We start from the raw sequence: 72,089 nt of genomic DNA, 5'->3' as shown, positions 1-72,089 counted from the left end.
AAACATGTATATAAAGAACTTACTAAAGTGTAGGATTATACTATTGTTGTTGCTTTATAAATATTGTTGAAAATGTGGAGTCAGACTAGGACCTGGAACTTCAGATTCCTACTCCAGGTTCTTTCAACGAAACTCTGCAGCTCAGTATGAGACACAGATTGAAAATATGCTTATAGTGGTGATAAAAAGATGAAAGAAGATCAGAAAGAAAATGTAGGAAATAGTTTTATTAAGGATACCAAAAGGTATTTCAACTGAGACACAGGAAAAGATGATAGGAATAGTCCTAAAAATAATCAAAATGTGATCTCTGGATTTAAATATTTCCAAATGTATGAAATAGGGTTGATCACTACTTATTTACATATGTATGTTGAAAGTACAATTCTATAATCGTTACAAATTACTCAACCTATTTCATGTTTGTGTTTATTAAGACAAGCCAAAAGTTTTATGTTGTGGGGAGTGGTGGGGAACTTATGCAAAATACATCATGAGTGTTACAAATAGACAATGCAATTTTGCCCAGGTTGCCAAATTTTGAAGAACAAAGCAATTAGAAGACAATTACTATTTAAAATGTGAGCAGTTATTACATGTAAATATAGATTTTCAACATCTAAACACCTCTACTTATAAGAAAGTTAATAATATTCATTTTATTTTAACAGTCAGAACACTTGTAGCACCCATCATTCTTTTGATTCTTCTCAACCTTCTGGACAAACTTCACATTTTCAAAACATGCTTTTAAATTCCTAATCTAAGGATCCCTAATTCATCTTTTTAGTTATGTCTGTAGTGAGACATAAAAGACAAGACAACCACCAACATCCCTGGTATCCCAGATCATATAATTCACAGTTGAAACCTCAAAGCCAAACTTGTGATTCATTAGATGTGCACAGAAACATCCAAGTTACTAGTTTCTTTGGAATTTACTAGAGGTTTTAAGGAAATGCTTAAGCTGAGCTATTGCACACACACCAGAGAAACTCGGTATTTCAAGCTTTTGAAAAAGACATTGTGTTTCAAAGTGGAATTGTTATGGGATCCTTGGGGATATTGCTTTTCTGGTCAGAAACCTCTATGGCTGGTGGCACCTCCACCCAAATTTTGCTTGGGCCCACTAGGCCTGCTTGTTTTGGCAGGGCGTGCTTGGCTCACACTACTGAACTGGATCCCATGCCTCTGAAGAGCCTGGAGCAGAGCAGCGAAGGGATGCGCAGTCAGACATGCTGGCTGCTGCAGTGAGGTGGGTAGCTCTAGGTGCCACCATGGGTGCTGGCTCATTGCAAGGCTACAGCAGGACCAGGGGCACCACAAGCAGCTTCCATGGCTGGCACTGGGGAATGTGGTGATGCCTGGGAGCTTGGAGACTCCAGGAACCACAGAGCCCCAAAAGGAGAGTCACAGCCCTGGCTCAGGAAGCTCCTAGGTCTGAGCCCCTGAAAGGCCACAGCACTTCTCTCCTTCTTGCTCACAATGTGGTGAGCAAGGGGCATGTTTCAGCCCTGTTTGTGTTACAGTTCATTTAGTCCTGCCATTCGGCAGGTCCTAAGTTCTTGTCCTGTACGCAGGAAGAATGAAGTACAGCAGACAAGTGGAGGGTGAGCAAGATGAAGAGGAACTTTACTGATCAATAGAACAGCTCAGAGGAGACCCGCAGTGGGCAGCTCCTCTCCATAGCCAGGGTGTCCCAACAAGTGTTTGGCTCTCAGCAGAGAGGGTAGCTCCTCTCTACTAGGCAGGTCATCCAACAAGAGTCTAGCTCTTAGCAGAAAGGTTAGTTTCTCTTTGCAGCTCTTCAGTCCGTTGTCTCCCCATTGTCTCCCTGTTGACCCTTCATCCTCTGCTTGAGCCTGGATGAGTCTGGGGTTTTTGTGGGCCTCAGAGGGGAGGAAGTGCACACTGATTGGACCATGGGCAGCCATGGGCAGACCCAGGGAAAAGCACCACAAGTTCCCCTGCTGTTCCCTAGGAGTCGTGGCCTGGACCCCAGGCTTCAGGCCCTCCCTGGTTTGAAGGTGGGGCTTCACTGGGGACCAACCCCATTCTGCCCAGGAGCCTATCTGCCTCCTGCTCCTGCTCATGGCGCCCAGGCTGTTCATGCCAAGGGGTGCCTGTAGGCCAACAACATGCTGTCCTCAACACCCCCTTGGCCTCCTTCCTGTGCTTGTTGTCGACCAAAGTCTGGAGGGGGCTGAGGTGGCAAGGAGCTGACCTATCAGTGTGCCCCACCCCCCAAGCATGTGCACACCCAATAAGGCTGCAACAGTGCCTGCCTTCCCCCTGAGTTTGCTTTGCTCTGAGATTGGAGGGGGCCTCAACAGCCGAGGAAGCCAGGCAGCAGGAACAGGCACTTTTGAGCCTCTACAGGGTTAGGGGTGGGAGACTTCCTGGTCCCCAAGTCCACGGATACGCCAGGGTCTGGAGCCAGCATGGCGGCTGTAGCTGCACTGAGGAGCTCCCGCCCTGCCAACTTGGAAGGGGCAGAGCTCCCGCTTGTCCCCAGCTCCTACCGGCTTCATGGAGCCTGCAGCCCCAGCCGTGCCTCCTTGCTGCCTGGGGCAGGGGCTCCAGGTCCTCGCTGGTCCCCTCTCTGCCTGTTCCTCTGTGCCAGAACAAGCTACTGTCCCGCCGGTGAGCGGATCGGCCCAGCCCCAACATGGCAGCTCTCAGGGAGGCAGGCTCCCAGGGGTGAGCTCCGGGGACTGTCCACCTCCTCCCTATACCCTCCCCACAGCAGTGGCAGGCAAGAGCGGTGTCGTGGGGCCAGGGTCCAAAGAGGCAGAGGCTCCGGTTCTGGAGTGGGTCCCCCTGGCCACACGAGGGTTGGGATGGCGCAGGTGGCTGCCTCAGGGACAGAGGTCACAGGGGTTCCAGTGCTGCCACTGCTGCTCCCGCACTGGTCCTGCTGCCATGGCCCATGCCTCCGCACTGCAGTCGTTGTGATGGTAGTGGCCATTTTGGATGGCCTGCGGCTGCCATAAAGATGTACTGGTAAAAGAAAGCTTCATACGAGTTGGTTCTGGTAGAAATGCTAACAATGAGTTTCATTCACAGTGCAAGGCTAAGGTTTATTCTTCTTACCAATGAGAAAAAGGGACCCATTTAATGTATAAGGGTGGTGAACCAGAGGAAGAGAGACGGTAAACATAGTGAAAGATTTCTTCTTCTCTAACATTAATGTCTTAAAAACTTAGAGACTTGGCAGAAATCTATAGAAGATGAGCAAATTAGTGTTAACAAAGGATGGTATTAGAAATACATAACCCAGAAATCAGAAGTCTTGCTCATTTTTTCATGATACCAGAGAATAGTGACAGGGAATGCAATGCTGTAAAATATGAAGATAGAAAACATTCTAGAAAGGAGGAAAGTTGACATTAAGAACAAAAATAAATATGAATAGCTGCTGAAATGATTGACAGTATGGATGGGTTTAAAACACTCAATGTATAAATTGTACTGGAAATAGTAAAATGAGAAGTTTTTGTAAGACAAGGTTAAGGTGACATATGGAGATAAAATTTTGAACAAGGATAAAAACACAGCCTTCAGACACCCTTAAGTATTTGTGGTGGTTGATTTATAGGATTAAAGCTGACAGATTAAGAAAGAGAAGCTGTAAATAATGTCTTTAGAATGTTTCTCCAGAGAGAGAAAAAGGTACTCAGAGACAGGAAAGAATGTGGGTTAATGCCACATCAAAGCCTGGAGAATGCAATGCATTAACAGCAGACTGGTCAGGAAGTAAGGACCATGATGGAATTGATGGAGTGGGAATGTTCTCTGGTCCAAAGTTCTCACTTTAGATTCTATGCACTTTCAAGCACTGATGGAGAAAATTTTGGTTTCATTTTTCAGTGACAAATAAGTGGGGGGAGAGGTGAAATAATTCATACAATTGATAAAGACTATAGTACTTCTAAAAGAAAATATAGAGAATTTAAAATTGGATGTCGATGACATGATGAAATATTAGTTTTCAGTTATCAATTGGATCTTGCTTATAAAATTTTTACCCACATAGTTCAAAGTAAAGCACTCCTCAGCAAATGTAAGAGAACAGAAATTATAACAAACTGTCTCTCAGACCACAGTGCAATCAAACTAGAACTCAGGATTAAGAAATTCACTCAAAACCACTCAACTACATGGAAACTGAACAACCTGCTCCTGAATGACTACTGGGTACATAATGAAATGAAGGCAGAAATAAAGATGTTCTTTGAAACCAATGAGAACAAAGATACAACATACCAGAATCTCTGGGACACATTTAAAGCAGTGTGTAGAGGGAAATTTATAGCACTAAATGCCCACAAGAGAAAGTAGGAAAAATCTAAAATTGACAGCCTAACATCAAAATTAAAAGAACTACAGAAGCAAGAGCAAGCACATTCAAAAGCTATCAGAAGGCAAGAAATAACTAAGATCAGAGCAGAACTGAAGGAGATAGAGACACACAAAGCCCTTCAAAAAAATCAGTGAATCCAGGAGCTGGTTTTCTGAAAAGATCAACAAAATTGATAGACCACTAGCAAGACTAATAAAGAAGAGAGGAGAATCAAATAGATGCAATAAAAAAATGATAAAGGGGATATGACCACTGACCCCACAGAAACACAAGCTACCATCAGAGAATACTATAAACACCTCTATGCAAATAAACTAGAAAACCTAGAAGAAATGGATAAATTCGTGGATGCATACATTCTCCCAAGACTAAACCAGGAAGAAGTTGAATCTCTGAGTAGATCAATAACAGGCTTTGAAATTGAGGCAATAATTAAGAGCCTACCAACCAAAAAATGTCCAGGACCAGACGGATTCATGGTCTGATTCTACCAGAGGTACAAGGAGGAGCTGGTATGTTTCCTTCTGAAACTATTCCAATCAATAGAAAAAGAGGGCATCGTCCCTATCTCATTTTATGAGGCCAACATCATCCTGATACCAAAGCCTGGCAGAGACACAACAAAAAAAGAGAATTTTAGACCAATATGCCTGATGAACATTGATGCAAAAATCCTCAGTAAAATACTGGCAAACTAAATCCAGCACCACATCAAAAAGTTTATCCACCATGACCAAGTGGGTTTCATCCCTGAGATGCAAGGCTGGTTCAACATATGCAAATCAATAAACGTAATCCAACATATAAACAGAACCAAAGACAAAAACCACACGATTATCTCAATAGATGCAGAAAAGGCCTTTGACAAAATTCAACAGCGCTTCATGCTAAAAACGCTCTATAAATTCAGTATTGATGGAAAATACCTCAAAATAATAAGAGCTATTTATGACAAACCCACAACCAAGATCATACTGAATTGACAAAAACTGGAAGAAGCATTCCCTTTGGAAACCAGCACAAGACAAGGATGGTCTCTCTCTCCACTCCTATTTAACATAGTGCTGGAAATTCTGGCCAGGGTTATCAGGCAGGAGAAAGAAATAAAGGGTATTCAATTAGGAAAAGAGGAAATCATATTGTCCCTGTTTGCAGAAGACATGATTGTATATTTAGAAAACCCCATCTTCTCAGCTCAAAATCTCCTTAAGCTGATAAGCAACTTCAGCAAAGTCTCAGGATACAAAATCAATGTGCAAAAATCACAAGCATTCTTATACACCAGTAACAGACAAACAGAGAGTCAAATCATGAGTGAACTCCCATTCACAATTGCTTCAAATAGAATAAAATACCTAGGAATCCAACTTACAAGGGATGTGAAGGACCTCTTCAAGGAGAACTACAAACCACTGCTCAGTGAAATGAAAGAGGACACAAACAAATGGAAGAACATTCCATGCTCATGGATAGGAAGAATCAATATCGTGAAAATGGCCATATTGCCCAAGGTAATTTATAGATGTAATGCCATCCCCATTAAGCTACCAATGACTTTCTTCACAGAACTGGAAAAAGAAAAACTACTTTAAAGTTCATATGGAACCAAAAAAGAACCCACATTGCCAAGACAATCCTAAGCCAAAAGAAAAAACTGAAGGCATCATGCTACCTGACTTCAAACTATACTACAAGGCTATAGTAACCAAAACAGCATGGTACTGGTACCAAAACAGAGATATAGACCAATGGAACAGTGCAGAGCCCTCAGAAATAATACCACACATCTATAACCATCTGATCTTTGACAAACCTAACAAAAACAAGAAATAGGGAAAGGATTCCCTATTTAATAAATGGTGCTGGGAAAACTGGCTAGCCATAAGTAGAAAGCTGAAACTGGATCCCTTCCTTACGCCTTATACAAAAAGTAATTCAAGATGGATTAGAGACTTAAATGTTAGACCTAAAACCATAAAAAACGCTAGAAGAAAACCTAGACAATACCATTTAAGACATAGGCATTGGCAAGGACTTCATGTCTAAAACACCTAAAGCAATGGCAAAAAAAGCCAAAATTGACAAATGAGATCTAATTAAACTAAAAAACTTCTGCACAGCAAAAGAAACTACCATCAGAGTGAATATGCAACCTACAGAATGGGAGAAAATTTTTGCAATCTACTAATCTGACAAAGGGCTAATATCTAGAACCTACAAAGAACACAAACAAATTTACACGAAAAAAACCAAGCAACCCCATGAAAAAGTGGGCAAAGGATATGAACAGACACTTCTCTCAAGAGGACATTTATGCAGCCAACAGACACATGAAAAAATGCTCATCATCACTCGCCATCAGAGAAATGTAAATCAAAGCCACAATGAGATACCATCTCACACCAGTTAGAATGGCGATCATTAAAATAGGCTCTGGAGAGGATGTGGAGAAATAGGAACACTTTTATACTGGTGGTGGTACTGTAAACTAGCTCAACCATTGTGTAAGACAGTGTGGCGATTCCTCAAGGATCTAGAACTAGAAATACCATTTGACCTAGCCATCCCCATTACTGGGTATATACCCAAAGGATTATAAATCATGCTGCTATAAAGACACATGCACATGTATGTTTATTGCAGCACTATTCACAATAGCAGACTTGGAACCAACCCAAATGTCCATCAATGACAGACTGGATTAAGAAAATGTGGCACATATACACTATGGAATACTATGCAGCCACAAAAATGGATGAGTTCATGTCCTTTGTAGGGACATGGATGCAGCTGGAAACCATCATTCTCAGCAAACTATTGCAAGAACAGAGAACCAGTCACTGCATGTTCTCACTCCTAGGTGAGAATTGAACAATGAGAACACTTGGACACAGGAAGGGGAACATCACACACTGGGGCCTGTGGTGGGGTGGGGGGAGGGGGGAGGGATAGCATTAGGAGATATACCTAATGTAAATGATGAGTTAATGGGTGCAGCACACCAACATGGCACATGTATACATATGTAACAAACCTGCATGTTGTGCATATATACCCTAGAACTTAAAGTATAATAAAAAAGAAAAAAAATTATCAAAAAGAGCTAACATAATGACAAGGCCTAGCCTAGACATTTATTCTGTTTTCTGGTTTGACATACCTCCCATCCCTTTTATTAGCAAATTCCTCCTTAACCCTTGAGATCTGGTCAATTGCTACCTTCCTTGAGATGCCTTTCCTTCCTTGCTGCCATGTTTCCACCTCTCCACTGCTGCAGCACTGCATCCACAGCATTCCTATACTTCCATCGTATTGTGGTACCATTTTCCATTCCCATATTGGTTTCACATTTTATGAAGAATTGTTCAAGATAGTCAGACATGTTGTTTTTTCTTGTTTATGTTTTTAATTCCAGCTCCTAGACTGGGTTCTAATTACAGTTGGTGTTTAATACTTGTTAACTGAATGAATAATCGTAAGAGAAATCATGAGCTTTGCAAAGAAGAATGCTTAAGGAATATTTATTTTGTTTGAGGTTAGACAACTAAGGATGAGTCATACCAAGTCAGCTTTTTAAAATGTTTTTATTTTATTTTTTTTAAGCTAAGATCTTGCTCTTGCCCAGGCTGCAGTGCAGCTTCAACCTCCTGGGCTCAAGTGATCCTTCCACCTAAACCTCCCTAGTACTACAGGTATAAGTCACCACGCCCAGCTTATTTTTTATTTTTTGTAGAGGTGGCATCTCACCATGTTGCCTAGGCTGATCTTGGACTCCTGGACTTGAGCAATCTCCCTGCCTTGATCTCCCAAAGTGCTGGGGTTACAAGCATGAGCCACCATGCCCAGTGACCAAGTCAGCTTTGACAACCCAAGCTGCTGGGATAGGCACAGGAATTTTCCATGATCCAGAGCTGCCAAGGTAGAATCTGGAGCTTTTGTAACTATGGCATCTTAGCATCTGTGGAATACTTGAGTCCTGATAGGGGTTGTTAACTCCTAGTGGGTGTAGGTGAATCTTTGGGTATAAAGTGCATCCTGGGGCAACTGTATGCCTCTGAGTGTGGCTTGTCTTTAGCTCTTAAAATATGTGACAGTTCAATTCCTCGACATTTATTCTGGTTTCTGGTTACAATTTTGTTTTTTATTTGTATCACAATTACTGTAAGCCCTGGACTGTCTGCCTTGTGTTTGCTCGGAGCCCTGAACTGTCTGCTTTGTCTTTGTTGTCTCTTCACTATGTCTGCATACATACACATACACATACACATACACAAATGAGTTACTGCTTTATTCAGTCCTCACAGACAGAACCCTCAAGAGCATGACAGCTACTGCCCAGAATCTCCAGCTGCCACCCTCCACTGAGCAGATTAGATTTTCAGAATCTGACTTCTCATTATGACCTCTGCTACTGCTCGTACCCTCGTCTTTGCTGCCACCATCATCTCCTGCCAATAGCGCCCCAAGATTTCTACCAATAACTATCCTCATCCTGCTTTAGTTTATTTTCAATAGAGCAAAGTGATCTTTTGAACACTGAAGTCAGACCGTTTCACTCTTCTGCTTAGATTGGATGACTCATCAGTTTATTCAGTGTGAAAGCCAAATTTCCTACCATGGGCTACATGCTGTAGTTCTGTTTTTGAATGCCTCTCCTTTTAATCTCCCACTTCTCACTCTGCTTCTACTTTTCTGACCTCTTTTTGTTCCTTAATCATATTGGGCATGCTCCCGCCCCAGGGCCTTTGCTTAAGTTGTTTCCTCTTCCTGAAAGCTCTTGTCTAGGCATGAGTGAGCTTAGAAGAATCCCAAATCTTCATGGCACATAAAAACAAAGATTTACATTTTGCCGATGTTTCACCACCAATAGCTTTCCAAATTATGCTGGGATTGTATCCAGACCAAAGGATGAGCCTTTATCTGGACATTAAAAATCTAGAGGCAGACAAAAAGGAAATGTGGGAAAACATGGAAGAATATGACTCTTAAAGCTTCTTGGAAATGGATAAATCATCCCAATCACATTTCTTCAGCTAAAAACGTTGTGGGCAGGAATTTATGCCAATTGGTCAGGAATTTATAATCTCAAAAAGAGAAGCATGATGTGTTTTGGAAAAAGTTGCAATCTGTCCTATGCCAAAAATCGCCTTGACCTCCTCTTCTTCAAGTTTTGCATGAATGTCACCTACACAATGAGGCCAACCATACTGAATAATACATCCTGCTCTACAACTTCTAGGAATTCTCGTAACATTTATCACTTTCTAACTTTAAAATATAACTTAGTTTTTTACATTTTTAAAAACATTGTCTTGTCTTCTTGATAGAATATAAACTCAATGAGGTGAGGGATCTGGGACTGTTTTCCACTGATGTATCTCAAGTAGCTATGATCAAATACCTGGCAATATCTGTGGAATTACTGAAGGAATAGATTTGAATATGAATATGACTGCTGAACTTAGATTGTCTTGAGTTTGTGGAGCCTGTTGGGATATGAAAATTTATGCCCATGGCTGCATTTCCAAACAAAAAGTTACAGAAAAGGGAAAATTGCAAGAAAGAAATTTAATTTTATCTAGTCAAAAAGAGGTGTGAATCTTTTCTGATATGTTTCTGGAAGCCAGATTTTATGTGCCCAGAATCATGAATATTCTAAGGTTCACAGTAGGTTGACTAGAGCCAAAGTTTGTATTTTCTGTTTTTTTATGGTACTTACTTCCTCCATTTAAAATGACTCCAACTCTTTCTCAAGAGTTTCAGGAAGCTGCTATGCCTGGCTCTCAGCCCTGACCTGAACTCAGTAAATGAATAATCTCTAAGATAAGGTGTTGCACATTCTTCATTCTCCTGTAGATGCTTTAGAAACCCTTCTGGTAACAGCATTCCTCTTTCCCTGTGCCCCAGGCTTGCTTTAGGTGGAGTTGCCTGTATGAGGCTGTTTAGTGTAGTAGATATTGGGTTATGAAATCCACAGGCACGGGCTTAAATTCCAGCTCCACAAATTTAGCTATGTAATCTTGGGAAAGTTTTTTCCTAACCTTTTGAGACCTCAATTTTTTGTTCTGTAAAACAGAGAAAATAATAAGTTCATAAATAGAAGATTACATTTCTTTAGCAAAAACAGAAGATGAGGTGCAAACATGTAAAGCTGTTAAGAGGAAATAAAGAAAATCTAGTAAATGTACAAAACCAAATAAATGGTGAAAAATAAAAAAGTTATTAAAATTAGACTTGATTGTTAAAGTTATATATTGTATTATTAAAGGCATGAAAATAGGGAGAAATGGAATTATCCTATTAAAGGTATCTGTGGAGGCATTTAGTGAGACCTTTGACCGTTTGGATTAGGGGGAAATAAGATGCAAAAGGAAATCAGAAAATTAAAATAAAGCAAGTACATATTACTTCTGTAATCAGGAGAAGACTCCAGAGATTTAAAACCAATATAAGATGAATACAGTTTTAAAAAAGGAAAAAAATATAACAAGATGAAACTAAAAAATAGAAAATAAAAAAACAATTGCTCTTTTTTGTGCGATGAAGAGGGAGATTTTCCTGTAATGTGTGTGTGTGTATGTGTGTGTGTGTGTGTGTGTGTGTGTGTGTATGTGTGGCTAGCTCCTACTATTGTTGCATCTGATGTAGGGCTGGGAATATGTTGGTAATCCTACATAGCCACAGGAATGTCTAAGTGAGAAAATGGAGTACAAATCTGGAAGAGATGATGAGCAGGACTAATCTACAATTGCCTTATGTTATAATGTGGTTCTTCTTTAAGAAAGGAGAGGATCCCAACAAACCAAGGTTAAATTTTGTGTTTTATTTTCTGTGTTATATGACCAGTGGAAATACAGTATTCCATTGAAACAAAAATAATATTTTAAAAAAGAAAAGAATACTTGGCAACCCAAGAAAAGGACACAGTAACAAAGACGGAAGAGTGGAGGATGAAAGTCAACAACTTAAAAAGGAAAATCTGGAGACTCATAGAGGAACTAGGTATGTAGGACTTGAGAATTTCAAGATATTTGAAAGGTTCCCAGAAATAGAACGTGGAGAAAGCAGAACCGGCTTGTGGAATATCTTATGTAAATTGATCTTATGTAAACCAGCAGAGCTCTAAAGTAGAAGAGAAGTTGCTTCCTCAATAGGGTTAATACTAGGCTCTTTATTTACTTTTTACTTTATATTTATAGAAAAGTTGTGAATTAGGCAGTATTTATGCTGTTTTTTAAAATGAACCAATTCAATTTTGGAGAAGTATGGTGACTTACAGAGGGCTAGCTTATGTGATGTGACAGAGCCTGGATTTCAACTAAGAGATGTCTGACATAAACATCTACTTTGCTTCCCAGTCCTCTGCTCTGGCCTTATAACAGACTATGAGAAAGGCTTCTGGAACCACCAAGGATGAAAGAAACACTGTTTTCAAATATATAGTAAAGAGACACTGTAAAGGATCTGTGAAGAGGAAGAAAAATGGCAAAGATTGAGAATATTAAGAATAGAGACATGGCCAAAAATAAAGACACACACATACACACACAAATGAATAACTGACCAAAGGATAAAAATATATTGTAGAAGAAGAGGAATCAACTAGTAAGTAAGTCCTGTGAAAATTTTATTGGTTTTATTTGGTCAGTGATATGGTTTGGCTGTGTCCCCACCCAAATCTCATATTGAATTTTAGCTCCCAGAATTCCCACATGTTGTAGGAGGGACCCAGTGGGAGATTATTGAATCATGGGGGCAAACACCCTGTAATACTGTTCTTATGGTAGTGAATAAGTCTCATGAGATCTGATGGTTTTATAAGAGGTTTCCCCTTTCACTTGGCTCCCATTTGTTCTTGTCTGCCGCCAGGTAAGACACGCTTTTGCCTTCCGCCATGATTGTGAGGCCTCCCCAGGGGACACATGGAACTGAGTCCTTTAAACCTCTCTTTCTTTATAAATTACCCAGTCCTCGGGTATGTCTTTATTAGCAGCATGAAAATGGATTGATACAGCAGAAAAGAAACATGTAAGAATAATTTATAATAAATCTTAGTAGCAATATTTTCAATAGTAGGAAATTTTAAGCTTTAAAATATAAAAGTTGGGCTACTTATTTTATAATCAATAATTCAGTAGAATCTACATCTACATATCATCTCCATTTCATTCTTATGTAATTTTTTCCTTTCAATGTCCCATTCAGGACATACTCGCATCTGACATGAATCTCTATCCACCTTCACCAACATGTCTTAAACTTTTTATGTTATTACTGTGGTTAAAAATACATATCATTGGGCTGGGCATGGTGGCTCACACCTGTAATCCTAGCACTTTGGGAGGCTGAGGCATGCAGATTGCCTGAGCTCAGGAGTTCAAGACCATCCTGGGCAACAGAGTGAAACCCCGTCTCTGCTAAAATAAAAAAAAAAAAAAAAAAATAGCCGGGCGTGGCAGCATGCTCCTGTAGTCCCAGTTACTTGGGAGGCTGAGGCAGGAGAATTCCTTGAACCCTAGAGGTGGAGGTTGCAGTGAGCCGAGATTGTGTCACTGCACTCCAGCCTGGGTGACAGAATGAGATTCCATCTCAAAAAAAGAAAAAAAAAACACATATGAAATTTACTACCTTTAGACATTGTTAAGTACAGAATTGTTATCTCTATGCACATTGTTGTACAGCAGATTGCTAGAACTTTTTCATCTTGCATGACTGAAACTCTATACCAATTGAATAGCAAATGCACATTTCCCCCTTTTCCAGACCCTGGAAACTACCATTCTACTTTCCATTTCTGTAAGTTTGACTACTTTGTTTACTTCATATAAGTGGAACTATGCAGTATTTGCCCTTCTGTGACTGACTTATTTCACTGAGCATAATGCCCTCAAGGTTCAGCCATGTCGTAGCATATGACAGCATTACCTTCTTTTTTAAGGCTAATTAGTATTCCATTGGGGGTATATAATACATTTTCTTTATCCATTTATCCACCAATAGACATTTAGGTTGTTTATACCTCTTGGCTATTATGAAGGATACTGCAATGAATATGAAAGTACAAATATTGCTTCAAGATCCTGTTTTCAATTTTTTGGATAAATACCAAGAAGTGAGAGTGCTAGATCATATTTTGGTTCTTTTAAAAATTTTTTGAGCAACCTCCATACAGTTTTCTATGGTGGCCACACCATTTTACATTCCCACTAACAATCCTCATCAACACTTTTTATTTTCAGCTTTTTTTTCATTCTAACAAATGTGGTGTAATATCTGATTGTGGTTTTGTTTGCAGTTTCTTAATACTTTATGATGGAAATCTTTCCATATACCTGGTAATCATTTGTATGTAGTCTCAGAAAAATGTCTATTTAAATCCTTTGCCCATTTTAAAATTGGCTTTTTTTTTCCTGCTCTTGAATTGTAGGCATTCCTTATATATTTTGGATATTTACCGCTTATCAGATGTATGATGTGATGTTTAATTTTAGATGTCAACTTGACTGAATTAAGGAATACCCAGGTAGCTAGTAAAGCATTATTTCTGGGTATGTCTGTGAGGGTGTTTTTAGAAGAGATTAGCATGTCAATTAATAAACTGAATAAAGAAGATCTGAACTCACCCAGTGTTGGCAGGCACCATCCAATTTTGGCTGAGGCCACCTAGATAAACAAAGAAGCAGAGGAAGGCAAGTTCATGCTCTCTTTCTCTTCTGAAACTGAACACCCAACTTCTTCAGCCCTAGATACTAGAAGTCAAGGTTCTTTTACCTTAGGATTCTGGAGCTTGCACTGGAGCCACCAGTTTCTTAGGGCTTTGGTCTCAGACAGAATTGCACCATTGGCTCCTCTTGTTCTCAGGCATTTGGACTTGAATGGCGCCATGCTACTGGTTTCTGTGACTCTCCAGCTTTCAGGCCAGGATACTGTGGGACTTCACAGCCTCCTTAATTACATGAGCTAATACACGTAACAAATCCCTTTTCAAATATCTATCTATGTATGTCCTATTGATTATGTTTCTCTGGGGAACCATGACTAATACATATGATTTGCACATGTTTCCCTCATTCCATAGGTTGCCTTTTCTCTCTGTTGATTGTTTCCCTTGTGTAGAAGCTCTTTAGTTTGATATAGTCCTACTTGTTTATTTTTTGTTGTTGTTGTCTGTACTTTTAGTGATATATCTAAGAAATTCTTACCAAGAACAATATCATGAAGTTTTCTCCTATGTTTTCTTTTAGGAGGTTTATAGTTGCAGCTCTTACATTTAAGTCTTTAATCCTTTATTGAGTTTATTTTTTTGTGTGGTATGAGAGTCCAAATTTATTCTTTTGCATATGAATATCCAGTTTCTCCAACACCATTTGTTGAAGAGATTGCCCTTTCTCCATTGTGTAATCATAGCTTCCTTGCAAAAATATCTTTTGATTGTATATGTGTGATTTTGTTTTTGGGCTTGTATTCAGTTCCATTAATCTACATGCCTGCATTTTTGCTGGTGTCATACTGCTTTGATTACTGTAGCTTTGTAATGTGTTTTGAAGTCAGGAAGTATTAGTCTGCCAGCTTGATTCTTCTTTCTCAAGATTATTTTGACTATTCAGGGGCCTTTTATGATTCCATATAAATTTTAAGATGGGTTTTTCTACTTCTAAAAAAATCCACTGGAATTTTGATTAAGATTGCATTTAATGTGTAGATCAGTTTGAATAGTATTGATATTTTAACAATATTAAGTGTTCCAATCCAAGAACATGGGATATCTTTCTATTTATTTATGTCTTTAATTTTTCAGCAGAGTTGTGTAGTTCTCAGTACACAAGTCTTTTGGCTCATTGACTAAGTTTATTCTTAAGTATTTTAGTCTTTTTAATGCTATTGTAAATAAGATTGTTTTCATTTCCTTTTTGGACTGCTCATTGTTAGCGTATAGAAATGCAATTGATTTTTGTATGCTGATTTTGTATTCTGCAACTTTGATGAAATTTTTTATTATTTCTAACAGGTTTTTTTTGGTGTGATTTTTAGGATTTTCTACATATAAGACCATGTCATCTGCAAACAAAGGTAATTTTACTTCTTTCTTTTGGATTTGAATGCATTTTATTTATTTTTGTTGCCTAATTGCTCCAGTTAGGACTACTAGTACTATGTTGAATACAAATGGTAAGATGGGCGTCCTTGCCTTGTTCCTAATCTTAGAGGAAAAGCTTTCAGTTTTTCACCATTGAATGTGGTGTTAGCTATGAGATTTTTATATATGGTTTTTATTACACTGAGATAATTTCCTTCTATTCATAGTTTAGTGAGTGTTTGATGATAAAAGTGTGTGAAATTTGATCCAATGTTTTCTCTGCATCAGTTGAGATGATCATGTAATTTTTATCCTTTGTTCTGTTAAGATGGTATATAACATTGATTGATTTTTGTATGCTGAATTATCCCTGCATTCCAGGAATAAATCCCACTTAGTCATGGTGCATGATACTTTCAATATACTTTTGGATTTCATTTGCTATTAATAATATTTTGTTGATGATCATTTGCATCTATATTCTTCAGGGATATTGGCCTGTAATTTTCTTTTCTTGTACTGTCTTTGTCTTAGTTTGGTATCAGGGTAATGCTGGCTTCATAAAACACATTTGAAAGTATTCCCTCCTCTTAAATTTTTTTGGAAAAGTTTGAGAAGGATTTTCATTAATTTTTATTTAAATGTTTGACAGAATTCTCAGTGAAGCCATCTGCTCCTAGGTTTTAGGTTTTTGAGAGCTTTTGGAAAACTTATTCAATCTTCTTACTAGTTATAGATCTGTTCAGATTTTCTATTTCTTCATCATTCTGTCTTGGTGGTTTGTATGTTTCCAGGAATTTATTTCTTCTCGGTTATCCAGTTTATTGGTGTATTATTTACAGTCATCTCTAATAACCCTCTTTATCTCTATGGTATCAGTTGCAATGTCTTCTTTTTAAATTTCTGATTATATATATTTGAGTCTTCTGTTTTGTTTTCAGTCCAGCTAAACTTTGACAATCTAGTGATCTTTTGGAAAGAATCAAGTCTTAGTTATGAAATTTTCTATTGCTTTTCTTTTCTTTGTTTCACAGATTTCTAATCTTTTTTATTTTCTCGCTTCTGCTACTTTGGGCTTATTTTCTTCTTTTTTCTAATTCTTTGAGATATAAAATTAGGTTGCTTATTTGAGCTCTTTCTTCCTTTTTACCATAGACATTACCGCTATAAATTTGCCTTTTAGTATTGTTTTTGGTGCTTCCAATATGTTTTGATATGTTGTGTTTTCATTTTTGTTTGTCTTGGATATTTTCCAATTTCCCTTTTGATTTCTTCTTTGACTTGTTGCTTACTCAAGAGTGTGTTGTTTAATTTTCATATATTTGTGATTTTTTTAAAGTTTTCATTTTGCTCTTGATTTTTGTTTTAGTTCATTATGGTTGGAAAAGAAACTTGATATGATTTCTACCTTCTTAAATTTATTAAGACGTGTTTTGTGACCTAACACATGATATTTCTTGAAGAATGTTACATGTGCACTTGAGAATAATGCGTATTCTGCTGCTGTTGGATGGTTTGCTCTGTATATATCCATTAGATCCATTTGGTATACTGTTAAGTTCTGTGTTTCCTTAATGCTCTCTATCCTTGATGTTCTATTCATTATTAAAAGTGGGGTATTGGAATATCCTACGGTTATTGTGTTGTTATCTAATTTTCCTATCAATTCTGTGAATATTTGCTTCATATATTTGAGTGTTCTGATATTGACTGCATATATATTTATAGTTGTTTTATATTCCTGGTGAGTTGACACTTTTATCATTATATAATTCCCTCCTCTGCCTCTTGTACGGTTTTTGACTTAAAGTCTATTTTGTTGGATATAAGCATGGTCACTCCTTCCCTCTTTTCGTTATCATTTGCATAGAATCTTGTTCCATCCTTTCACTTTCAACCTGTATGTCTTTAAATTTAAAGTGAGATTTTTGTAGACAACATTTACAGTAAAAGCATCCCCAACTCAAAAATTGAAAATTTGAAATGCTCCAAAATACTCAACTATTTTAGGGCTGATATGATGTTGTAAGAAAGTGCTAATTGGAGCATTAAAGACTTGGTATTTTCAAATTTTAGATGCTTATCTGGTAAGTATAATGTAAATGTTCCAAAATCCAAAATAATCTGAAATTGAAAACACTTCTGGTCTTGAGCATTTTGGATAAGGGATACACAACCTGCAGTTTCATCTTGTTTATTTTATTTTATTATCTATCTAGTCATTGTCTTTTAATTGGCTAGTTGAAACTATTTTCATCTAAAATAACTGCTGATGAAGAAGGACTTATATTGCTATTTTCTTGTTTTCTCTTTTTCTTGTACTTTTTTGTTCCTCTTTTTCTTTCTTGCCGTCTTCCTTTATATTTTGTTAATTTTTTGTAGTGACATGCTTTGATTCATCTCTTGTATTATTTTGTAAATCTTCTATAGGTATTTTCTTTGTGATTACCATGGGGCTTACAGAAAACATCTTATAACAATCTATTTTGAGCTGATAACAACTTAACTCTAATCACATACCAAACTCAACTTCTCCTACCTGCACAAACTTTATGCTATTGATGTCACAAATTACAACTTTTTATGTTGTGTATCCATTAGCACATTTTTTTTTTTTTTTTTTTTGTGAGGTGGAGTCTCACTCTGTGGCCCAGGCTGGAGTGCAGTGGCACAATCTCGGCTCACTGCAACCTCTGCCACCGGGGTTCAAGCGATTCTCCTGCCTCAGCCTCCTGAGTAGCTGAGATTAAAGGCGCCCACCACCACGCCTGACTAATTTTTGAATAATTAGTAGAGGCGGGGTTTCGTCATGTTGGCCAGTCTGGTCTTGAACCCCTGACCTTAGGTAATCCACCTGCCTTGGCCTCCCAAAGTGCTGGGATTACAGGTGTGAGCCACTGCACCCAGACCCATTAGCATATTTTAATAGTTACAGCTGTTTTTCTATACCTTTTTCTTCTAACTTCTACACCATAATTAAAAGTTATTTATACATTGCCAATGCAGTATGACTGTATTCAGCATTTGTTTATGTATTTACTTTTACTTTATGCTTTCATATAGTTTTGTGTAGCTGTTTAGCATCCTTTCATTTCAACTTGAAGGGCTCCTTTTAGCATTTCTTTTAAGGCACGTCTGGTGGCAATAACACCCCGCAATCTCCTACCAGCTTTTGTTTATTTGGGACCGTCTTCATTTATTTTTCAATTTAGAAAGGCAATTTTGCTGGATTTAGTATCCTTGGTTTATGATTATATTATTTTGGTTCTTTGAATATATCATTGTAACCCCTTAATATTTCTGGCCTGAAATGTTTATGCTGAAAAATGGGCTAATAGATGTACACGGAATCTTTTGTGCATAATGAATTGCTTTTCTCTTTCTGCTTTCCAAATTTTCTTTTGTCTTTGATATTTGACAATTTGATTATAATGTGCTTAGGTATATGTCTTTGAGTTCATTCTATCTGGAATCCAAATATACATTTTCTTCCCCAGATTTGGGGAATTTTCCACCATTATTTCTTCAAATAAACCTTCTTCCCCTTTCTCTTTCTCTTCTCCTTCTGAGAATTTGTAGTATGTATACCTTTTTTGCTTGATGATGTCTCATAAGTCCTTAAGCTGTACTATTCTGATTTTATTTTATTTTCATTTTGCTCTTGTGACTAGATAATTTCAAATTACCTGTTTTGTGATAACAGATTCTTTCTTCTGCTTGTTCTGGTCTGCTATTGAATCTTTCTAGTGAATTTATCAATTTAGCTATTGTATTCTTCAGCTGTAACATTTGTTTTGTTCTTTTTTAAAAATATTTTTTATCTCTTTGTTGATATTCTTTTTTCTTCTCTTTTCTTTTCTTTCTTTCTTTCTTTTTTTTTGGAGTCTCACTCTGTCACAAGTGGCACGATCTTGGCTCACTGCAACCTCCACCTCCCGGGTTCAAGTGGATATTCTCGTTTTGTTTGTTCATCATCTCCCTAAGCACGTTGAGCATCTTTATAATGGTTATATTGAATTCATTGTCAGGTAATTCATGTATCTTTAGGGACAGTTTCTAGAGATTTATTTTGCTTCTTTGATTGGGCCATGATTCTAGTTGTTTGAATGTCTTGTAGTTTTGTGTTGGTTTTGTACATTAATAAAAATAGCCACCTCTTTCAGTCTTTACAGATTGGCTTTACACAGGGAAAGACCTTCACCAATCAGTTTAGCTAGAGATGCTGAAGGCTGCTAAAATATTTTCTGTAGATGCATCTTCTCTAAATTTATGTGCATTAATTCCCAATTAAAGTGATTTGTTGATTTCTTTTTTCAGGAACTCATACTCACTTGCTCCCTCTGAATTCTGTCTGCAGTACTGCAGATTCTCTGAAGCTATTACAAGCCAATCAGCTCTTTGTTCTTAGCAGGCCCCAGGCATCTAGCATATGCCAGGTCCTATCAGCATCCCAAGACAGGCGAGACAAAAACTAGTCCCTTGGGTAGTCCCCTAAAAAATTGCTATGTTGGAAACATACTTCAACTCTTTCCCTCTACAGAAAGAAGCCAGAAGTGGAAGGTTTTTTTTTCCCCCTCACTTAAGTGGGGAAAAATTCCATGCTCAGCTTGGGAAGGGACTATGACAAGTGAATGCAGGTTAGTCTAAACCATTGCATTTGTTCTCAGGGGCCTCCAGTAAGATGCCGTTTTCTGTCAGCACTTAAATTTAGGCAAGTTAGAAGCTAGATTCTAAGGCAGCACTCTTGAAAAGTCACAGTGATGGGTGTACAGTTCAGTCTTCCCTTTCCTTTCCTAGGGAGAAGCTGGGAACTAAGCATTTCTTTCCAGTTGTGCTACATTGTCACAAGGGAAAACTATTGCAAATAAATGCCATAGATTTTCTTACTGGCTTCAATGTGGTTGGTTTTGCACTTGCATGGGATGCATGAGCCTCTTAACTGGTTCTAGATTTCTCACAAAGAGAAATGGTCTCTGTATTACTGTTACTGTTATTACTGAATCAGTGTCTTCATTGAGGAAATGAGAGTCTGGGGCCTCCTACTCTGAATCTTGCTGACATCACTCTCTTGTTTTAAGCTTCTTTAGGGAAACAAAGTATGACAAACAGCCAAAGTCAGTAATTAAAAATCATGTTATCTTCTGACTTGATCTTTGTACCTTTTAGAGAGTTGTTGGAACTGATACCTATAGTTGTATCTTTAGTTTACACAATTATTTTATATTTTATTTGAAATATGTCAGTTTAGTAATCCCTAATACCTTTTCATTATCTTCTGTTTTATTAGATTTTTTAAAAATTATACTTTATTTTGTAGGTACATGTGCACAACGTGCATGTTTGTTACATATGTATACATGTGCCATGTTGGTGTGCTGCACCTATTAACTGGTCATTTACATTAGGTATACCTCCTAATGCTATCCCTTCCTCCCTCCCCTCAAACCACAACAGGCCGTAGAGTATGATGTTCCCCTTCCTGTGTCCAAGTGTTATCATTGTTCAATTCATACCTATGAGTGAGAACATACGGGGTTTGGTTTTCTGTTCTTGCGATAGTTTGCTCAGAATGATGGTTTCTAGCTGCATCCATGTCCCTACAAAGGACATGAACTCATCCTTTTTTATGGCTGCATAGTATTCCATGGTGTATATGTGTCACATTTTCTTAATCCAGTCTGTTACTGATGGACATTTGGGTTGGTTCCAAGTCTTTGCTATTGTTAATAGTGCCGCAATAAACATACGTGTGCATGTGTCTTTATAGCAGCATGATTTATAAACCTTTGGGTATATACCCAGTAATGGGATGACTGGGTCAAATGGTATTTCCAGTTCTAGATCCTTGAGGAATTGCCACACTGTTTTCCACAAGGGTTGAACTAGTTTACAGTCCCACCTACAGTGTAAAAGTGTTCTTATTTCTCCACATCCTCTCCAGCATCTGTTGTTTCCTGACTTTTTAATGATCGCCATTCTAACTGGTGTGAGATGGTATCTCATTGTGGTTTTGATTTGCATTTCTCTGATGGTTAGTGATGATGAGCATTTATTCATGTGTCTGTTGGCTGCATAAATTTCTTCTTGTGAGAAGTGTCTGTTAATATCCTTCACCCACTTTTTGATGGGGTTGTTTGTTTTTTTTCTTGTAAATTTGTTTGAGTTCTTTGTATGTTCTGGATATTAGCCCTTTGTCAGATGAGTAGATTGCAAAAATTTTCTCCCATTCTGTAGGTTGCCTATTCACTCTGATGGTAGTTTCTTTTGCTGCACAGAAGCTCTTTAGTTTAATTAGATCCCATTTGCCAATTTTGACTTTTGTCACCATTGCTTTTGGTGTTTTAGACATGAAGTCCTTGCCAATGCCTATGTCCTAAATGGTATTTCCTAGGTTTTCTTCTAGGGTTTTCATGGTTTTAGGTCTAACATTTAAGTCTCTAATCCGTCGTGAATTAATTTTTGTATAAGGTGTAAGGAATGGAACCAGTTTCAGCTTTCTACTTATGGTTAGCCAGTTTTCCCAGCACCATTTATTAAATAGGGAATTCTTTTCCCATTTCTTGTTTTTGTCAGGTTTGTCAAAGATCAGATGGTTGTAGATGTGTGGTATTATTTCCCAGGGCTCTGTTCTGTTCCATTGGTCTATATCTCTATTTTGGTACCAGTACCATGCTGTTTAGGTTACTGTAGCCTTGTAGTATTGTTTGAAGTCAGGTAGCGTGATGCCTCCAGTTTTGTTCTTTTGGTTTAGGATTGTCTTGGCAATGCGGGCTCTTTTTTGGTTCCATATGAACTTTAAAGTAGTTTTTTTCAATTTTGTGAAGAAAGTCATTGGTAGCTTAATGGGAATGGCATTGAATTTATAAATTACCTTTGGCAGTATGGCCATTTTCACGATATTGATTCTTCCTATCCATGAGTGTGGAATGTTCTTCCATTTGTTTGTGTCCTCTTTTATTTCATTGAGCAATGGTTTGTAGTTCTCCTTGAAGAGGTCCTTCACATCTCTTGTAAGTTGGATTCCTAGGTATTTTATTCTCTTTGAAGCAATTGTGAATGGGAGTTCATTCATGATTTGGCTCTCTGTCTGTTATTGGTGTATAAGAATGCTTGTGATTTTTGCACATTGATTTTGTATCCTGAGACTTTGCTGAAGTTGCTTATCAGTTTAAGGAGATTTTGGGCTGAGAAGATGGGGTTTTCTAAATATACAATCATGTCTTCTGCAAACAGGGACAACTTGACTTCCTCTTTTCCTAACTGAATATTCTTTTTTTCTTTCTCTTGCCTGATGGCCCCAGTCAGAACTTCCAACACTATGTTGAATAGGAGTGGAGAGAGAGGGCATCCCTCTCTTGTGCCAGTTTTCAAAGTTAATGCTTCCAGTTTTTGCCCATTCAGTGTGATCTTGGCTGTGGGTTTGTCATAAATAGCTCTTATTATTTTGAGATATTTTCCATCAATACCAAATTTATTGAGAGGTTTTAGCATGAAGCGCTGTTGAATTTTGTCAAAGGCCTTTTCTGCATCTATTGAGATAATCGTGTGTTTTTTGTCTTTGGTTCTGTTTATATGCTGGATTACATTTATTGATTTGCGTATGTTGAACCAGCCTTGCATCCCAGGGATGAAGCCCACTTCATCATGGTGGATAAGCTTTTTGATGTCCTGCTAGATTTGGTTTGCCAGTATTTTATTGAGGATTTTTGCATTGATGTTCATCAGGGATATTGGTCTAAAATTCTTTTTTTGTTGTGTCTCTGCCAGGCTTTGGTATTGGGATGATGTTGGCCTCATAAAATGAGTTAGGGAGGATTCCCTCTTTCTATCAATTGGAATAGTTTCAGAAGGAATGATAGCAACTCCTCCTTGTACCTCTGGTAGAATTTGGCTGTGAATCCATCTGGTCCTGGACATTTTATGGTTGGTAGGCAATTAATTATTGCCTTGATTTCAGAGCCTGTTATTGGCCTATTCAGGGATTCAACTTCTTCCTGGTGTAGTCTCAGGATAGTGTATGTGTCCAGGAATTCATCCATTTCTTCTAGGTTTTCTAGTTTATTTGCATAGAGGTGTTTATAGTATTCTCTGATGGTACTTTGTATTTCTGTGGGGTCAGTGGTCATATCCCCTTTATCATTTTTTATTGCACCTGTTTGATTCTTCTCTCTTTTCTTCTTCATTGGTCTTGCTGGCGGTCTATCAATTTTGTTGATCTTTTCAAAAAACCAGCTCCTGGATTCACTGATTTTTTGAAGGGCTTTGTGTGTGTCTATCTCCTTCAGTTCACTCTGATCTTAGTTATTTCTTGCCGTCTGCTAGCTTTTGATTTTGTTTGTTCTTGCTTTTCTAGTTCTTTTAATTGTGATGTTAGGGTGTCAATTTTAGATCTTTCCTTGTTTCTCTTGTGGGCATTTAGTGCTATAAATTTCCCTCTACACACTGCTTTAAATATGTCCCAGGGATTCTGGTATGTTGTGTGCTTTTCTTATTGGTTTCAAAGAACATCTTTATTTCCGCCTTCATTTTGTTATGTACCCAGTAGTTATTCAGGAGCAGGTTGTTCAGTTTCCATGTAGTTGAGTGGTTTTGAGTGAGTTTCTTAATCCTGAGTTCTAGTTTGATTGCACTGTTGTCTGAGAGATAGTTTGTTATAATTTCTGTTCTTTTACATTTGCTGAGGAGTGCTTTATTTCCAACTATGTGGTCAATTTTGGAATAAGTGTGATGTGGTGCTGAGAAGATTGTATATTCTTTTGACTTGGGGTGGAGAGTTCTGTAGATGTCTATTAGGTCCACTTGGTGCAGAGTTGAGTTCAATTCCTGGATATCCTTGTTAACTTTCTGTCTCGTTGATCTGTCTAATGTTGACAGTGGGGTGTTAAAGTCTCCCATTATTAATGTGTGGTAGTCTAAGTCTCTTTGTAAGTCTTTAAGGACTTGCTTTATGAATCTGGGTGCTCCTGTATTGTGTGCATATATATTTAGGATAGTTAGCTCTTCTTGTTGAATTGATCCCTTTACCATTATGTAATGGCCTTCTTTGTCTCTTTTGATCTTTGTTGGTTTAAAGCCTGTTTTATCAGAGACTAGGATTTCAACCCCTGCATTTTTTGTTTTCCATTTCCTTGGTAGATCTTCCTCCATCCCTTTATTTTGAGCCTATGTGTGTCTCTGCATGTAAGATGGGTCTCCTGAATACAGCAAACTGATGGGTCTTGACTCTTTACCAATTTGGTAGTCTGTGTCTTTTAATTGGAGCATTTAGCCCATTTATATTTAAGGCTAATATTGTTATGTGTGAACTTAATCCTGTCATTATGATGTTAGCTGGTTATTTCGCTCGTTAGTTGATTCAGTTTCTTCCTAGTATCAATGGTCTTTACATTTTGGCATGTTTTTGCAGTGGTTGGTAATGGTTGTTCCTTTCCATGTTTAGTGCTTCCTTCAGGAGCTCTTGTAGGGAAGGCCTGGTGGTGACAAAATCTCTCAAAGTTTACTTGTCTGTAAAGTATTTTATTTCTCCTTCACTTGTGAAACTTAGTTTGGCTGGATGTGAAATTCTGGGTTTAAAATTATTTTCTTTAAGAATGTTGAATATTGGCCCCCACTCGCTTCTGGGTGTAGAGTTTCTGCCAAGAGATCAGCTGTTAGTCTCATGGGCTTCCCTTAATGGGTAATCCGACCTTTCTCTCTGGCTGCCCTTAACATTTTTTCCTTCATTTCAACTTTGGTGAGTCTGACAATTATGTGCCTTGGGGTTGCTCTTCTTGAAGAGTATCTATGTGGCGTTCTCTGTATTTCCTGAATTTGAATGTTGGCCTGCCTTACTAGGTTGGGGAAGTTCTTCTGGATAATATCTTGAAGACTGTTTTCTAACTTGGTTCCATTCTCCCTGTCACTTTCAGGTACATCAATCAGACGTAGATTTGGTCTTTTCACATAGTCCCATATTTCTTGGAGGCTTTTTACTCTTTTTTTCTCTAAACTTCTCTTCTTGCTTCATTTCATTAATTTAATCTTCAATCACTGATACCCATTCTTCCAGTTGATCGAGTCAGTTACTGAAGCTTGTGCATTTGTCATATAGTTCTCATGTCATGGTTTTCATCTCTATCAGGTCGTTTAAGGACTTCTCTACATTGCTTATTCTAGTTAGCCATTCGTCAAATCTTTTATCAAGGTTTTTAGATTCTTTGCACTGGACTGGGTTCATACTTCCTCCTTTAGCTAGGAGAAGTTTGATCGTCTGAAGCCTTCTTCTCTCAACTTGTCAAAGTCTTTCTCCGTTCAGCTTTGTTCCATTACTGGCGAGGAGCTGTGTTCCTTTGGAGGGGGAGAGGCGCTCTGATTTTTAGAATTTTCATCTTTTCTGCACTGCTTTTTCCCATCTTTGTGGTTTTATTTACTTTTGGTCTTTGATGATGGTGATGTACAGATGGGGATTTGGTGTGGATGTCCTTTCTGTTTGTTAGTTTTCCTTCTAACAGTCAGGACCCTCAGCTGCAGGTCTGTTGGAGTTTGCTCAAGGTCCATTCCAGACCCTGTTTGCCTGGGTATCAGCAGCAGAGGCTGCAGAAAAGTGAATATTGCTAAACAGCAAATGTTGCTGTCTGATTATTCCTCTGGAAGCTTCATCTCAGAGGCATACCTGGCTGTGTGAGGTGTGAGGTGTCAGTCTGCCCCTAGTGGGGGATGTCTCCCAGTTAGGCTACTCGGGGGTCAGGGACCCACTTCAGCAGGCAGTCAGTCCATTCTCAGATCTCAAACTCTGTGCTGGGAGAACCACTACTCTCTTCAAAGCTGTCAGACAGGGACATTTACATGTGCAGAGGTTTCTGCTGCCTTTTGTTTGGTTATGCCCTGTCCCCAGAGGTTGAGTCTACAAAGGCAGGCAGGCCTCCTTGAGCTATGGTGGGCTCCACCCAGTTTGAGCTTCTGGCTGCTTTGTTTACCCACTAAGTCTCAGCAATGGCGGGTGCCCCTTCCCCAGCCTCGTTGCCGCCTTGCAGTTAGATCTCAGACTGCTGTGCTAGCAATGAGGGCAGCTCCATGGATGTGGGACCCTCCAAGCCAGGCACAGGATATAATCTCCTGGTGTGCCGTTTGCTAAGACCCTTGGTAAAGCACAGTATTAGGATGGGAATGACCCGATTTTCCAGGTGTTGTGTGTCATGGTTTCCCTTGGCTAGGAAAGGGAATTCCCTTCCCTCTTGCGCTTCCTGGGTGAGGCGATGCCTTGCCCTGCTTTGACTCTTGCTCATTGGGCTGCACAAACTGTCCTGCACCCACTGTCTGACACACCCCAGTGAGATGAACCTGGTACCTCAGCTGGAAATGCAGAAATCACCTGTCTTCTTTGTTGCTCACACTGGGAACTGGAGGCTGGAGCAGTTCCTATTCGGCCATCTTGGTGCCACACCCCTGTTTTATTAGATTTTAAGTATCTTTTTTTTTTTTTTTTTTTTTTTTGACACAGAGTCTCCCTCTGTTGCCCAGGCTGGAGTGCAATAGTGTGATATCGGCTCACTGCAAGCTCCGTCTCCCAGGTTCACACCATTCTCCTGCCTCAGTATCCCAAGTAGCTGGGACTACAGGCACCCGCCACCAAGTATGGCTAATTTTTTTGTATTTTTAGTAGAGACAGGGTTTCACCATGTTAGCCAGGATGATCTCAATCTCCTGACCTTGTGATACACCCACCTCAGTCTTCCAAAGTACTGGGATTACAGGCGTGAGCCACTGTACCCGGCCAGATTTTAAGTATCTTTCTCAATTAAAGTGAATCATTTAATAGAGACACTTAAATTACCATTGATTGATTTCTCTGCAGTATCAATTGTCATGAGTGAAACATAGCAGAATAGTAAGTAAATGAAGCTTGTTCGCTTATATAAAATGCTTCTTTTTGTTTTAAAAATACCTAATGCTATAAAAGCTTTTTTGTATGCATAATACCTTTGTTTAAAATATCTACTGTGACTAAATCATGTCCTCTCAAGCTTTATATGTTGAAGCCCTAACTTCCAATGTGACTGTATTTGGAGATAATGCCTATATGAAGGTAATTAAAGTTAAATGAGGTAGTGAGGGTGGGGCTGTGATACAATAAGATTAACATCCTTTTAAGAAAAGAGGCACCAGAGAGCTTGCCCTTTATGTGAAGAAAGAAAAGGTCATTTGAACTTACGGCAAAATGGGGGCTGCTTGCAAGCTAAGAGAAGAGGCTTCAGAATGAAAGCTACCTTGCTGGCACCTTGATCTTGGACTTCCCAGCCTCCAGAACTCTAAGAAATGAATTTTGTTATTTAGGCTATACAGTATATGGTATTTTGTTATGGCAGCCTGAGCAGATGAAGACAGGATCCGTTTGTAAACACTGAATGTTAAAGACATATTTTATATTATGTATATTTGAAGTTTCTTTCTTTCCCTACTGCTGTTCTTAGCTATTTCTTACATCAGTAGTGTATTTCTTGAGACTGCTGCGGATGATGAATGGGGCAATAGTACTGAAAACTGTACTTCAAAATAGATGCTGCAAAAAATTGTGGATTAACTCTTTAATTATAGCAATAGCAAAAAGCATTTCTAAAAGATACATCTATAGGTTTAAAAAGATGAGCATAAGTTTTTAAATATCATCCTATATGTAAAAGTTATGATGAACAAAATAATATTACAATGCTTTTATTATAGTACCATTTCCCAGAAGCCCAAAGCTTTTAAGGGAAATTCTTATATATACCCTTTGAAAACAATGGAAACGATGAAGGCATGGAATTAGGGCATTAGGGTGATACTCTGTGCTAGTTAAAAAGTTGATGCCGGGCGCGGTGGCTCAAGCCTGTAATCCCAGCACTTTGGGAGGCCGAGACGGGTGGATCACGAGGTCAGGAGATCAAGACCATCCTGGCGAACACGGTGAAACCCCGTCTCTACTAAAAAATACAAAAAACTAGCCGGGCGAGATGGCGGGCGCCTGTAGTCCCAGCTACTCGGGAGGCTGAGGCAGGAGAATGGCGTGAACCCGGGAGGCGGAGCTTGCAGTGAGCTGAGATCTGGCCACTGCACTCCAGCCTGGGCGGCAGAGCGAGACTCCGTCTCAAAAAAAAAAAAAAAAAAAAAAAAAAAAAAAAAAAAAAAAAAAAAAAAGTTGAACTAGATGTATGACTGCCAAGGTTCTTTGCAATGCAACCTGCCATGTCTCAAACAAGAGAGAGTTTTTTAATGTTGAGTAACAAAAGCGCAGATAAAGACCTCCTACATTTCAGGTACTGGTTGGCCAAAGGGCAATGTCTACTTTTCCTGCTAGGTAAGTTAAATTTATAACTATTTTACAACGTGTTTAAACATAAAATTCATTTTTCTGGCATCTATATATTTTTTAATTTAATTTTTTATTTTTATGGGTACAAAGTAGGTATATATATTTATGAGGTACATGAGATATTTTGATACAGGCATACAATGCACAATGCATAGTAATCACATCAGAGTAAATGGGGTATCCATCACTTCAAACATTTATAATTTCTTTGTATGACAAACATTCCACTTACACTCTTAATTTTAAATGTACTTACATTATTGTTGACTATAGTCACTCTATTTTGCTATCAAATGCTAAGTCTTATTCATTCTATCTAACTATATTTTTTTGCCTATTAATTATATCCACTCCCCTCAATCTCCACTGTACTTCTGAAACTCTGGTAACCATCATTCTACTGTCCATCTCCATGAGTTCAATTGTTTTAATTTTCAGCTTCCATAAATGAGAACAAGTGAACTCTGTTTTTCTATGCCTAGTTTATTTCACTTAACATAACGTCCTCCAGTTCCATTCATGTTGCTGCAAATGACGGAATCTCATTCTTTTTTATGACTGAATAGTACTCCATTGTGTTTATGTACCACATTTGCTTTATCCATTCATCTGCTGATGGACACTTAGGTTGCTTCCAAATCTTGACTATTGTGAATAGTACTGCAATAAATAGAAGAGTGCAGATATCTCTTTAACATACTGATTTCTTACTTTGGGGTATTTACTGAGCAGTAGGATTGCTAGATCATATAACAGTTCTATTTTTAGTTTTTTGAGTAATCTCCAAACTGTTCTCCATAGTAGTTGTACTAATTTACATTCCCACCAAGAGCGTATGAGAGTTCCCTTTTCTCCACACCCTCACCAGCATTTGTTATTGCCTGTCTTTTGGATAAAATCCACTTTATCGGTTGTGAAATGATATCTCATTGTAGTTTTGATTTGCCTTTCTCTGATGATCAATGATATTGAGTACTTTTTATATATCTGGTTCTCATTTGTATGTCTTCTTTTGAGAAATGTCTATTCAGATACTTTGCTTCTTTTAAAATCAGATTATTACATGTTTTTTTCCTATAGAGTTGTTTGGATTTGGGGGTAATAAATTCTGGTTATTAATTCCTTGTCAGATGGATAGTTTGCAAATATTTCTCCATTTTGTATGTTGTCTCTTCGTTTAGTTTTAATTGTTTCCTTTGCTGTGCAGAAGCTCTTTTTAACTTGATGTGATACAATTTTTCCATTTTTGCTTTGATTGCCTGTGCTTGTGGGATATTACTCAAGAAGTCTTTACCTAACCAATGTCATGGAGAGTTTCTCCAATGTTTTCTTGTAAGCGTGATGCCTTAGATTTAAGTCTTTAATCCATTTTGGTTTGATTTTTGTATATGGTGAGAGATGGGGGTCTAGTTTCATTCTTTTGCATATGATATCCAGTTTACCCAGCACCATCTATTAAAAAGAATGTTTTTCTCCAGTGTATGTCCATGGAGTGTATCACCTTTGTTGAAAGTGAGTTCACCATAAAGACATGGATTTGTTTCTGAGTTCTCTTTTCTGTTTCATTGTTCTGTGTATCTGTATTTATGCCAGTACCTTGCTTTTTTGGTTACTATAGTTCTATAGTATAATTTGAAGTCAGGTAATGGGACTCCTCTACTTTTGTTCTTTTTGCTCAGTATGGCTTTGGCTATTCTGGGTATTTTGTTGTTCCACATAAATTTTAGGATATTTTTCTATTTCTGTGAAGAATGTCATTGGTATTTTGACAGTGATTAGATTGAATGTTTAGATTGCTTTGGATACTATGGAACACTTTATCATTAGTGATTTATCCAGTCCAAAACATGGAATATCTTTCCATTTTTTGGTGTCCTATTCAGTTCCTTGCATCAGTGTTTTATAGTTTTCATTGTAGAGATTTTTCACTTTTTTGGTTAAGTTAATCTCTAGATATTTAATTTTATCCATAGTTGTGGATGAGGTGAATTTTTTGATTTCTTTTTTGGACTGTTCACTGTTGGCATATATAAATGCAACTGATTTTTGATGTTGCTTTGGTATCCTGCAGCTTTACTTAATTTATTTATCAGTTTAGTTGTCTTTGGTGGATTCTTTACATGTTTCCAAATACAAGATTATATCATCTGCCAACAAGGGTAATCTGACTTCTTCCTTTCCAATGTGAATGCCCTTTATTTGTTTCTGTTGTGTGATGGCTCTACCTAGGACTTTCAGTACTATGTTGAATAACAGTGGTGAAATGGGCATTCTTGCCATGTTTCAGCTATTAAAGGAAAGGCTTTCAGATTTTCCCCATTTGGTATACTAGCAGCAGGTCTGTAATATGCGGCTCTTATTGTATTGAGATATTTTCTTTCTATAGACAGGTTTTTGAAGGTTTTTATCATGAAGCGATGTTGAATTTCATCAAATGCCTTTTCAGCATCAATTGAAATTATCATAGGGTTTTGGTCTTTCATTCTGTTGATTTGACGTATCACATTGAATGATTTGTTTATGTTAAACCATCCTTGCATCCCATTTGGTCATGATGAATGATCTTTTAAATGTGTTATTAAACTCAGTTTTTTAGTATTTTGTTGGAGGATTTTTACATGAATGTTCATCTGTAATTGTCCTGTAATTTTCTTTTTTGGATGTGTCTTTGGTTTTGGTATCAGGGTAATACTGACCTCATAGAATGAGTTTGGAAATATTCTTTCCTCCTCTATTTTCTGTAGTAATTTGAGTAGGATTGGTATTAGTTTTTCTTTAAATGTGTGGTAAAATTCAGTAGTGAAGCCATCAAATCCAGGATTTTGTTTTCAGGGAGACTTTTTCACTATGGCTTCAATCTCACTAGTTATTGGTGTGTTCAGGCTTTGGATTTCTTCATTGTTCAATTTTACTAGGTTGTTTGTGTCTAGGAATTTGTCCATTTCGTCTAGATTTTCCAATTTATTGGCATATAGTTGCACATAGGAGTTTCTAATGAGTCTTTGAATTTCTGCAGTATCAGTTGTAATGTGTCCTTTTTTATGTCTGATTTGATTTATTTGATTTTTTCTGTTTTGTTTGTTTGTTTTGTCAGTCTGGCTATGACTTCCAATTTTGTTTATCTTTTCAAAGAGCCAACTCTTTTAGTCCATTTTCACACTGTTATAAAGATACTACCTGAGACAGGGTAATTTATAAATAAAAGAGATTTAATTGACTCACAGTTCTGCATGGCTGGAGAGGCCTCAGGAAACTTACAATCATCAGATCTGTGAGAACTTACTCAGTATCATGAGAATTGCATGGGGAAACCACCATCATGATCCAATCACTTCCCACCAGTTCCCTCCCTTGACATGTGGAGATTATAATTCAAGGTAAGATTTCCGTGGGGACATAGAGTCAAACCATATCATCAACTTTTTCTTTCATTGATCTTTTGTATTTCTTTTTTTTTTCAATTTCATTTATTTCTGCTCTTGTCTTCATCATTTCTTCTGCAAGTTTTGAGTTTTCTTTGCTTTTTTCTAGTTCTGTTTTTTCTCTTGTTAACACATAATAGCTTTATTTAATAACATAGAGTAGAATATTTAATCCAGAAAAAAATGAAGAAAAGTACATCAGAATGACCAATGAGCTCACCACCCAGTTGACCAGTTTTAATATTTCAGAAAAAAGTAATACATGTCAGAAAATTCAAGAGGAAATGCACAGTATGTAAAATGAAAACTTCTCCCTATTTACCTTCCATTAATAATCCCTCTCTGAGAATGATTTTTTTTTTTTTACTTTTTATTTTAGGTTCAGAGGACATGTGCAGGTTTGTTATAGAGGTAAACTTGTGGCATGGGGATTTGTTGTACAGGCTGCTTTGTCACCCATGTGTGAATCCTAGTGCCCAATAGTTGTTTTTTCTGTTCCTTTTCCTCTTTCCATCCTCTACCCTCAGGTAGGCCCCAGTGTCTGTTGTTCCCCACTTTGTGTGCATGTGTTCTCATCATTTAGCTCTGGCCTATAAGTGAGAACATGAGGTATTTGGTTTTCAGTTCCTGTGTTTGGTTGCTAAGGTTAAGGGCCTCCAGCTCCATCTATGTTCCTGCAAAGGATATGATAGCATTCTTTTTTTATGGCTGCATAGTATTCCCTGGTGTATATGTACTATATTTTCTTAAAAAATCCAGTCTAACATTGATGGGCATTTAGGTTGACTCCATGTCTTTGCTATTGTGAATAGTGCTGCAGTGAACATTCACATGCATGTCTTTAGGGTAGAGTGATTTATATTCCTTTGGGTATATACACAGCACAGTAATGGGACTGCTGGATCAAATGATAGTTCTGATTTTAGCTCTTTCAAGAATCACCACGTTGCTTTCCACAATGGTTGGACTAATTTACACTCCCACTAATGATGTATAAGCATTTTCTCCTCAACCTTGCCAACGTCTGCTATTTTTTGACTTTTTAATAATAGCCATTCTGCCTGATGTGAGATGGTATCTCATTGTGGTTTTGATAAGCATTTCTCTAATCATCAGTGATATTGGGCTTTTTTATATGATTATTGGCCATATGTGTGTCTTCTTTTGAAAAGTGTCTGTTCATGTCAAGAGGTATCATTAGATTCTTTTTTTCTTGAAGTTTTTCGACTTTTTTTTTATGTAGGTGCTTATTGCTATAAACTTTCCTCTTCATATAGATTTTGCTATATCCCATATATTTTGGTACAGAGTATTTTCATTTTTATTTTTCTCAAAAAATTTTTAAATTCTTTCTTAATTTCTTTATTGACCCAATGGTCAATCAGGAGCATATTGTTTAATTTCTATATATTTGCATAGTTTCCAAGTTTCTCTTGTTATTGTATCTAGTTTTATCCCATTGTGGTCAGAGAAGATACTTGATAGGATTGTAATTATTTTGAATTTGTAAAGACTTGTTTCATGGCCTAACATATGGTCGATCCTTGAGAATTATCTAAGTGCTGAGGAGAAGAATGTGTATGTTGCAGCCAGTGGATAAAATGTTCTGTTTTGTCTATTAGGTCCATTTAGGCTATAGTGCAGACTAAGTCCCATGTTTCCTTGTTGATTTTCTGCCCCAGTGATCTTTCCAGTGCTGAAAGTATGGGATTGATATCTCAAGCTGTTATTATTTTGGGGTCTATCCTTCTCTTAAGCTTTAATTATATTTGCTTTATTTATCTGAGTGCTCCAGTCTTGGGTACATATGTATATTCATAATTGTTATACTCCCTTGCTGAATTGACCTTTTTATCATTATATAATAACATTCTTTGTCTCTTTCTATAGTTATTATTTTGAAATATATTCTCTCTTATATAATTGCAGCTACTCCTGCTCTTTTTTGTTTTCCTTTGACATGGACTATACTTTTCCATTCCTTTATTTTTGGTCTATGTGTGTCTTTCTAGGTGAAGTGTGTTTCTCGTAGGTAACAGATTGTTGAATGTTTTTGTTTTTATCTAAATTCAGCCTCTCTCTCTGTCTTTTTATATTTTTATTTCAACAGTTTTTGGGGAACAGGTAGGTTTTGGTTACATGGAAAAGATTTTTAGGGGTAATTTCTGAGATTTTGGTGCACTGTCACTCGAGCAGTGTACTCTGTATCCAATGTACAGTCTTTTATCCCTCACCTACCTTCCACCCTTCCTGCTGAGTCCCCAAAGTCTATTACATTATTCTTATGCTTTTGCATCCTCATAGCTTAGCTCCCACTTATAAGTGAGAACATACAATGTTTGTTTTTTCATTCCTGAGTTACCTCACTTAGAATAATAGTCTCCAGCTCCATCCAGGTTGCTATGAATGCCATTATTTCCTTCCTTTTTATGACTGAGTAGCATTCCATGGAGTATTTATACTACATTTTCTTTATTGCCTTGGTTGATGCACATTTAGGCTGGTTCCGTATTTTTGCAGTTGTAAATTATGCTGCTATAAACATGCATGTGCAAGTGTCTTGTCTTTTTCATTTAATGACTTATTTTCCTTTGGGTGATATCCAGTAGTGAGATTGCTGGATTGAATGGTAGTTCTAATTTTAGTTCTTTAAGAAACATCCATACCATTTTCTATAGTGATTGTAGTAGTTTCCATTTCTATCAGCAGTGTAAAAGTGTTCCCTTTCCACCGCATCCACTCCAATATCTTTTTTTGTTTGTTTGTTTTTAAATTATGGCCATTCTTATGAGAGTAATGTGGTATCTCATTGTGGTTTTAATTTGCATCTTCCTAATAATTAGTGACATTGATCATTTGTTCATGTTTGTTGGCCATTTACATGTCTTCTTTTGAGAAGTTTTTATTCATGTCCTTAGCCCACTTTTTGATGGGATTATTATTTTTTTCTTGCTGATTTGTTTGAGTTCATTGTGGATTCTGGATACTAGTCCTTTGTTAGATGCATACTTTGCATACATTTTCTCCCACTTTGTGGGTTGTCTGTTTACTCTGCTGATAATTTATTTTATTGTGCAGAAGCTTTTTAGGTTAATTACATCCCATTTATTTATTTTTGTATTTGTCACATTTGCTTTTGGTTCTTGTTCATAAACTCTTTGCTTAAGCCAATGTCTAGAATAGTTATTCTGATGTTATCTTCTAGAATTTTTTATAGTTTCAGATCTTAAATTTAAGTCTTTGATCCATCTTCAGTTGATTTTTGTATAAGGTGAGAGATGTGGATCCAGTTTCATTCTCCTACATGTGACTTGCCAGATATTCCAGCACCATTTGTTGACTAGAGTGTCCTTTCCCCACTTTATGTTTTTGTTTGCTTTGTTGAAGATCAGTTGACTGTAAGTATTTGGCTTTATTTCTGGTTTCTCTATCCTGTTCCATTGGTCTATGTGTTTATTTTTATACTAGAACCATGCTGTTTTGTTAACTATAGCCTTGTAGTATATTTTGAAGTCAGGTAATGTGATATATACAGGTTTGTTCTTTTTGCTTAGTCTTTCTTTAGCTATGTGGGCGCTTTTTTGGTTCCATATGAATTTTGGGATTGTTTTTTCTAGTTTTGTGATAAATGATGATGGTATTTTGATGGGAATTGCATTGAATCTGTAGATTGCTTGCTCCCAAGAGGGACAGAACTGATAGGATATATATAATGATATGTGTATGTATATATGTGTGTGTGTGTGTGTATGTGTGTGTGTATGTGTGTGTATTTACTAGCACCTATGAGTTTTGTGCCTCAAATGATTTCTTACTTCTTCTTAACATCCTTTTCTTTCAGACTGAAGAACTCTCCTTAGCATTTCTTATAGGACAGGTCTGGTGTTAATGATCTCTTTCTCTCTCTCTATATATATATATATAGTTTTGTCATTAAAGTAATGAGTTATAAGATGTTACTTACCTCAAATGATCCACCCACTTCAGCCTCCTGAAGTGCTGGGATTACAGGTATGCGCCACCATGCCTGGCTAAAATTTTTTATTTTTAGTAGAGACAGGGTTTCACCATGTTGGTCAGGCCAGGTGTGGTGGCTCATGCATGTAATTCCAGCACTTTAGGAGGCCAAGGCGGACAGATCATTTGAGGTAAGTAACATCTTACAGCGCGTTATTTTAAATTAATGACAAAACTGATTGCAAAAACACACTAATAAACAAACAAAAATAAAACTAATAAAATCTCTACACTTTAATTTCCTCTCTCCCACTTTTTAACTTTTTGTTGTTTCTGTTTATATCTTGTTATACTATGTTTTCAAATTGTTGTAGTTATTATTTTTGATATGTTCATTTTTAGTCTTTCGAATCAATGTGTGAGTAGATTATACTCTAGTTACAGTGTTATGATATTCTGTGTTTGTCTGTGTATTTACTAGTACCTAAGAATTTTGTACCTCAGATGATTTCTTATTGCTTGTTAACATCCTTTTCTTTCAGACTGAAGAACTCTCTTTAGCATTTCTTGCAGGACAGGCCTGGTGTTAATGAAATACTTCAGTTTTTGTTTTCTGGAGAAATCTTTATTTCTTCTTCATGTTTGAGGGATAGTTTTGCTGGATATACTATCCTAGGATAAAGGTTTTTTTCTTTCAGCATTTTAAATATGCCATTCCACTCTTTCCTGGCCTGGAAGGTTTCCACTAAGAAGTCTGCTGCCAGATGTATTTCAGCTCCTTTGTATGTTACATGTTTATTTTCTCTTGCTGCTTTTAGATTGTTTCTTTGTCCTTGATCTTTGGGAGTTTGATTATTAAATGCCTCGAGGTAGTCTTATTTGGATTAAATCTGCTTGGTGTTTTATAAACCTCCTATACTTGAACATTGATATCGTTCTCTAGGTTTGGGAAGTTCTCTGTTATTATTTGAATATTTTTATATATGCTGTCATATATATTATCTTGCTTTTTCCTGATCCTAGTCTTTAGCAAAATTTCTTTTTTCTTAATTGTCAGTTTTTTTTTTTTTTTTTTTTTTTCAGACGGAGTCTCGCTCTGTCGCCCAGGCTGGAGTGCAGTGGCCGGATCGCAGCTCACTGCAAGCTCCGCCTCCCGGGTTCACGCCATTCTCCTGCCTCAGCCTCCGGAGTAGCTGGGACTACAGGCGCCCGCCACCTCGCCCGGCTAGTTTTTTGTATTTTTTTAGTAGAGACGGGGTTTCACCGTGTCAGCCAGGATGGTCTCGATCTTCTGACCTCGTGATCCGCCCATCTCGGCCTCCCAAAGTGCTGGGATTACAGGCTTGAGCCACCGCGCCCGGCCAATTGTCAGTTTTTTTTTTTGATAAACTGTAAGCTCTGTGAGAACACGAACCATGCCAGGCTTGGTGAATAATAATGACTATTAAAAATCATTTCAATCTCTATTAAATTTATCTGATGGGATTCTGAATTCCTTCTCTGTGATATCTTGAATTTTGCTGGGCTTCCTCAAATCAGTGATTTTTGAATTCTTTTTATGAAAGGTCACACATCTGTCACTCTAGGATTGGGCACTGGTACCTTATTTGGTTTGATGAGGTAATGTTTTACTGGATGGTCTTGAGTCTTGTGGACATTTGTTAATGTCTGGGCATTGAAGAATTAGGTATTCATTATTGTCTTTGCAATCTGGGCTTTTTATATCCATTCTCCCTGGGAAATTTTTCAATTATTCAAAGTGAATTGAATGTTGTGATCTAAATCTTTGGTCACTGCAGCCGTATCTACATTTGGGGCATTCCCATACCCAGTAACTGTGATATTTGTCGACTCATAGAGGTATGGCTAAGATCTGGGCAAATCCCCTGGATTACCAGGGAGAAACCCTTGTTCTCTTCCCTTAGTTTCTGCCAATGAAACAGATACTCTCTGTGTGTGCTGAGCTGCCTGGAGCTAGTGGAAGGGTGACACAAACACCCCCACTGGTCACCAACACTGGGATTGCATGAGGTGAAATCCAAAGCCAGCACTGCTCTGTGTCTTGGCCAAGGCCTGCAATGACCTCTTCTTGGGCACCACCTTGGTTCACTCAAGGCCCAAGCACTGCTTCATTCAGCAGGTAATAAATCCTGCCAGGCTTGTGTCCTATCCTTCAGCATGATGAGCTCCAACTGGCCCAGAGCAGGTCCTGGAATGTTGTCCAGAATCCAGTACCTAGAGTTGGGAACGACAGGAATCTACTTGGTGCTCTATTCTACTGCAGCTGAGCTGGCACCCAAACTGCAAGACAGTTCCTACCCATTCTTCCCTCTGCTTTCCTCATGCAGAAGGAGTCTCACTCCATGGTCACTACTGCTCCAGGTTTATGGCACTTACTACTCGGCTACCACTGATGTCCACTTAAGGCCTTAGGGCTCTTCAGAAATTTTGGTGAATGCTGCCAGGCCTGAGTCTCCCCCTTCAGGAAAGTGGACTCCCAACTGGCCCAGGGTAGGTCCAGAAATGCCATCCAGGACCCAAGGCTGGAATTATGAACCCCAGGAGCCTGGTTGGTGCTCTATACCCCTGTGGCTGTGCTGTTGCCCAGGCTGCAGAGCAAAGTCCCCCTTACTCTTCCCTCTCCTTTCCTCAAACAGAATGCATCTCTCCCTATGGCTATCACAGCTGATAATGCACTGGATCATACCTGAATCCAGCATCATCCTGAGTCTCACCCAAGACCTGTGGTGATAACTGCCTGGGTACCACTGATATTTATTTATGGTCCAAGGGCTCTTTAGTCAGCGGGTGATGAATCCTGCCAGGACTTGGTCCTTCTCTTCAAGGTAGTGGGTTTCCTTCTGGCCCAGGGTATGTCTAGAAATGTCGACCAGGAGCTAGAGCCTGGAATAGAAGCCTTAGGGCTCTGCCTGGTGCTCTATTCTACTGTAGCTGAAATGGTACCAAGTTATAAGACAAAATCCTCTTTAAACTTCCTTCTCCTCTCCTCAAGCAGAGGGAAGAAATGTCTCCCAGAGCGGTGGTTTGTGCTGCCTGGGGTTGGGGGAGGAATGATGCATGCACTCACTTGGCCACCCCACCTGGTGTCTCACTAGGTCTTGTGTATTCCAAGTCCACTGTCTCTGGGCCCAGCATAGCAGCAGGACTTGTCCAGGAATTGCGGTCCTTGTGTCCTTAATACGTTTCAAGAGCATGTTAGCCTGCAGTGCTGGGGCTAATCAGAACTTGAGTTCTGACCCCTGAGGTGGGTGATACACCTGCAGCTAGGGTTGGTCTAAATGCTCCCTCCATGAGCACCAGCTGAATTCTGCCCCATATTGGTTTCTGCTGTGACAGAGCAGCACTGAGTTCCAATGCAATACTTCACTATAACTGTGCTGTCTCACCCCCAAGCACACAAATTCTCTCTCCACACCATGTGGTCCCTACTGAGGGATGATGGAGGGGTGGTGTCAGCAATTTAAGACTGTTTCCAACCATCTTTAGTGCCTCTTTCCTTGACATCATGTTAAAACCAGGTACTGTAATTGCTTATTTTAGTTTTGGTTATTATGAAGATGCTTTCTTGTGTGGATATTCAGTCTGGTGTCCCTGCAGGGGAGGTGATTGTCAGAGGTTTCTATTTGATCATCTTCCTCTGCCTCCTTATGCATCTATGTTTTTTACATTAAAAATATCTGAAATTTATAGCTTAATTTAGACCTTTATGTCTTTGTGGGAAATCAGTGACCTGGAAAATGTTTATAAACTGTGCTTATGTGCACTGGCTAAGTATATAAAAAGCAGCCTATTCAAATATTTATTTAGTTTCACTGCTTTTTGGCTTTTCTTTCTCTTGTTTGGTGAAGCAAGTAAAATTATGTGTGTGAACAAGCATTTGTTCATTAATTTAGTCATTTGTTCATTCAATAAATATTTTCTATATTTAAAATAAATACTACGTTAGGCTCTGTTCTGAGGGGTACTAGGTACCTAATCATAAGGGCTAATTTTTATTTGCTGCATACAATATATGGCACTTTGCTGAGTGTATTACATGTATCATTATCTTTCACAAAAAATTGATAAAGTAAATACTATTTTCCACATTTTTATAAGGAGAAAGAGAGTTAGAGATTGTATTGAAATAGAAAAATGGTAAATCTGATCTTGGTAACTGGAAACCAGGTCTTGATGTCATCACTGGATCAAGCTTCATCTAAACTGAGTTTAACTGCTGGAAATTTTAGTTATCTTGGGCCAACAAGTCTCTTTTATCATTTGAACTCATTTGAATGGGATTTAATGCCACCAAACCAAAACATTATAACCAATATGCTTCAAATTCTGTCATCCTGCTTCAACTATAACCAAAGTTATATTATATTGCTTCAAATTTCACCAAGCCTGACATGGTTCACGCCCTCATGGAACTTATAGTTTATTAAATAAACAACTGACAAATAAGAAAAAAAGATTGTTGAAGACAAGGATCAGGAAAGAGAAAGATTATATGCATGACAGTACATATAAAAAGTATTCAAATTGATATGAAATGAGGTGGCCCACTAGGAGGTGAATAAGAATAGGCAAACACAGATTTTGTACATCTCCAGTTTTCATCATCATTTTTTCCTCTTTTTTTTCCATCTTGTCATTTTATTGAAAATTTCTATGACATTTAATTAAAATGAAAAGGGAAAGCCATCTTCCTGGCTTTCCAAATTGTAAACTCTTCTTGTCCCATCCTTGTTGAAGGAGCCCTTTACTCAACTACCATGCACAGTTCATGTAAAAATTAAATAAACAACACATTTTCATACTTTTTTTTTTTTTGAGATGGAGTCTCACTCCGTTCCCCAGGATGGAGTGCAGTGATACAATCTTGGTTCGCTGCAACCTCTGCCTCCTGGCTTCAAGTGATTCTCATGTCTCAGTCTCCTGAGTAGCTGGGATTGCAGGCACCTGCAACCACACCCAGCTAATTTTTGTATTTTTAGTAGAGACAGGGTTTCACCATGTTGGCCAGGCTGGTTTAGAACTCCTAACCTCAGGTGATCTGCCCGCCTCGGCCTCCCAAAGTGATGGGATTACAGGTGTGAGCCACTGCACCCAACCTCACTTTTCCATACGTCTGCTAAGCAAAGAAACTATTGGACTTCTGACTTGAGAAGCCTTTGGGAAGTGAGCCCTTGTGGTATCCAAGGAGATAGTAAAATTCCAAAAGTTTCTTAGCATAGCTATTACCACATTCTGTAGGTGCTCAGAATATTTATGGTTTTCCCTCTAATTCCATAATCTCTACCCATTTAACCTCCTTTTTCTTTTGCTACACTCCTTTACTTTACATTAGTTAAATAAAGATAGTCAAAATATGCTCAGCTTTTTAATATTAATAGCTATCATTTATCAAATTAAGGGGCATTTTATGGTTCAGGCACTAAGTACCTTAAATGCAATAACTCATCACAACAGTCTTACAAAGCACACCATTAGCCCTATTTTATAAATAAAAGACCAAAAGGGTTATGTTCTCATTGTTTTGGGCATTGGATCTGAGAATCGAATGCAAAGTCCAGCTCCAGGGTGTACATTCCCAGCATTTTCCCTTACTCACTTTATTTAGATCTCATGTATTTAGATATTAAGGAGAATTATCCTTGTTCAGTTTAAACAAAATCAACAAAACCTCTCTTTGTTTTCAGTCCACTTTAACAAACATTTGTATCTGATCTATGATTTTTAAATTATTTACTCTGATATCATATGCTCTCTAATTTTCCTTTAACTTTATTCTTCTTTTTAAGATGACAACTCCTAGTGTTATGATGTAAAAAATTAATCCTGGTATACATATTCCATGAACTAAAATTGCTTGATATGTAGAAATCTTCCATATGGGATTGACGTCCCCCTCCACTTTTAGACTGAAGGTATTTATTTACTTTCCACTGGTCCTCTGTAGTGTTCTATATTCTTTTTTTTTTTTTTTTTTTTTTTTTTTGAGACGGAGTTTTGCTCTGTAGCCCGGGCTGGAGTGCAGTGGCCGGATCTCAGCTCACTGCAAGCTCCGCCTCCCGGGTTCCCGCCATTCTCCTGCCTCAGCCTCCGGAGTAGCTGGGACTACAGGCGCCCGCCACCTCGCCCAGCTAGTTTTTTGTATTTTTAGTAGAGACGGGGTTTCACCGTGTTCGCCAGGATGGTCTCGATCTCCTGACCTTGTGATCCACCCGTCTCGGCCTCCCAAAGTGCTGGGATTACAGGCTTGAGCCACCGCGCCCGGCCCGTGTTCTATATTCTTAAACCAGAACCTTCTTTACTTAAATTAGAAATGTTTCTCGCCTATTCATTTCTTTCCCTCCTACCTCTGATGCACAGAAATCTTGCTGCCATTGTTCTGGCCTGATACAGGGAAAGGGAAGAACTCATTGCCACATCTGTAGGGCTGGATTTGTTCAGACTGTCCCTAGCATCTGGAGTTGGAATTCAAATTCTTCACTTAAATGGTAGTTATATTATTGAGTCTTACAACCATTTCTCAAAGCATGGATTCCTGCATCAGTATCACCAAGGGTGCTTATTAAGGAAGCAGGTTCATAGGCCTCATCCCAGACCTACCCAATTAAAATCTCTATGGATGTTGTTCCTAAATCTACATTTTTAAGAAGATAAATATAAAACCTAGTGTTTCCATTCCTTCCTAGAATTTAAGAATAACTTCAGCAGAAGGGGAGATTTGTATATTATCCTGAGAACTTGCATAGTGTAAGTAGTTTAAGGTTAGGAGTTGGTTATTTAAAATCCCCCACTGCCTTATTAAAAGTTGGCTCCAGGTAGCTGGATGATTCTTCGTTTGCTGAGAAAAGTGACAGTTGTGGAAATGTTAGTTTTGGAGATAGAAGCTGGTGCTATATTTAATGATCCTTCTGATACTGTGCATATATTGGGGTGAGGAGTAGGCAGGGAGAGAGGGGAGGGAAGACAATTCTCCAAGAGGAAAGAGAGTAGGTGGTCCGTCTCTGTGTTATTGAGGGTAGCAAAGAATGATGGAATAGCAGAAGAGATTCAGGGGACTGGGGAGAGACTGTTGCAAAAGGGTACTTTCAAGTGAGATGCTGCATGTTACAGTATGAATAATTGCTTTGACCCCATCAATATTCAGAAAAAGTAAAAAGCCCATAATTCACTTGAAGAGGTAAGCTCTTTTGAGAAAGCTGATGATGGTATAAGATTCCGTCCAGGTTGTTACAAGTCAAAACAGAGTCCACCTGCATATGTGAGATGGCAGCTGTACATCCCAGGGGATGATCAATATATAGAAGCTATGAGAATATTTAATACACCTACCAACCCTTCCAGATCTCCAAGCTATCTGTATTGTTTTGTATTTTGAGGGTGGGGGATGAGGAGAAGGAGATAGTGGCCTGGACTAGAAGGTATAAAAGGATTGAGATGGAAGATATCTGAACAGAAATTGGGAGCTATGGTCAAAATTCTGGTGGGAAGAAGAGGTTTTAATTGTGTAAGGTAGAAGCAGAGACAAAATTAAATTCAATGAGATTTCATTGATGTCAAATTAAAGACATCTCAACTTAGTTTTGGTTTCTGCAGAGGATAACAACTGTAAAGTGAAAGATGGAACTAACAATAGTTGAACCAAAGAAATGGATACAAACTGGACTGGCTGCTGGTGTGAGCTAACCAAGATGTAAGCTCAGCCTGCTTCTGCAGGACAGCTGACTTCTGGTTCTCTCTTTGTCCTCAAGGACTGTTTCTTCAGAGTGCCCACAGTCTTTTTTGTTTTTTCTTCCTATTTCTCATTTATATTTTATATTCTTCAGCCTTCCGTCAGGTTCTCTTTTCTTTTTATATCCAGCCAGTTCTCAGTCAGGTCAGTTCCACCTCTTTATTATCTCCTTCTACTCTCTAATCTCCATTCCTTCTGTAGATAAAGACCTACTCATTGCCCACTTTGGTTACTACAATAGGTCCTAACAGATTCCCTCATTTCCAGTCTTGTCCTTATTTCTCTCCACTGGATGGTGTCTGATCATTACATGCAGAATTGTCATTACGTCAGTTTGCTGCGTAAAGTCGATCAATGGCTTCCCACTCATTTCAATTAAATAACAAACATCTTAGTATGGCATAAAGGGCTTTTCACAAGTCACTCTTCTAACCTCTCCAGCAGCAGTTTTAGTCTTCTCCCTAAATGCAATCCTCTAACTTTCTACATCTGCATCATATTCTCTCCACCTCTGAGCCTTTGTGCATGTTCTCCTGGCTGGTTGTAAACACACACCCTTCTCCACTATTCACCAGGAGAACCCCTAGCCTCATATTTTGGGTTCTTTTGCCTTTCTGGAAAACCAATAGGAGATTCCAAGAAATGTGTTAAGTTCTAACTCTGTGAGATTCTATTAGCATGTTTATGAGAAGCTAGTCTTATATCATAATAACTATCGATTACTGTTAACGTTAAGTTTGTTAATCATTAATCAATACAGTGTGCTCAGCATTGAGTTAGGCCTTGGAGAAAAAGATGAGCAACAGATAGCTTCTACCCTTGTGGAAATCACAGTAGGAAGGGGTGATGAATATGACTAAAAGTCACACAACATGATTAGGGCTACAACAGGGCTCTAAAATCATGCAGGAGGAAATGGCCAGGTTTCCTAGGGAGTTGGACATGACTTCACAAATTATACAAGCCCTTGTGCCCCACGGTATTAGTCAGGGTTCTCTTACAGGGACAGAACTAATAGTGTGTATATATGCACATACACACACACATATATGGGAGTTTAAGTATTAACTTACACGATCACAAGTCTAACTTATACAATCACAAGTACTATTAGTATATGTATATATGCTAATAGCATATTATATATATGGGAGTTTATTAAGTTTTAACTTACACGATCACAAGAACTATTAGTATATTTACATATACTGATAGTACATATATACACTAATAGCGTATATACTCATAGTATATATACTCATAGTGTGTATATATATATACTCATTTTATATATATATACTCCTCATATATATATATGAGTTTATTAAGTATTAACTTACACAATCACAAGTTCCCACAATAGGTTGTCGGCAAGCTGAGGAGCAAGGAGAGCCAGTTCAAGTCCCAAAACTGAAGATTGTGGAGTCTGATGTTCGATGGTAAGAAGTATCCAGCACGGAAGAAAGATGTAGGCTGGGAGGATAGGCCCGTCTGTCCTTTTCACATTTTTTCTGCCTGCTTCATATTTTCTGGCAGCTGATTAGATAGATGGTGCCCACTAGATTAAGAGCGGATATGCCTTCCCCAGCCCACTGACTCAAACGGTAATCTCTTTTGGCAACACCCGTACAGACATACCCAGGATCAATACTTTGTATCCCTCAATCCAGTCAAGTTGACACTCAATATTAACCATCACACCTGCCTTAAAAAACTAGTAGGGTTTGTCAGGCAGAGAAGGAAGAAAGGAAAGTTCAGGCAAAGGGAATTAGCATATTGTAAAAATCAGCCTTAGTATTATTATTTTATTTTTGAATGCTGCTGCTAACACTGTTGTTTCAACTTTCTCACCATTATTAGCAAGGCCTTAACTTGACTTAATAGGAGTAGTGTTTGTTCATTTTTACTAGACACATTTACTCATTTCATGGCTGGTGTTGTGTTGCTTTATATTCATTGCCTGATGGTCCCTCTTTCTGTGTGGTCACACACAATTTTGAAAGTCTTTTCACGAGCAGTGGTCTATGCAAGTTTCAATCAGCAAAATCACAGCTCTATTAAACCTTGCTGATTCTGGTTTGTCACCATGAAAAGCTTCTTGCTTCCTTTGTAGATGTAAATGTATATAACATTCAGTGCTTGTGGTTTTATTTGGAGTGTTTGGATATATTTACATTTTTGCTTAGGAAAGCATCTTTCTGAACTGTGACTACAAACTGTGAATTCCACTAGGAAACAGGTCTTCAGAATATTGGCAAGGTTCTCATGTTCACTGGTATCTCTAAATATCTTTGGGGTTTGTCTGTGGAACACATATGTTCTTATTAATTGATTACACATTAATAAAAATGATAACGAGTTAACAGTTGTAGACACTTTTTCAATGGAAGTGCTAGCATGATAAAACAAGCTCAGTGAAACTTCTGTTCCATTGGATTCTACTTAACTGAACACGAAGAAACAGTTTAGTTATTATAGTTTAAAAACAAGGGAATTTGATAATGGTCTATTTAAACTGTCTGCAAAAGAAGTTACAGTGATTTTTCTGGCATTCTCTACCTCATAACCTTCTTTCATAGACTCATTTTGTCTTTATGTCAGCCTATTTGATTTAGTTCTTTTTCAACTATAATAATAATTACCATTTTATAGACATTTATATTTACTACTTATATATGAATCCAAATAGTCTAGTCTAAGGGATGGTGATCTTAATTACTGTGTTAAACTACACAGTATTAAATATTCTTTATGTTTACAATACCTATTGCAGGAGTTTAGTTTATTTGATGACACAGAGAACCTCAGTTCACTCAAAATGTACCTTATCTTAAACTGGACTTGAGGAGCTGGGTCACTGGAAGTGGTAGGAGTAAGAATCCTGGACTTGTCACTTTTGGTAATAGCCATGTCTGTATTTCTACTACCAATCTCAAATGTATGATATCACATAATTCAACAATTATGGCTGAATGAGTGAGTAAATGAATAATTAACATTGCATGGGACATAAAGTCCTCCAGTCATTTATGTCATTGATAAGTAGCTTTTTCAGGTGACTCTTGGAAGTAAGCAAACTCACTACACTAGTAACTCCTTGCATTGCCAATATTAGTCCCAAGAGAGCTGAGATGGAAGAACAGGAAATAGGAGAAACGTGCAGTTATCACAATTATATTTCTTCAAGTTGATAAAATGGAATCATTATTTTTGTAATGAACTCTATGCTTAGATTTCTATCTTTCTTTTAAGTGCTTTATTTCCAAGAATTTTCTTTTCTTTAAGTTTAGGGACATAGTAGTCTTTCAAGAAGAATTATTTCAGTTCAACTTTAGAGTTAAAAGATGCAGGACAAGGGAGCTGATCTCACGTCTTTGATGATGAGTTTAGAGGTGAAATCAGATTACCTGTCTACTCTCTTCCTGCAGCTGAGCAACTCACCATAACCAGAGAAAAACACACTACTGACTTAATCTCATTTTAAAAGTATGACAGTAAACCTCATTTAGACATACAATGCTGCTTGATCATCCTATTACACCTCCCTAGCATAGTAATCTTCTTACTTTCTAAAATGACCATTTTACCCTTTCTCTTGTTTGATAAGTCCCCTAAAATTAGTTCTTATTCCCAGCTGATCATTTTCCTTGAATTTAGTTTGAAAATAGCAGTACATAGTCAGGAACTTTCTCATCTTCCTACCACTAGATCTACATACCTACTTGTATGTCAATCCACGCCCATGGTCGTCTTCCTGTTGAAGGCCAATTCTTCTACTTGGGATCTGAATTCTAGGCTTCCTGCCTTCTCAAGGACTTTGTTTCTGCAATAGTTCCCCTCTCTATTCTTCATAGAAATTCTTTCTCCTCTAGAGGAATTTCAATCAGCATATGAATATGCGATAACATTTCTTAGTCCAGACGAGAAACACATGCTTGACACACATCTGTCTCAAGCTGCAGCCCCATTTCTCTGATCATTTTTATAGTTTTGTAGTTATCTATAACTGCTATCTCTAGCTTTCTCACCACACTTTCTCTCCTCAAACTCCTCCTCCACATACGTAAATCTAACAGTCACATCTCTGTCCTATTTTACTTGAACTCTAAGCAGCATTCAAGACAGGTGGTCACCCTCTCCTCTTTAAGGCAGTATTCAATCGGTATAGCAGTTAGCTATTGCTTCATAACGCATCACCCTGAAACTCAATGGCTTAAAATGTTTATTATTGCTCATGAGTCTATGAGTGTTCCAGGTGGCTCATATGACGTCCTCTTTGCTCATGCCCACATTCATGGCTGGCAGCAGGTAATGTGGCTGTGCTGATTTAGGCTGGACTCTGACATGTTGGGGGTTGGCAAGACCTAGAATGGCCTTAGCTGGGATATTTCAAAGGTGGCAGCTTTCTGCACACTCAGGCCAACTCTCTTCTACTAGCTCTATCCATCTAGAAAGTAATGGCTGTGATACATTGATTACAATTCCTGACTTTTTATTTGTGTGCTAACATAAAGAATAAAAACCAAAATCCCTGCATTCCTTTGCAAGCCTGTAAATTGCATGGTTTTGTTTTTGAGTGCAATGGAAATGAGTAAGAACTGAATGGAATAATTTTTCATTTTGTAGTTTCTGATTGTGCAAAGGATCAAAACAAGGGTAAAGAACAATTAAAAACATGCTAACATTATTCTATTTCTGTGTAAACATCTACAGGAACAGAAAAAGCCTTTTAATGTAAGTACATGTGCAAAAAAGTCAACTTTTTTTGTGTGACTGAGAAAGCTCTCATAGATAAGTGAGCTAGCTCTGAAATACATAAAACCTTTTCATATGTAAATAAAGTAAAACCTGGCAGCTCTACCATCTGTGAGGGTGTGAGAGTTCTTGGAAAATGACTCATTCAGTTAGGCAAAGATGTGAAACCATATTTGAATGTAAAAATATGCAAACTACATAGAAACTAGGATACTGGGGACAGCAACAGCACATGCTCTTAACAATAGAGTGTTTAGAATAGATGTGAGATTGTTGAGAAATTGACAAATACTACAATAGTGAATGAAAAAACTGAAAGTAACAAATACTGCTTTTGAAAACTTGATCTTAGTATGTAAAAATAAGTGTTAAAGGGCCTACAGAGATCATTTATTTCAACACCATTTTATGGATTACAGCACTAAAAAAGAATCTTAGGCCCAGAGAGGTTGACTGAGTTGCCAGTAGGACATAGGAAGCTGGTGGTGCTGGCAGGACTGGATGTACAGTGTGCTGACACCCAAGTCTCATCTTTTGCCTCTAGGCCTGGCTCCATTTTACTTCTGAGAAAAATCCTCTACTGACTTTAATGTGTTTCTACAGTATTTAGGGCCTAAAAGATTATCCTTTCTTTTGTGCAGGCTCAGGAATTTATTATTAACTTGAGTGCTCCATGTAACATATTCAAGCTTTCACATCCAGAAAACTGGCGTCTTCATGGTTTTCATGAGATAAGACAGAAGACTACATCTTACGATATAAAGCAAATCACAATGCTTTGTTTTTCGGAATTATCTTTTCACATGATAACTCTCCAAATGTGCAATTTTAGTCATTATTTTATTTATCTAAGCTCTGCAGGATAGAGAAATTGAATTCTCCAAGTCTGTGTTGAGTAGAAATCTTCCAATGCTGTCCTAATGTCAGGGAGACACAACTTTAATTGATGCCTTTCCCTCCACTCCCTCAAAAAATGGGAGCCAGTATTCCTAGGAACGTTTGATATCTTTCTCTTCTTTAACTGGGAATCAGTTTTCGTTCTAATAAATGTGGAATTATATCTCATAAAACCAATAAACTGGTTTGGTTTTCCTTGCCCCAAAAGTTGGGAAAATGGAGAAACAAATAGAATTCAAATTTTCCTCCATTTACCTAACATGCATATAAAATTGACTATTTCTGAGATACTAAGATATGTGATAAAATTTTAACTTTTTCTCCTAAAAAGAAACAATGATACTAGTAATCTAAAACAGGGATCCCCAATGCCTGGGCCACAGACTGGTATCTGTCCGTGGCCTGTTAGGAACTGGGTCACCCAGCAGAAGGTCAGTGGTAGTTGAGCAAGCATTACCACCTGAGCTTGGCCTCCTGTCAAATCAGCAGTGGCATTAGATTATCATAGGAGTACGAATCCTATTGTGATCTGCACATGTGAGGGATTTAGGTTGCATGTTCCTTATGAGAATCTAATGCCTGATGATCTGAGGTGGAACGGTTTCATCCCAAATCTATCTTGCCCTGCTACCCCTCCATCCTTGGAAAAATTGTCTTCCATGAAACTGGTCCCTGTTCTAAAAAGGTTGGGGACCACTGATCTAAAACAATGATCAATTAAAATCATTTCAGTTTATGATTTTAATTCCAGTCTAAACAAAAGTTAATTATTGTTACCAAACTATACATATAGTCAGAGATTCATATATTTGAAGATTATATGAATAGTTTGGTGACAATAATTAACTATTGTTTAGACTGGAATTAAAATTTGTCTGCATCTATTACTTGAAAATCAAAGACTTTATAGTACCCATGCTTCTTACTAATGCAAATACAGGAGCTGTGCAGGTAAGCAGTTTGGTAAGAAGTAAAGGGTGTGAACATTGGAGTCACATTGCCCAGTTTGAAGCCCAGTGCTGCCACTGTTATACAAACAACTCCAGGCAAGTTCCTTTGTTTTGCTTCTCATTTTGTAAAACAAGAGCACTAGTACTGCTTACACAGTAGGATTGAGATAATATGTACATTTTGCTAACAAAGTACTTAGTATTTAGCTAAGCTAAATTCTTGACTGGGCTAGTGGTACACTAACCTAATATATCCCCTGGGAGTTTTCTTTGTATTTCTTTTTTTTTTTTTTTTTTTTTTAATTTTTTTCAAAGTTCCAAAATCTGTTACTAGCTTATTTATCATTTACTTTTTTCTTTTAAAGTAGTATCTGTTTAGTTGAGATCAGACAGACAGAATGATTATAAAACCCATCTATGTTTAAAAATGGCTATATAACCCATCATTCTTTGTCTCTGTCTCTCTGTTTTACTGGTTTCCTCATTGATTACTGAATTAAATAAAACCATTGACATGTTCATTTTTAGATCTGTTGAAGAGTCATAATTATATCTTGCTTAAAGATGATCTTTTAGCAAATTACCTTTTAACACAATTAAGAGTACATTTTCTAAATCGATGAAAAGGAGAAGGAATAAAAAACCCACGCCCACTGAAAAGCTGTCATGACCATGTATTTCTTTCAAGTGTTAAAAAACATGTTACTCTTCTGCATTCTTGACTTACTCCAAGTTAAATGATAAGGTCATAATTATTACTAGAAAAGATATAGCAACAGTGGTATTTTGTTTTGTTTAATTCAGTGCTGATGTATGAGTTATGTCACATTTCCTGTAAATGTAAATTTAAGGTTCGCATTTCAAATTTCTTAATATAAAAACATGAAGCCATAAGCAACCAGGTGGCACTCACACACCTTTTTTTTTAGTTGGTGGCTCTGTAGTTCACATGGATTTCTGGTTTCATGTCACAGACCATACTCAAGAGCTGGTTCATCACACTTTCCATATATTTATTGTAGTGTCCATTAAGTTCTTGTATCTTCCCTAATGTTTGTTCTTCTATTTCATCTGAGAGATTACTCTGAGAGCCCATTATCTACCAAAACAAAACAGACAGAATTCATATCATAATACAATTGTTTTACAAGTTAAATTTGTCCTAGCCTGTTTACTGATGATTGTCCTATGATGCACAATTTTTGTAGATTTTTTTTCGGAGAACCAACAGGATCACCAATGCTATGAGTGGGAAGGATGAACTTTCATAAAATATTGAAACTGGTCATAGCAGGTTACTTTCACTTTTAACCAACCTCCACATGTTACAAATTGAATACACATTTGTAATCATTAAACCGTGCCCAGAAGTTCTTTTCCATCACATTTTTCATGTATTTATAATCGTTTCCATTTAGTTCCCATATATTCCCTATTGTTTACCTTCCGAGTTATAAGTCTGGAAAACATAGTTGAAAGACACCATTAAACCCACTTTTGCTGGTTTTTAAAGACTGAATAACTAGTTTTTCTATTTTTAAAATACATTATCTGAATTGTGTCTTGTTTTTATCAGGAAGATATTCACAATGTGTCCTGTAAGATACCTTTATGTGCACAAATGTATTTCTTTTCTTTCTTTCTTTTTTTTTTTTTTGAGACAGAGTCTTACTGTGTCACCCAGGCTGGAGTGCAATAGCGTGGTCTTGGCTCACTGCAACCTCCGCCTCCCAGGTTCAAACGATTCTCCCGCCTCAGCTTCGCAAGTAGCTGGAACTACAGGCATGTGCCACCACACCCTGCTAATTTTTGTATTTTTAGTAGAGACAGGGTTTCACTATGTTGGCCAGGCTGTTCTCAAACTCCTGACCTCATAATCTGCCTGTCTTGGCCTCCCAAAGTGCTGGAATTACAGACGTGAGTCACAGCACCCAGCTGCTGAAGTGTGTTTCTTTGGGTAATAGATATTATCTTGAAAAATTTAGTGTAAGTTGTATTTCTTTCAAATTGAATATGCTTGTTCATTTAGTTACATCATAATTGTAGACACAGTTTAATATATCTTTCTAATTGCTCTTTAATTGCCAGAGATTCCCATTATTTTCCATTATCTTCTCTTTCCATGTAGCTTCTTTATCAAGGAATGATTTGACCAAAATATAATTTCATCAGAGGAGTTAACAATTTAAAGGAATTCTGCAGTGAAACACTTTGAAAGTTAGCCTTTACTAAAGCAAAAAATCAACTCCTAATGTATCTCCTTTGTAAATTCAGCCTTTCTTAAACATGGCATTTTAAAGACAAGAAGACTGTTTTATGTTTGTTTGCTCTTTCCTTCTGTGAGTGTTTAGGAAAAGTATGCATTTAATTTAATACAAGATACTCCAGTAATGATTGACTTCTACTTCAGGGTGGTTAGACTATTCTAAATTCTAAAATCTGCATGATCTTTTTGAGTCCTAGGCTTGAAATCAAATGCCACTGAAGTGCTTGGGTTCGAGTTCTTTTCTGTTTACAGTCCAGGCAATGGGGTCTTCTCAGTTCAAAGAAAATAATTTTGAAAAGTTACAGCTTCTAAGACATCAAATAACTTTTGCAGAATAACATTTTGATAAGTGAGTATACAAGAAGCAGAAACATATGGATCGAATTTCCCTTGCTAAGAAGAAATTTTAAAATAGAAGAGAACTACTTATTGAAATGGTTCTACCAAGCTCAAAATTTTTCCTCTAAATTTAGTGTCTTAAGTGGGATTCTACTAAATTAAAAAAAATTGTCTAAATTCAATATCTTCTAGTGGTAAAAAATAAAAAACAAACTTGTGAAACTATTACCTACTTTTCTTTGGAACAGTATTAAAAATAGTTGTCTTTGGGTTGGTTTAGTGTAACTGTTGCGAATGACTTTGGAAAAGTTAATCTTAATCTCAGGTTCTCTATTTTTTTAAATAGGGATAATATCACCCATTTGATAAGATACTATAAAATGCAAACCAGATTCATTGGTAAGTGTGCAGAGCAGTTGTGTCTAACAAAAGTGTAATATGAGCCACAAAGGCAGCTCATATATATATATATATATAATTATAAATTTTCTAGAAGCCACATTAAAAGTGTAAAAGAAGTAGGTGCAGTTATTTTAATAATATATTTAACCTAATAATATTCATATTTTGACATACAATCAATATAAAAATTATTACATTCTTTTATTTCATACTAAGTCTTTGGAATATGGTATGTATTTTACACTTAAAGCACATCTTGATTGGGACTAGCTACACTTCATGTGCTTAGTAGCTACATGTGAAGTGGTCACCATTTTGGACAGTGCAGCAATAAATGACAGCTGTTAATATTAGTTGAATTCTTAATGTGGCTTTTCAAGACACCCTAATCATTTTCCAGACAGACTTATAAAGATGACTCTTAACACAGAAGTTTAACTCTGAACAAGTAATCAGTACATGTTAGTGATTACTAGTATAATTTTCACTGATTACTCCACTTGTACTTTTCAAATTTTTCCAATCTGTTTTGTATTTTCAGAAACATTGTAATACCCTTGTAATATCCCATAATGCTGTGTCTCATCCTGCATAATTAAACAAAATATTGTTTCTGAGTTTATTTGATGCCCAGTGATTTGAGTTTCTGCAGTGTTTCCTATGCAGTACTATAACAATGACTAGTCATATACTATTTTAAATGGTTTTCCTAGGGAAGAATTCCATATCTTGATATCTGCAGGCCGAGTATTGATTTAACCCATGTAGGAGTTTCAGTGAATGAAGGTAAGTGGCACAAAGGCAAGAATCATGTTCCTTGATGTATTATAAGTGCCTTAAACACTATCTGACACTTAATAGATGCTCAATATACATTCATATTGAGTAGAATGATCAGATCTCTTGATATTACAGAGAACTCATTACCTATGTTCTGTTGCTCATGTTGGTGGAAGCCTGATACCTGAATGTTTGGAAGAATATATAAGTTAGTAGTCGATAATTCTGTAACATGTCATGATGGGTTTAAGAGTGACATGTGAGGACTTCTCCATTTTAATTTTCAGAATGTCAGTGTTGAAACTGATGTATAGCTTTACACCATAATGACTGATGGTGATGGAAGATCTTTAAATATTCAATACGTTTCCTTATAAGTTGTTTAAATGTTCCAGTTTAAGGTAAAGCAGAGCTTCGGGTCCCATCGTCACAAGAAAAACAGTTTTATGCTCTCAATTTGTGACTGTCTCCAGCAAACAAAATGCTCTTGGGATATAAATTCAGGAAGACAGAGTAAAGATATAAAGGTCTTCAGTATGCCCAAGGCAACCATTTTCAGATTTTTTTTTTTTTTTTTTTTTTTTTTTTGAGACGGAATCTCGCTCTGTCTCCCAGGCTGGAGTGCAGTGCCACGATCTCGGCTCACTGCAAGCTCCGCCCCGGGTTCACAACATTCTCCTGCCTCAGCCTCCCGAGTAGCTGGGACTGCAGGCACCCGCCACATCGCCCGGCTCATTTTTTGTATTTTTGGTAGAGACGGGGTTTTACCATGTTAGCTAGGATGGTCTCGATCTCCTGACCTCGTGATCCGCCCACCTCGGCCTCCCAAAGTGCTGGGATTACAGGCGTGAGCCACCGCGCCCGGCCCATTTTCAGATTTTCTATTTAGATTCATGATCTATCTGACTTTTACTTGTATTAACAACAGATTTAATTTTTCTACTATAGTCCAGATTTCTTTTTAGCAATGTAATATCTTCTTTAGATAGGGTAGCACTAAGGAAGGGATAAATAGATTTTTGATGAAACAATATTTGCTAATGTACAGCCCACATTGGGATACCTGCTTCCGTTGATAAGTCAGGGAACTTGAAAAATCACATATATTAACAAGAGCTAAAAAGCAACAAAAAGTAACATCAAGATACAACACCCACAGCAGACAGGAGGCTGGTTTCTTGAGTCTCCTCCCAGACCTCTTAATTGCCCTGGGTTAATGAGGATGAGATTTAAGTGGAATAGCAATATGCCTGACATATGGAGGTCACGCCAAGGAGAGAAGATCTGTGCTAATGGTTTTACAATATGCTTGAAGTAGCCGAGGCTTAAATATGCTGACCTTTCTATGTGAGCTTTTGATCAAATAACTGTGAAATTGGCTTGGAGTGCTAATTATGAGAGCGATGAGGAGTTTTAATTATTTAATTGTGAACTAAAGCAGAAAACAAATAACCAGAACAAGAGATATATCTGATAAGATTCCTCTGGGGAAATGATATTTGAAGAGATTTAACACCAGCACTTTCTGAAATTGTGATCAGTTCTGTTATTACTTAAAAAAATGGAAATAATTATATCAGAAATATCCTATATGAGATAATCAAAGCTGGAGAATGTTAAAGATGATTATTTTCTCAGGTCCTAATAGATTATGGCTATGATAGGATTCAATAAGAAAGAAAATCAAAGAAAAAATATTATTCGTTCTTTCAACAAATATTTATTGCATGTCTACTGTGTGGCAGGCACTGTTCTAATGTCTAGGAAAATAGAGACCAAAACCAAGAAATGATTCTTTTGGTGTTTAAAGCCCCAGAAGGAAAGATAGGCAATATGCAAAAAAAGTAAATATAAAATATATCAGATAATGCTAAGTGCTATGAGGAAAAAGAATGGACTACAATATGTATTTATGACAGACACAATTTTAGATAAAGTGATCAGGAAGAGGCACTAACAATTGAATTGAGATCAGAGAAAGATGAATGTATCTAAAGAAAAAAAATGTAGGACATGAGAATGGTACATGCAAAGGCCCTGTGGTAGGGGCATGTTCTATCTGTTGGAGGAAGAACAAAAGACCAATATGGATAGAACAGAACTAATAGAGTCTAGGGTGGTAGAAAATGTGATGAGAGAGATAGCCAAAGGCCAGTCATGGAGGGTTGTATGAACTTAGGACTTTAGGATTTCTTATTTTTGAACACTGATAAAAATTTTTGTGTTTGCTGAGTGGTCCACTTAATCCTAGAAAGGACATTTTTTATTTGACAAAAAAGGTTTTGTTATTATGTAGTCCAATTTATCTGATCCTACATGAACTCCTTATCCATTACCATTAAAATAAAAGTTGTAAATAAAGAAGATTTCCAAATTGCTAATAATTTATTTGAAATGTCAGGCTTCTGCACAGAGCTTTGTTTATATTTTTACTGAGGCCAAAATAAAATGTCATAAAAAATTTAGTTATGATACATGGAGTTTAGCACTTTCTTTTAGCCCATGTTGCAACATGGAAAGGAAGGTGTAGGCTCCAAAGATTTCATGCATTTATGATTTACAGTAAGCTGCAGATATTTAAAAATATGCCAGTGTAGGAAAAAGCATTTCTTTATCTCTAAATGAAAGATTTATTGAATGAGTCAGCCAGTTACAAAGGGAAACATCAGGAAATACCAGAAAGCTTTTCAGCAATTTGCAGCAATATCTACTTTGGTCATTTGTAAATCTTGGAAATGTTATTTATGTAACTAAACATATATATTTATATAAAAACAGGTTCTCTCAAGTTTTTGCTTACTAAAATATGTTAGTCAACAATCAGTGGTAGGAATGAGACTTTAAGCAATCCATTCAGCTTGTATATTTGTGAATATGATTTTTAACATATACTATATATTACGTAATAACTACTGATTGACCCTTTGTGTGAGAAATTAAAAATGCGTTGAAAGTGAAAACGTAAAATCAGTAATTATTATGTTTAAGATTTAGCTTGATGTTCAGCTTGGTTGAACTATGTCTGCTCAATTGCAGCATATTTTTTTCTCTCAGTATTCTATATTACACCTTATGAATATGCGTCTTATCTATTCTGCATAAGAAACAGTGCTGACTTTCTCTTTTTTTTTGTTTTTGAGACGAAGTCTTGCTCTGACGCCCAGGCTAGGGTGCAGTGGCACGATCTCGGCTCACTGCAAGCTCCGCCTCCCAGGTTCACACCACTCTTCTGCCTCAGCCTCCCGAGTAGCTGGGACTACAGGCACCCGCCACCACGCCCGGCTAAATTTTTGCATTTTTTTAGTAGAGATGGGGTTTCACCGTGTTAGCTAGGATGGTCTCTATCTCCTGACCTTGTGATCCGCCCGCGTCGGCCTCCCAAAGTGCTGAGATTACAGGAGTGAGCCACTGCGCCCAGCCGGTGCTGACTTTCTTACTCACCTTAGATTGTATTAATCGAAACTCCTTCTCTCTCTGCATTCTGTACTGGTCAATTTCTACCATTGCTTCCTCCTTGGCTTGCTTCAATCGCTTTCCTTTTCCTGAAAATTAACAATTATATATATATATACATATATTAACAAGGATATATATAAATAACTGTATATATATGTTACACACATATGCATATGGAACTGCAAACTTAGTTTTTTAAAAATAGATACATTCTTCATTATTTTTTGATTATTTTTTCTAGAATGGCAAACTTTACTAAAAAACAATAGATATTGAAAAATTTATTATTTTTTATTGGATTCTTTAGGGCACATAAATGAAAACTTTTTTTTCACACTTACATGTTTAAATAAAATATCTGCCCATTTACTCACAGCAGTAATGCCAGAGAACAGATTTTAGCTGTCACTTATTCAAAAAGACATTATTTGGTCAGATTTTCGGTCTTGATTTGCTGCCAGAATCCTTCAGTCCACACCAACTGGATCCTATTTAACACTGGCAGATCTCCAAAATCGCTACAAACATGCAACTCAGACTCTATCAAACTAAACTTACAATTTTTAAAAACGGTTTATTGGGATTTTTCCTTACCATTTGTTGACTCTACAATGTCTGATTAAGCCTCACAATACATCAAAGCAATTTTTTTTTTTTTTTTTTTTGTAACTTTCTCTGAGGGGAACTTGCTTGAAAGTGGCTATAAAACCAATTGTTTTTAATGATTAGGAGATTTAGTTAAGTAGCCTTTTTTGTTTTATTAAGAGCAAAGGTGTAAGCCTTAAGCTAGCAGACAACATAAATGAAAGTTTTAGACGAATACAATGCTGTGGTAATCATTAGCTGAGCACATGACTTTTTCTGACAACAAGAGTAAGTTTGGTGGGGGGGCGCGGTTATAGACTAATATTAATTGGTGCTTTGCTCTCTCCACCCACCACCTTGGGGCTTAGCTACTAATGCTTCATGATCATTAAAACTTTAAAGAAATTCTGAACTACATTAAAATTCTTTTTTTCTATGAATCTATTGTCTTTCAATTTCAGTAAAATGCCTGTATTCTTTTGCCCATTTAATAGATTTTTCCTCTGATAATGTTTCTTAAGTATTGTTTACAATTTCTGTCAACCATTTGTTATATTGTAAAGACTTTGAACTATAAAAAAATGTGTTCTCAGGTAGCATGAAAGAAAATCCGAGTGTAAACTTTTATTTGTCTTCCATTTACCTATGTATGTATCTACCTTTGCAGCATTTGCACAGAGATTATTTCTCAATTTCTTTCTCTTCTGAGTTGCTTCACTAGTCACTGTATGTATGTGGAATAAAAAGAGTCACTGAGTTACGTATTGAAATGTGTCTCTTTTAATGTCTACCACCCTTGAATGGAACTGGGAAGTCCTCATTCAGGACAGACATTTCGCTCTGCCTACACTTTCTTTAAAATCCAAGGTCTGCTGAAAACTGCTGCTCTTCTGTTGCTTGAGGCTTAATGGAACATTAATAGCAATGCTTATCTTTATCTTAATTAATGCTCATTACCATTTTGTATATACCGATTCCTTCATTCTCTATAGTTGTAACCATTTTGTGACAACTACACATATGTTATTCACAGAGATTCTCTGTGAACAGAATAAATCAATGATATGTTGGTAGGAAAAACTATTCCTTGATCTCCAACCTGCTTTCTTCTATCTGTTTGTCATTTACATCAGGACAAAAATACAGAATGTTAATGTATTGATTTTTGTTTAGTAATAATGGGTTGTAGGATACATAATTATTTTACAAAATAAATCACATGCCTCACTACTCTCCATCTTAATTGCATAATATCTAAAAATAGTGGTTTTAAAGTTATGCCTCTCTAGCACATTAAAAAAAAATCATAGGAAAGGCTCTGTGTGCCCTACCCTTGAGCAGAATTCAGCACTCCACTAAGAGGCTATATATTAGCTCCATCACACGGTGACAGGCTCAGAGTGTGTCTGTGATTCCCTTGTCATGGCACCAGTCACCTGCTGGTTCTCATTCAATTAAATGGGAGAGCCACAGGGAAATCGTTGCTGGCACAGCAATTTTCTGGATAGACTCAGCAGCTGCTGCTGTGTGAGAGCCTGCATATGCTCCACCTGATTTAATCCAGTGGAAAAAAACTGGAGCCTAAAGCCCACTGTTCTGTTAGAGGTGAAGCAAAATGCATGCATCAAATCCACTCATACTAACCTCTAACTTGCTTCTCTCTCTGTGTAAGAATATGGCAATTCTGAAATTATACTTATTTCTTTGTAAGCATTAACAACATGGCTGCTGTGACCAAAAGTGGGAAGAAAAGACATTTGGACTGATTTTAAGGTGGTTTGTGGGAAAAGGATTAAGAAAATCAATTTTGGGCAGCAATTTTACACACTGAACTCTGTGTAGGAGACAAAGGGTAATGCTCGAAGATGGAATCTTCCTGGCCTTCTCATTAGGACAGGCCAGGTGAACTGACTGTTCCCAGAGGTGATAAGTTCGTGAGGTACAGAGAAACCTAATTCTGTTGATTGCTAAATTTGTTCTAGACTCTTCCTGATGGAGAAGATAGGATTTCATTTATCATCTAAGGCAATCAGAATCATGCACTAGGCATCACTGCAATAAAACATTAGAAGCTTTGTAACTTTTAGCAGGTTACTGAGTTTTCTCATGTATAAGACAGAGTTAATAATGTACTATAAAAAGTTATTGGAGAGATTATTAAAATGTATATAAAATGCTTGACAAAAGTAGTTATTTAATTATTTTAAATCATTATTAGGAACACAGGTCCAATTCCTAGGGCCTTTTGCTAAAAAAAAAAAAAAGGCAAGGAGTGAAAAAAAAAAAGAAGGCAAGGAGTAAAGCATGAGTTTGAGGAGAAGTCCTCAGGCTGTCACTAGAGAAGCCTCTGGAAGCTTTCCCTAGGATATTTAATTGGAGGTATGCAGAGGACATGCTGGGCAGACAAGATTGGGATGCAGGAGGAAGGTCTGAAATGAGGACAGAGATTTGCATGTTAGTCATTGGGGCCTGTTTATATGCTGGTTATAGCAATGGGATTTAGACAGAAGTCAAGGGAGAGTATACAGAATGAGGAGAAAAGAAGGCTAAAGTCTCAACTTGGGGGAATATTAACACTCAACCTTCAAGAAAAAGGAGGAGGAAGCTTGGAAGGAGCAAGTAGTAGTCAGAGAAGTAGGAGAAACCAAAAGACAGAAGAGAACATTCCAAGAAGGACATGGCCAGCGGTATCAAATGACACAGAGAACTGAAATAAGAGATATTTAATCAATGTTACTAGATGTCTATTATGCACCACACACTATTGTAGATCTATGGATATAGCAGTGAAAGCTGCAAACTTTTTGTTTCATGGAGTTTGTGTTCTGAATGTAGTTGGGGAGATAGAAAATGGACAATAAGTATATAATATGTCAGGGATGATGATGAAGAAGAAAGGAGAATAAGGGGTAGAGAAACATGGTGTTGGATTCTACTTTAGACAGTTCAGGCCTCTCAGATGAAACAGTATGTGAACAGAGGCCTAAAGGAATAAGGCAACTAGTCATGCAGATATCTGAAGGGGAGAAGTCTTCCAGGCAGAGAGAACAGCAAATGCAGAGGCCTTGAGGTGGGAGGATGTTTGCCATGCTGAAGGGAGAGCAAAAACACCATCATGGCTGGAGCAAAGAGAAGAGGATGGTTGAATGTTAGGAGATGGTATTAGATAGTAGCAGGACCAGGTCATGTTGATCTCACAGGGCATGGTAAAACTTTTGGTCTTTGGAATACTAAATTCATGAAGGGTTCTTAGCCAAGGCGTGACACAATACTACTTGTGATTTAAAAGGATTTCTTGACTGGGCATAGTGGCTCATGCCTGTAATCACAGCACTTTGGGAGGCCGAGGCAGGTGGATCATGAGGTCAAGGGATCAAGACTATCCTGGCCAACATGGTGAAACCCCGTCTCTACTAAAAATACAAAAATTAGATGAGCATGGTGGTGCATGCCTGTAGTTCCAGCTACTTGGGAGGCTGAGGCAGGAGAATCTCTTGAACTCAGGAGACAGAGGTTCAATGAGTCGAGATCACACCACTGGCAACAGAGTGAGACTCTGTCTCAAAAAAAAAAAAAAAATTTCTTTGGCTGGTTTGGTGAAAATAGAAAATACACTGTGGGGTAAAGGAGAAGCAGGAAGATCAGTTTGGAATTTGTTGCAATTGTTCAGGCAAATGTTAATAATTGCTGGAAATGGTAAAGTAGTAGTGGAGCTGGCAAGAAGAGGGTAGATATATTTTGGAGGTGGAGTTGATACATGAGCATGAGAGACAGGTACGAGTCAATGATGACAGCAACATTTTATTTTGGGGATGGAGTCAATACTGCAATTTCATTGATATGCCTATTCAATATCCAATAGTGACGCTGAGAAGGCTGACATTTACATGAACTTAGAGATCAGGGAAGCAACAAGTGCTGGGAATATCAAGTTTGGGAGTCATCAACATGAAGCTGGTATGTAAAGCCATGAGATTAGATGAGACCACCTCAGAAGTATCTGCTGATATATAAGAGAATAGGTCCAAATTGGGGTCCCGACTTTAGAGATTGAGAAGACAATAGGAAGCCAACCATGAGAGTAGTGTTCCAAAGTCAAATGAAGAAAGAGTTTCAAAGATGAAAGAGGGATCTAATTGTGAATGAGATATTGAATTAACATTGGGTTTAGCAAGACTGGTGATCTTGGCAAGAGGAGCTATTGGTCGAGTTATATGAAGAAATGTTCAATAGAAAATGGAATGAAAAATTGTAGACACAGGGAATATAGGCAATTTCTTTGAGAAGTTTTAACCGACAAAGCAGAACAAAGAAAATAAAATAAGGGCTCAAGGTGGTCAAGTGGATTTGACAGTTAGAGGGTTTAATTGTGCCCCCCGAAAAGATATGTTGGAGTCCTAACTCCTGGTACCTCTAAATGTGACCTTACTTGGAGATAGGGTCTTTGCAGATATAATCAGGTTAAAATGGGGTATAAAGGATTAAGATGGGTCCTAAATCCAGTAATTGGTTCTCTTATAAGGGAAATTTGAATACAGAGGCATAGAGTCAGAGCAGACACACAGGGAGGAAGGCCATGTAATAATGGACATACAGATTAAAACGATGCAGCTGCAAGACAAGGAGTGCCAAGGATGACTGGCTACCACAGTGACCAGGAAAGAGGTATGGGTGTTTCTCCCTTAGTTCCTCCAGAAGGATCCAACCCTGCTGGAACCTTCTGTTTGGACTTCTGGCCTCCAGAACTCTGAGATAATCAATTTCTATTTAAAGTCACCTAGTATATGGTAGTTTGTTACAGCATCTCTAGGAAACAAATGCAGAGAATCAGCAAGGAGCATAGAGAAAACAATGCTAGTTGAGCATTGGAGCCAAAGCCAGATACCCTAGTGCGGTGAAAAGAGTAGATATTGAAATGAATGTGCCACCTGACAAAAATATGCATAAACAGTTCAGAAGCCATTTTTATTTGCTGTATAAACAAAGGGTACTTTGGTAATGTTTGAAGATTTCTGTTAGTAATAACAATTTTTGATCTATTCTACCACTCAGAAAACAAAGCAAAACCAAACCAAACAAAACTTCTTGGCTTTAGGGGGTTGTCAATATTAAGATGAAACCAACCTGATTCAAAGAATGCTCTTACTTTTCCCAGCTACTACAAACATTGGGAAAGAAATGTCATCAGAAAAACAAAGAGGCAACCTCTCCTTTGGTGACTGTCACTGCTAGAGCTTCTCTTACACTAAATCTATTGCCTGTCAGATCTCCACTTCCTGGATATTTTCTTTTGCTTTTCTTCTACTTGTATTGTCCTTGTTAAAAATACAATAAATAGTTTTGTGTAGCTCCTGGACTGAATATAACCAAATCCTATTAATAGATGAAAATGCTCTGTGGTTATTATTTTAATATTACCCACTTGAAGAAATGAAAGCCCAATACACTTACAAATACCCTGTTAGTCTGTGGACTATAAAGGAAGAGGAAGTATTTACAGGCCTACAAAACTTGTAAGACAGGCCATGAAATTCTTATACAACAACTTTTATTTTATTAGTTTATTAAAAGTCTTGTCTTTATGAACAAAAGCATCCACTTGCATAGTGAAGAATTTATTAAATCGAGGTGCTTGTTTAAATAATTCAGAATATATGCATATTGGAAGCAAATAGGAAATTTGCTGATTTAAAAAAATTATTGATGGTTGGCATCCTATAGACCCACAAAAATAAATCTGAATTACAGTATTATCTGATGTATTATCTAGAATGCAGAAATATTTTCTTAAGTATTTATTTTGCACCAAAGTATAATTCAATGAAAGACCTCATAGAGGACCAGCTTAAGAAATCTCCAGGACTTAACTATTTTGCTGTTTTTGCAACAAAATTCTTTTTATTGGATATTAAAATAATATTAATAGCTAAAATTTCTTGAGCAACTTCTATATGCCAAGTGGTGCTTTAAGTCTTTCATAAGTGTTAACTCAGTTAATCATGACAACTCCATGAGGTAGGTACTGTTAATATCTCCATTTTGAGGCTGAGGAAATAGGCACAGCAAGGTTAAGAGGTAACCCGCCCAAGGTCACACAGCTAATAAGAAGCAGAAGTTAGAGAGGCACCCAGGCAGAGCAGCTGTAGGGGATAAGCACTGACCATACGATTTTTAGAGAAAGCTAGAGGAGTGTGTTCTTCACTTGTATTACAATTGTCTACAGCTTTTAGACATTTTTATTATAACTGCTTGTTCAATTTTTCTCATCTCCAGATTGGAAAATTTACTTTTTTTTTTTTTTTGCCGTTTCTTTCAATCTCTATCCTGTAATGCAATTTGTCATTTTTAGTTAAGCACAAATGCTACTTTCTGCAGCTTCCAAAGTAAATAAATTGAGTGTTTATTTCTAGGAGAGTTTACCATGTATGTTCAGAAATGATTTGGGAATATGAGTTCTTTATGTGATGTTGAATTGCATGCATTTGAGTATTTCAGAACGATGTTAATGCAGAGCTATAGAGTTTTAAAAGTTTGCAATGGGTGTAAGTGAAGTAAATACTTATCTTAAAAAAGGTCATGACTGAAAGTAAAAATGCAACATATTTCAGAGAAACACAAGCCTCTATTCCTCCTGTTGATAATGGTACTTTGAATTTCTAATCTAATTCTGATTGAAGTTTCAGGTCAATACCCCAACCTGGATCTCCAGGGCAGATCTCTGATGTTTAGGTAACTTGTCTTGGACCAACACACCCACTTCTATGTTTTGATTAATGAACAATTTATTAAGTAAAGAGCATTGAATCTAGGTAAGATAATTTAAAGTAGTGCAAACTACTGTGATTTCATCTAAATTCAACCAAAATAGTAAGGCTATTTTGCACATAAATATGTGTGAGAGCTTTAACTAATAAATATAACCTGTAATCAGTGAATACAGACAAATATCTGAACATTTCTAGTCATCCTACCAGAAGCAGTCCCAGTCTCTTTGTTTTAGGAAAAGTAGACCCAGAACTTACAGCAGGGGTAAAAACAAATGGAATGAGATCATTCTAGTCTATTTCTTTCTTCTATTGTTATTACTTATAGTAACATACAAAAATGCATGACATATATTAAAAATAAAAATAACTCCAGTGTGTATTTTGCTTTACTATCTTACACATATTTTTCTGATTCTTGCAACCTCTTGTTCATATGTATGTGTGTCTGCATGTATTATAACTTCTATTTTTATTTACAGAAAGAAAATCTGAAACTTGGAGATGTTAAATGACATTAAGAATCATAGGTTTTCAACTCAAGCTAATGCTTTTATACTCTACTACTTCCCAGTCTGACTTCCGAAGCCTATCCACATTCCTTCCCACGTCCCTGTCAGATTTCATCTCTCTCAGTAGCTGGTGTATGTCTTGAGAGCAGAGACCTGCATATTCAATTTCTATAGACCTCATGGCCTTCTGGAGAGTTCCTGATACATCAAGTTCATAATCCCTTATCTGTATCCCTAAAGGCAAAACACATAGACCATATACTGTATTATGTAGTAATTGCACCAGGATCTGAGGCAGTTCTCCTTATTGGAATATATTAATATTTTTGCAGCATAATATAAAAATAACCGTATTAATCTTGTATTTTCCTGAAACGATTAACATGTGAATTGCTGTTTTCTTTATCTTTTCCTCTTTCTTGCTCTTCCTTCTTCCTCTCTTTCTTTTTCTTAAAAATAATACACTCAAGAGTCTTGTTCTCGCTCTCTATGCCCAAGTTTCTGAGAGTCTTGTAAATAGATTTAAGAAAGAGAAAATGACCATAGACCTTCTAATAGTGGTGTTCACTATTGTGACTTCTTGGTCCTCATTCTGAATCTCATTATGCCTTAATATGTCAGAATTTCAAATGAATCTTTTTGTGGAAAAGTAAAGCAAAAGTATATGCGTTTACTAAAATGATAACTATCTTTACCTCTCCTGTCATCGTGACTCTTTTCCCTTTTTAAAATAGTAATTTGTGCATTATCTCACTGGGAAGTTCTTTAAGGAAGAACTAGGTCTTATTCATCAGTGTAAACATCAAAGTGGCCTGGAATTAGTAGATACCCAATGAACACTTATTGAATTAAATAAACAAATGAAACAAAAACCACTGAAACATTAGGGAAATTATAACATACCTAGTATATAAGGTAATATTTCTATTTTGCCATAGATTGCTTATGTGAGTAAGCTGTTGTAACTATAAACTGTAATACCTGCTGATAGCTTTAAGAAAACAGTTTCTATCCAGTTAAAACTGACCTCAAAGCCTGTGGCTTCTGAGGCAAAGAGGACAGGCTGACATTCTCCATAAAACTGAGTGCAGAGGTTAGTTGTTGAAAGTCAAAATATTTTCCAGCATGTCTTTAAAGCCTGGGTATTTATTATTACTGGTTGAATATCCCCTTGAATATTCATGAACAAAGACATGGCAGGCTAAGAAAAAAGTATGCAGGTATTTTAAGTTACTGGCAAATGAAATGAACATTTTTGTATAGAAATAAGACAATATGTACTTTTCAATACTGAATTCTGAGGAAAGATTGCCCAAGGACAGTATATTCACTAGAGAAAAGGAAAAGAAATTGGACTTTCATCTTTATTCTGAAATTTGAAGCCAGGTTGCCCTTAGTGGCTCCCACCCCAAAACAACTTGCATGTTTAGCAATTCTTTTATTCTTTAAGGACTTGAAAAAAGGAGAAATAGTTGGTAAAAATTATTTAGGTCATACAATAATATTGATTAATCTATACTCAATATTTCATTTTGTATCCTCCATAATAAGAAAGCAAAGGCAACATAACTATCACATCTTTAAATTATCTGGTCTTCTGTTCTGAAAATTTTAAATATTGTTAAAGAAGTGTTTTAAAAGGCCTGGCATGGTAGCTGACTCCTGTAATCGCAGTAATTTAGGAGGCAGAGGCAGGTGGATCTCTCGAGCTCAGGAATTTGAGACCAGCCGAGCAATATGGCGAAACCCCCATCTGTACAAAAATACAAAAATTGGCCAGGTGTGGTGCTGTGTATCTGTGGTCCCAGCTACTCTATAGGCTGAGGTATGGCTTTAGCCTGAGATGAAGGTTGCAAGGAGCCCAGATCATCTGCATTCCAGCCTAGGAACAGAAGCAGACCCTGTCTCAAAAAAAAAGAAAAGAAAAGAAAAGAAAGAAATGCAGAAATGAAGGAAGGAAGGAAGGAAGGAAGGAAGGAAAGAAGGAAGGAAGGCCCTGAAACTTTTAAAAAGAGAAAATTCTCTATGCTGTTTCAACCACAGTCCTGAACTGCTTTGTTTTCTATAAAATTACTCTGCATTCATATCGTCTTGCAACCATTTCCACACTTTGCTGTAGGAAAAGAAATTGAGAAATAGGTAAAGTTTGCCTTTACTCTCTTTCTTCTTCCTTTCCTCTTCTATCATCTCCACCTGGAGTCGTTCCTTTTGTGTTGTTGATGCCCATGTTGCTGAATGTTCAGGAAATCTATTTATCTTAAGAAAAGGAAATGAGTTTACCTGTGGTTGAAAACCTTCGTGTACCTGCCTTATTCCGGACTTACTTTCTTATGTTGTAATATATTCCTTCATTTCATTTATTACATTTAAATAATTCAGTACCTACTCCAATCCCATCACTACATTCATCCCAAGAGTTACATAAGTAACATTTTGAAAATATGGCCCCTGTTTTGCCAGACTGAATCTAATTGCAGAGGCAGGACACACAATCACAAGGAGAGTGAATGACACTGCAAATTATTGTAGATTGAATAATGAGGTGATATGAAATGGGATAGTGAAAAAAAAAAGTCTTGGCTTTGGGAACCTGAATTCCAGTTGTAGGTCTGAGACATATTAATTTTTTTATTATACAAATTGTGTAAATTTTGTAAAGCGCAGTGGTTAAGATCTGGGCTTGGAAATTACAGCTCATCTAAATCTTGTCTCTACCATTTACCCTCTGTGTGACCTTGGACAAGTTGTACAATTTCTCTAAGCTTCACTTTTGCTTTTTCAGTAAAGGTTGTGAGGAATAAAGATAAGCAATGAGCATGGTGCCCAGCACAATATTTTCTATTTTTAAAATATAACCTTGAACAAATCAATGACTCAATTTCTACATACATTGGGAATAATATTAATATCCTATTCATTTGGCTGTTGTGAGTATCAAAGAGAATAGGAAAGGGGTTGAAGTTCATTGAGGACATTCTATATGTAAGTACATGAATGCATGACCAAATGAAAAGACAGCTGAGTCCAGTGACAAGTGCCTGTAGTCCCAGCTATTTAGTAGGCTGAGGCAGCAGGATCTCTTGAGTTCAGGAGTTGGAGTCCAGCCAGGACAACATAGTGAGGCCCCCGTCTCTTGAAAATAATAAAAATAAAAAGAGAGGTAGAAAATGAGAATAAAATGAAAATATTTTAAAATATTAGATATTAAAAAGCTATCAAGAGGTTTGAGAATGAGCTATTATTATTTTGATTTTATGGAAATGAAAACTGATGCTTATAAAAAATAAGTAATTTGCTCAGGTTTACTCACTAATAAGTAGATTAAATCCAGAAGTTGTCTATCTCTTAACAATGTTGAGAAAACTGAGGCATGGCATAGCCAAGGTTTAAGCCCACATCTCTATAATCTTAATGTCCATGAACACGTGACCTCTCAAAAGAATCTGAATGAGGAAACTTCATCTGTACTCTAGAAATAAGGAACATATAGCTGGGTAATTTTAATGAATGGGTGAAGGTCTCACAGGGAGTATAGTAAACCAAAGTTTGAAACAAGGTCTGCCTAATCCAAAAGTCTACGCTTATCCTGCATTCCATTGCTTCGTTTATTTCGTGACAAACCCCTCACAAGCGAGACTTACTCTTCTTGGCTTCCTCTAGCTTGTCCTTGGCCCGTTTTTCTGCCTGAAGAAGCTGGTGGATTCCCTGAGACTGGCTCGTCATGGTAGTCTGCTCCAAGCAAGTGGCTTCTGTGAAATCTGGGAAGTAATGGGTTCACTTATCCTTTCAGAAATTAACATGTGACTCAGATTATTGTGTCAACAGAGAGTTCTAAATGCAGCTGTTTCACACTGGCTTGATTGGCCTGGATAGCTGGGTCCCAAGGAAAGTCCAAGGTGGTATCTAGAAAAACAAGTTAAACCAATGTGAATAAATTGAGAACTTAACCATTTCTGCCAATCTTAGCTCTTCTGTATGAGATAAGGAGATATAGATGAGGTGTTGCATCTACTTATAAATAATGAGTAAGAGACCTTTTAAGAATGTTAATTTCCCTAATCTTCCAAGAAACGTTGACATGTTTACTGAATTTTTCTTTTAAGTAACAAGATCTTTCTTGTTCTTTGTCCCTGCAGTACTTTGTTTCAGGTCTTTTTCTTTGTTTCTAGTGATTCGGTTATCTGCTTGCAGAAAATGTGTTAATCTTTTGTTAGGAAAGAGATTCCCTAGCTTTGCGCATAGAAAGTGGACTAAGGATTTTTTTCCCCCAAGGTCTCAGGTGACAGGAATGAAAAGATTTCTTTTGGGCACTGTGCTGCTCTTAAGTAATGCTGTAGGTTGAAGTTCCAGGGAGATCTTAGTATTGTGACTAAACAGTTAGTAATTTTAGCAGTAGTAATCGTAATAGAGATAGATTATAACTGTAGGTTTTGGAGTTAAAATAATTTAAACATGCATTTTATATTATTCAGTGTTTGTGGTAGGTATTGTCCTAAGACAGTACAATAAAATCCATCATACTGGATTTGATTCGATCCAGTAGCAATTGGACAAATGAGAATATTGGTCACAGAGAAGAATCACAAAGTATCATTTATATGTAACTAAAATTTTTATTTCAAGTGAAAGGCTAATCTTTTGACTTAGAATAAGGCTTTTCCCCCTGACATGATTTGCAGATTGGAGTTTCACATGTTATTGCTTTCATAAACTATACCTCTATTGCCTCATCTATAAGTGCCAGGTTCATCTTCTTTAATAAGATGTCTAGATTTAAAGATAATTGTAAAACAATCTGGGCACTAAATCTTTTAAGGTTTTAATGATTATTTTCTCCTAATCTTTTCAAGTTGTCTCATCCATACCTATGTGCCTACATTATGTGTGCATTATCTTCAGCAAATATTTTCAAAAGAAAAAACTTTTCTACAGGATCACTTTTACTTTTTTTTTTTTTTTGCAGTCACATTTAATCAGCTTATAAAGTACTTAATTTGTATTGCATAATTACAATCCCTAGTGTAACTGGGATAAACCGATTTTCAAACAAACACAACGCTTGTCTGATCCCACCCGAGAAAAGGATACAAGGTGGCTTAACAGGAAGATGTCCTGGAATGGAAAAAGCCTTTGGGAATAACCCAAAATGGGGAATGAGAATGAATTTCATCCTCTCCTGACCCTCAAAAAATTACTCTCTCAGTGAAAAGGAGGGATAGAAATACCTAACCAGAAGCAGAGAAAGATGACGAAGAAGAAGCTTCTCATCTCAATCTGGGCTCTGGATGGAAAAAAAAAAAAAAAAAAAAAAAAAAAAGAAGGAATCACAGTCCCAAACTTATGTGAGTTTGAACTGCCAGAGCCTTCTGCAGAGATAAAACCATACTGAACACACTCTTACAATCTAAATTGCAAAGCAAATGAGAAAGTAAAGTTGAAGAGACGTAGGCTGTGTAGCAATAGATAGAGGTAAAAGCCTGGCTGGAAAATTTGAACTTTATTATATATCCAATGGATTATTATCATACTAATGGTTTACTTGCTATAAGAGTTATTCCCTTGTTTTAATCAAAGCTGATTCCTAATGTGACTTTTCACTTACAAACTCAAACATTTTAAGGATAACACTTTAAAAAACTCTACTTATAGCCAAGATTTTGAGTTTATTCTTTAAATGTTTTGTATTACTGAGCATCAATGGGACAAGCTTTTCTTCTTCTATTCACTAATAAAATATCAGCCCGGTTCCAGAAACTGGGTATGATAATTTACAATTATGTGTATTTCCACGTTTAACTAATTTGATTCTCATATGGGTGTTATTATTACAAAGCACACCAATTTTATCAGTAAAGAAACTAAAGCTCCTATAAAATAAGCAAGATGAGTGGTCAGGGCACTGTGGCTCAGAAAACTTGAGTGACAGGCCCAAGGTCAGGTGGCTTCTGAATAGAAGAATTGAACTGATCTCATGGTCAGTGTTCTTGCTGCTGAACAATGCTCTCTTTCTTTCCAGGAAAATTTTCTTCCAGGTTTCTCCTGTTTTCCTGATAAAAAATATGGAAGAAAACAAAGAATACCAATTGACATTTCACTCTGTGTAAAACTATTAAATATATCAATCAATTTAAATACTATGTGCTTGAATAATTAATGGTAAAAATATCAAAACAAAATGAAATTTGACTTAACCTAAATCTCCTTGATTGGAATTAACATTTTTAACACCTAGCGTTTTTCCTATTCCATTTATTTGGTACTACTTGTTCTGGTCTTACTATTTATTATACTCTATTTTATTTTGTATATTTATATACCTAGAAATAAAAATAAGATTTCTTTCTAATGTGAGCACTGTAAGTCATGTTTTGTTTCTATGTTAATGAAATGGCAATGTTGATGGTTTCTATGTGTTAGTATCTAAGAAACACAATTTATCAATATTATTACTTATTGTATATTATTGGTGTTATTTTATTATTTAAGT

At 37.2% G+C, this 72,089-nt stretch overlaps 1 protein-coding gene across 3 annotated transcripts; it reads right to left on the bottom strand.

Moving 5' to 3' along the window:
• Positions 1-51,279: 51,279 nt before the first annotated feature.
• Positions 51,280-69,621, bottom strand: ATP6V1G3 (ATPase H+ transporting V1 subunit G3). 3 transcript variants are annotated; one of them, XM_025403385.1, is made up of 5 exons: positions 69,551-69,621; positions 69,244-69,360; positions 65,298-65,343; positions 57,727-57,827; positions 51,280-51,597 (listed from the first exon to the last, which is right to left on the bottom strand). In XM_025403385.1, exons 2-4 carry the CDS (start codon positions 69,323-69,325, stop codon positions 57,776-57,778), a joined length of 180 nt encoding a protein of 59 aa, XP_025259170.1. In that variant the 5' UTR covers positions 69,326-69,360; positions 69,551-69,621; the 3' UTR covers positions 51,280-51,597; positions 57,727-57,775. The 3 variants fall into 3 exon arrangements, with proteins under 3 accessions (XP_025259170.1, XP_025259153.1, XP_025259160.1); XM_025403368.1 differs by having other exon boundaries at positions 65,298-65,315; XM_025403375.1 differs by lacking the exon at positions 65,298-65,343.
• Between the last annotated feature and the right edge of the window lie 2,468 nt (positions 69,622-72,089).

This window comes from Theropithecus gelada, chromosome 1 (genome assembly GCF_003255815.1).
Source record: "Theropithecus gelada isolate Dixy chromosome 1, Tgel_1.0, whole genome shotgun sequence".
Taxonomy (NCBI): Eukaryota; Metazoa; Chordata; class Mammalia; order Primates; family Cercopithecidae; genus Theropithecus; species Theropithecus gelada.
This window is presented reverse-complemented; position numbering and strand designations above follow the sequence as displayed.

Excerpts from the sequence above, each read along its gene's own strand:
- ATP6V1G3 (XM_025403368.1), bottom strand. The coding sequence starts at position 69,325 with ATGACGAGCCAGTCTCAGGGAATCCACCAGCTTCTTCAGGCAGAAAAA. Across the intron at positions 51,598-57,726 it reads TTCGATTAATACAATCTAAG|ATAATGGGCTCTCAGAGTAA; the intron begins GTGAGTAAGAAA and ends TTGTTTTGGTAG.